We start from the raw sequence: 72,089 nt of genomic DNA on the forward strand, positions 1-72,089 counted from the left end.
TTTAAAGCAGACGGGGCAGTGGTATGAAAACCTATTGTTCTGGTAAAAGCACACTTTGGAGAAATGCGGCCCCAAGGAGCATCTTTACAGAGTGTGGCAAGTTTCTACATGTACCTAGCACTGAAATAATTTCATCAGCATTACTGCCACTCACAACAACATTTTTCTGGTTGAATTTCCGAAATGACATCATCCACCCTCAATTGACAGCAATCACCTTTCATTTCCAGTGAGACCCATTATATAATTGTGCGGTGACAAAACAATCCCCAAAACATTTGGATTATTAATCATGAAAAATCTCCTGAAAACACCTTCACTTTCTCAGCCCAGCACACAAATCTCGCCTCATTCAGTAATGGATGTTACCACTATTACCACTAAATGGGGAGAAGGTACAAACATCAGAGGTGCAAAGGGACTTAGAAGTTGTCGTGAAAGACACCCAGAAAGTTAATTTACAGGTTCAGCCTGTGGTAAAGAAGGCAAATGCAATGTTAGCATTTATTTCAAAGGGAATAGAATATAAAAGCAAGGAGATAATGCTGAGGCTTTATGAGACACTAGTCAGGCCGCACTTGGAGTATTGTCAATAGCTTTGGGCTCCATATCTCAGAAAGGATGTGTTGACATTGGAGAGATTCCAGAGCAGGTTCACGAGGATGATTCCAAGAAAGAAGGGGGAAACATATGAGGAACGCTTGACAGCCTTGGACCTGTACTCACTGGAATTTAGAAGAATGCGGGAAGATCTCATTGAAACCTACCGAATATTGAAAGGGCTAGATAAGGAGGATGTGGAGAGGATACTTCCTATGGGGGTATCCAGAACTAGACGGTACAGCCTCAAAACTGAGGGGCGACTCTTTAGAACAGAGATAAGGAGGAATTTTATTAGCCAGAGTATAGTGAACCTGTGGAATTCTCTGCCACAGACTGCAGTGGAGGCCAAGTCTATGGGTATATTTAAAGCAGAGGTTGATAGTTTCTTGATTGGTCAGGGCATCAAAGGATATGGTGAGAAGGCAGGTGTATGAGATTGAGTGGGATCCAGGATCAGCCATGATGGAATGACAGAGAAGACTCAATGGGCTGAATGGCCAAATTCTGCACTTTTGTCTTTATAGTCTTATTACTGAAAGATACATTTTTTGTACCCATTTTCCCTATTCTCAAGGCATTTTGTAGCATCACTTTAATAATTGTAACATTGTCAAATACAAAGGGAAATAATTTGAAAATTATAGAGCATTTTCAGAGGTCAGAGGTAAAACAGAACAAGAAGTAAGTCGGTGTACAATATTATGAAGGCGCTGAAATGAGCAACAAGGCAGCAAAATGGAAAGCAATGTGGGAGGGAAGGGTTAGACTGATTTTAGAGTAGGTTAAAAGGTCAGCATAGCATTCTGGGCCAAAGGGCCACTGCTGTGCTGCAGTGTTCTATGATCTAGGTTTCCCTTAGTAGAGGTATCAAAATCAGAAGGCAGATATCCAGAATAGTTGGTAAGAAGGCTATGAGAAAAATCCTTTCACCCAGAGGGTGGTAGAGGTGTAGTGTTCACTGTCTGAATGATTGGGGAAGTAAATAAACCTGATTTTATTGAAACTGATCATATTTAAAGAATTCAAATGTTAAGCAATAGCTATAATCTTGCTTAATTCAGTTCATATTTGTTTCCAGAATCACAAAATTCCACTTACATAGAACGAGAATGAGAATGCAATTTTTTCAATGCTTTCACTACGTTGCCAATGCTGAGGCCAACAGGAAAGACTCTATTTGTTTACTGTGAAAAATGACCCATACAGTAGCTGAAACAATCTCAGTGAATTAGTGTGTTTCCATATTAGAGCCACAGTCAGTTTTACAACATTTAAAAATTCAGCTGCAAAAGACCTTGAATAAAACATATGCTCTTAGCACAATGAAAGTAAAATGTATCTTTAAAACAATAATCCCAAAATTTCCACTTGTTGATGTGTTTTGATTAAGAGCCTTCACAGCTTTATTGATGACTCAAATGTTAAATCCTCCACAGACAAATCCCACAGAGAAGCTGCATTTAATTAATGACCTGGAAACACTTTTCCTTTTCAGCTGATTAAATAAAATTGACTGGATTTTTACATTTTCGTAATAAAATTAGCCGCAGGGCTGAGATGACACAGTTGAGGCGGCATTGTTCACTCACTAGCAGATTTTTATTTTGTCACTCGTGGAAACGAAAGGGCTGCTTAATCAAGCAGAACAAATGCAGTTTACCACTGCCATTGCCAACAAACTAATACTTTGTTCAACTAATCTAATTAGAGGGGAAAATACAGTAGCTCAAAAGGTTTTCTTCATAGATTTTTCTTCAATATAAATTTTGAGAATTTATGTTTTAATTTGAGGTAACATTGTTGTGGTAATTGCAGTGAATGCATATTGATAGATAAATATCAATTGTTGGTAAAATAATAAAAATGTTCACCCCACTATTGTTTAATTAAAGCAGTAAATAATGAACTAGTTGAGACAAAATACTTGGGATAATCATTTATCTGAGAAGTGATGCCCACTACCACAATGATAGAGAGCTGCCAAGCAGCACATGTGCTAAAGCGACTATCTATTCATTGCCATAAATGCTGCCTGACCTGCTGTGTTCCTCAAGTATTTTGAGTGTATTGATGTGCCAATTGGCTTCCTGCTTTTGAACAGCATATCCTCTAGCCCCTAAAATTCTAATTAACATCAATTTATTTCGTACTTATTTGGATTTATGCTCATATATTCTTTTTCATAATAGTACTTTCTTTTATGTGCCTGTTCATTTTCTGGAGCATCGGAGGCCAAGGGGAGTCCTAACTGAGGTATATGAAATGATGAGAGGTATTGATAGTGTGCTCTTTTTTCCAGGATAGAAACATTAACTACTAGGGGACATAGCTTCCAGATTAAGATGGCGCTGCTGAATCTCATCGACTTCTGACTGTTGGCTAATAAAACAAGGATAGCAACTAAATACTTTGTTAACCTGCTTTTTTCTGGCAAACGATCATCGTAAGTAATAGTCAGTAACTTCCCTTTGTACTTAGAGGCAATTCGATGTGACTGAGGTGAGGCGAGGCAGTGGGCCCATTGCTGAGAGCGTGGAAGGGCATGAAAGGTCGGGCACACACCAATTTGAAGCCGCAGGGTCCAAGCCCCAGTGCATATCAACGTGACTGAAAATAATGTTCGGACGGAGATCTACAGGCCGAATCGAGGCAGCGAATCCGGCGTATCCAAGCACAGACCTGTTGTTCAGATGGAGGTATAAACTCTGGGCCAGATTGAAAAGGTTAGGGTGTCAAGGCCAATATATTTTCAATAGAAGTAAGCAATTAATCAACTACTGAGAGAATGTAAACCAATTAAAAATTGAGCATAGTGTTAGTGGAAGGACAGGTTGGCCGAAGTCGGAATTTTTTTGAAGATCTAACAAGGATATTTGGTGCAGGCAGTACTGTACCGTAGTACATTTTAGCCAGGCTTTTGCACAGATTCAAATAGCAGAGTGGATTATGAGGTAAAAGTCTGCGGAATTCAAGGGGGAGCAATAATTTGGATCAAAGATAGATTCAGAATCAGAATCAAATTTATTTTTCACTGCTGCATGTCCCGGAATTTGAAGCTTAGCAGCAGCATTACAGTGCAATATTTGAAAAATTACTAACGATTACAATAAGAATTTTTTTTCAATCAATAATGCAAGTAGTGAGCTAAATTATAAAGTACTGTTCATTGGTCATGGATGGTACAGAAATCTGATGTCAGAAGGGAAAGAACTGTTTCTAAAATACTGGCAATACACGTCAAAGTTGCTGGTGAACGCAGCAGGCCAGGCAGCATCTCTAGGAAGAGGTACAGTCGACATTTCAGGCCTACGTCAGGACTAACTGAAGAAAGAGCTAGTAAGAGATTTAAAAGTGGGAGGGGGAGGGGGAGATCCGAAATGATAGGAAAAGACCGGAGGGGGAGGGATGGAGCCAAGAGCTGGACAGGTGATTGGCAAAAGGGATACGAGGGGATCATGGGACAGGAGGCCCAGGGAGAAGGAAAAGGGGGAGGGGGGGAAAAGCCAGGATGATGGGCAAGGGGTATAGTCAGAGGGACAGAGGAAGAAAAGGAGAGTGAGAGAAAGAATGTGTGTATATAAATAACGGATGGGGTACGAGGGGGAGGTGGGGCATTAGCGGAAGTTGGAGAAGTCAATGTTCATGTCATTAGGTTGGAGGCTACCCAGATGGAATATAAGGTGTTGTTCCTCCAACCTGAGTGTGGCTTCATCTTTACAGTAGAGGAGGCCGTGGATAGACATGTCAGAATGGGAACGGGATGTGGAATTAAAATGTGTGGCCACTGGGAGATCCTGCTTTCTCTGGCGGACAGAGTGTAGGTGTTCAGCAAAACGATCTCCCAGTCTGCGTCGGGTCTCGCCAATATATAGAAAGCCACATTGGGAGCACGGGACGCAGTATATCACCCCAGCCGACTCACAGGTGAAGTGTTGCCTCACCTGGAAGGACTGTCTGGGGCCCTGAATGATGGTAAGGGAGGACGTGTAAGGGCATGTGTAGCACTTGTTCCACTAACAAGGATAAGTGCCAGGAGGGAGATCAGTGCGGAGGGATGGGGGGGACGAATGAACAAGGGAGTCGCGTAGGGAGCGATCCTTGCGGAAAGCAGAAGGGGGGAAGGGCATCTCCCTCATCCTGGAATGAAAAGCCTCATCCTGAGAGCAGATGCAGCGGAAACGGAGGAATTGCGAGAAGGGAATGGCATTTTTGCAAGAGACAGGGTGAGAAGAGGAATAGTCCAGATAACTGTGAGAGTCAATAGGCTTATAGTAGACATCAGTAGATAAGTTGACTCCAGAGATAGAAACAGAAAGATCTAGAAAGGGGAGGGAGGTTTCGGAAATGGATCAGGTAAACTTGAGGGCAGGGTGAAAGTTGGAGGCAAAATTAATAAAGTCAACGAGCTCAGCATGCGTGCAGGAAGCAGCGCCAATGCGGTCATCGATGTAGCGAAGGAAAAGTGGGGGACAGATACCAGAATAGGTACGGAACATAGATTGTTCCACAAAGCCAACAAAAAGGCAGGCATAGCTCGGACGCATGCCAGTGTCCATAGCTAAAATCTTTAGTTTGGAGGAAGTGGGAGGAGCCAAAGGAGAAATTATTAAGAGTAAGGACTAATTCCGCTAGACGGAGCAGAGTGGTGGTAGAGGGGAACTGATTAGGTCTGGAATCCAAAAAGAAGCGGAGAGCTTTGAGACCTTCTTGATGGGGGATGGAAGTATATAGGGACTGGACATCCATGGTGAAAATAAAGCGGTGGGGTCCAGGGAATGTAAAATCATCAAAAAGTTTAAGAGCGTGAGAAGTGTCACGAACATAGGTAGGAAAGGATTGAACAAGGAGGGATAAAACTGTGTCGAGGTATGCAGAAACGAGTTTGGTGGGGCAGTAGCAAGCTGAGACAATAGGTCTGCCAGGACAGGCAGGTGTGTGGATCTTGGGTAGGCAGTAGAAACCAGAAGTGCGAGGTGTGGGAACTATAAGGTTGGTAGCAGTGGATGGGAGATCCCCTGAGCGGATAAAGTCGGTGATGGTGTGGGAGACAATGGCCTGGTGCTCCTTAGTGGGGTCACGATCGAGGGTTAAATAAGAGGAGGTATCCACGAGTTGTCGCTGTGCCTCGGCAAGGTAGAGGTCAGTACGCCAGACTATAACAGCACCCCCCTTATCGGCGGGTTTTATAGTAAGGTTAGGATTTGTGCGGAGGGATTGGAGAGCAGAGCGTTCGGAAGGAGTGAGGTTGGAATTGGAACAATGTGTGGTGAAGTCAAGACGATTGATGTCCCGTCAGCAGTTAGCAATAAAGAGATCCAGGGCAGGCAGAAGACCAGAGTGGGCTGTCCATGAAGAGGAGGAGGGTTGAAGACGGGAGAAGGGGTCATCGGTGGGGGTGGAAGAGTCCTTGCCGAAGAAGTAGGCTCGGAGACGGAGACGGCGGAAGAACAGTTCCGTGTCATGGCGAACGCGGAACTCGCTGAGGTGTGGGCGAAGGGGGACAAAAGTGAGGCCCTTACTGAGGACAGAACATCCTGCCTCAGACAGTTGAAGGTCGGAGGGGATGGTAAAAACCTGGCACGGATGAGAGCTGGGATCAGAGGGGGGAGGGGGGAGGCTGGGGGTGTCAGTGGAGACAGGAGGGTTGGGGTGAGAGGAAGATGGAGCCTCTGAGGGCCCAGGAGCTGACGATGGGATCTGAGGGAGACGGGGTTGCAGAGTAGCGGTGGGGGAAGGGGAAAATACTGATTGTGTTTCTTCCAGCTCCTGTATCTTCATCCTAATGACAGTGATGTGAAGAGAGTATGTTCTGGATAGTGAGGGTCCTTAGTGATGGACGATGCCTTCTTGAGGCACTTCTTAGTGAAGATGTCCCTGAAGATGGAGAAGCTAGTGCCCATGATGCTACAGGAACTAGTTCTGTTGAATGATGATCTCACTGACCATGTTCCCGTTCTTTCTTATTTTGTTTTTTTTTCTCTTCACAGATATTTCCTGCCCCACCAAGTATTCGAACATTCACTGTTGTTATTTCAAATATACAACATCGGCAGTTTTTTGCCTTTAGATTTCTTTCCTTTGGAGCAAAGTTGATGAAAGATTTGGCTGAGTTTTATAAATTTATGGGGGGCCGACACGAAATAAAGCAAGAAAGACCTGTTTCCCCTTGAAAGTAGTTCAAAACCCCTGGCCATAGGTTGAGTTGACAAATGGATTAGAGGACAGCTGAGGTTAGCAGTTTGCATCTCACTGTCTGAAAGGATGACAGATGGAAAAGACTTCACCAAATTTAAAAAGTATTCAGATGTGTAATTGACAGCTGGGACTAAGGACATTGAGGTGAAAGTTAGGATCAGATGCAACAGCTCTTTATCAATATATTATTTTGATTCTATGTTTCCATTTGTGTGTTTTATGAATGTTTGTTAATCGTGTTCTCTCATTTTCTCACGTGTTTGAACTATTTGCCTTGTCATCTCAATTTGATTCATAGCTAGATCCAATGACCTGGTAAATGTGTCCCCAAGGCATCAGTAAGAAGCTTGCTCTGCTAGAGGCTAGGTGGCATGGGAAGAGTAGAAAACACTTGATATTTATGTCCATACATGAAGAGAAAGATTGAAACAATTCAAATTGTAGCCTATTACCTGATTTCAATTCTTCAGGTATACCATAAGCTGCAATAAATCAGTCTCAGCCCCACGACTGTATTGATGTGTATGATTCCAATGCTGACGTATCAGTACCTTTAGTCAAGTCAAGTTTATCAAGTGCTCAAGTATAGTGAGGTTCAGGTACAATGATAAAACTTGCTTGCAGCAGCTTCACGGGCTTGTAGATTCAGAGAAGGTCAAAGAGCACAGATATAACATATCAATTATATATGAGAGTGGAGAAATAAGGTAACAGTGTGGGTGTTCTCTACATGGATTTTACTAAGACATTTGACAAGGTCCTTCATTGGAGACTCAAGCTGCATGGGATCCATGGTGAATTGGACAATTGGATTTAGAATTGGTTTGACAATAGAAGACTGAGAGTAGCATTTGATGGGCCTATTCTGGATGGAAAACTGTGATCAATAGTGTTTAACTGGTATTTGTATTGTGACCTCTGTGATGTAAGTAAATGACTTGGATAAAAACATAGATAGTTGGGTTAGTAAGTTGGCAGGTGATATGAAGATTGCTCCTATTGTGGATAGTGGAGAATATTTCAAATAATAGAGTGGGATATACATAGATCAGTTGCAGATATAGGCAGAGAAATAGCAGAAGGAGGTTTACAGAGCCAAATTTGAAATTTTGCTTTTTGGGAGGTCTGATGAAAAGGGACAGTACGCTGTTTACAACAAGACACTTAACAGCGTTGATGTGTAACCGGATCTTGGGTTCCAAGCCATTAGCTCCTTAACAGTGGCTATAGACAATGATAGGGCAGTAAGGTAGGCACGTGGCATGTTTTTCTTTATTAGCTGAGGAACTAAGTTCAAGGGTTGCGAAGTTATGTTGCATTTGTATAAAACTCTAGTTAGGTTCCAGCTGGAATTTTGCATTCATTTCTGGTCTCCCTATTATAGGAAGGATGTCAGGGTGTTGGGGTGGATGCAGAAAAGGTTTATTAAGATGCTGCCTTGTTTAGAGGGCATGTACTATAGGTGAGGTTGGACAAACTAATATTGTTTTCTCTGGAGTAGCAGAGGCTATGGAGAAATCTGGCAAAAGTTTCTCAGAACAGAAGAGGCACAGATGGAAGAGACAGACAGTATCTTTTTCCCAGTTTTGAAATGTCTAATTCAGAGAGCATGCACTTAAGGTGAGAAGGGTAAAATCAAAGGAGATCTACAGGATAAACATGTTACAAACAGAATGGTGGGTGCCTGGAATGTGCTGCCACAGGTAGTGAGAAAGGCAATTCTGGTAGAGGTGTTCAAGATACTCTTAGAGAGATACATGAATGTGCAGGAAATTGAAGGCAGAAGGGGTTAGCTTCAGCATTTAGTTGCTGAATAATCAGTGGGTACAAAATCATGGGCCAAGGTCTCTGTTCCTGTGCTATATTCTATATGTTCTCAGAAAAGAGCTGCAGAATAAAACAACAGTTCCCGTAAATAAATAAATTCTCTGTCAGGGCTAAGTCCCTGGTGCAAACTTAAAGCACACAGTATTGGGGGTAAGGTATTGACGTGGATAGAGAATTGGTTGGCAGACAGGAAGCAAAGATTGGGAATAAACGGGACCTTTTCAGAATGGCAGGCAGTGACTAGTGGGGTACCGCAAGGCTCAGTGCTGGGACCCCAGTTGTTTACAATATATATTAATGACTTAGATGAGGGAATTAAATGCAGCATCTCCAAGTTTGCGGATGACACGAAGCTGGGCGGCAGTGTTAGCTGTGAGGAGGATGCTAAGAGGATGCAGGGTGACTTGGATAGGTTAGGTGAGTGGGCAAATTCATGGTAGATGCAATTTAATGTGGATAAATGTGAGGTTATCCACTTTGTTGGCAAAAACAGGAAAACAGATTATTATCTGAATGGTGGCCGATTAGGAAAAGGGGAGGTGCAACGAAACCTGGGTGTCATTATACACCAGTCATTGAAAGCGGGCATGCAGGATCAGCAGGCAGTGGAAAAGGCGAATGGTATGCTGCCATTCATAGCAAGAGGATTCGAGTACAGGAGCAGGGAGGTACTACTGCAGTTGTACAAGGCCTTGGTGAGACCACACCTTGAGTATTGTGTGCAGTTTTGGTCCCCTAATCTGAGGAAAGACATCCTTGCCATAGAGAGAGTACAAAGAAGGTTCACCAGATTGATTCCTGGGATGGCAGGACTTTCATATGAAGAAAGACTGGATGAACTGGGCTTGTACTTGTTGGAATTTAGAAGATTGAGGGGGGATCTTATTGAAACATATAAAATCCTAAAGGGATTGAACAGGCTAGATGCAGGAAGATTGTTCCCGATGTTGGGGAAGTCCAGAAAGAGGGTCACAGTTTGAGTATAAAGGGGAAGCCTTTTAGGACCGAGATTAGGAAACACTTTTTCAAACAGAGAGTGGTGAATCTGTGGAATTCTCTGCCACAGGAAACAGTTGAGGCCAGTTCATTGGCTATATTTAAGAGGGAGTTAGATATTGCCCTTGTGGCTAAAGGGATCAGGGAGTATGGGGGGAAGGCTGGTACAGGGTTCTGAGCTGGATGACTCCTGCATCTATTTTCTACGTTTCTATGTTAATAATAAGTTTACATTAAATTTGAATTTATTGGACCATGCACCACCTTCGTGCAACGCCTCCAACATCTTCTTCCCCAAGTGGCTATAGCAGGCGACAACACAGTACGCAAGAAATCCAGCTCCACCACTATCCAGCAACTCACTAGTGGCACTAGTGGGGTAGACCTGCGGTATTTAGTGCTTCAACCAAGCACTCCACTATTTTACTTCAGAAGTATCATTGCAAACTGTAAAATCGCTTTTTTTCCTTTCATATTCAGGAAGAGAAACCTTGCAGAAAATATAAAAGTATTAACAATATTTTCTAAAACTTGTATATATTGTGCATTTTATCTATCTGCACAACAATGAAAACATTCTTGAAATGAAAATTGCAGGTAATATCAGGTTAGGTATCATCAGCAGAGAGAGGTGCAGAGTTCGTATTTTAGGTAAATCACCCTCCATTGGAACTGGGAATAGTTACAAGTGAAACAAGTTAAAAGATGGCAAGAACGTCTTGAGAAGAGAATGATATGGAGATCTGTGATACGATGAAAGGAAGGAGAGGTATAACAACAAAGGAAGAGATCATCTAAAGTAACTAAAGTCCAGAGGCTGTGTAAATTCAGAATAATTATTTGAATTTAACAGATGAGTGTGAAATAAATACTGAAAAATTTAGTATAAAAATTACCTGTAATTATTGAACTTAATATTGTATTTGGAAGTCTTCAATATACTTGGTCAGATGATGATTTATTCCTTGACCTTACATTGAGCTCCATTGCAGGATGCCAGAGTCAAAGAGCTCAGGTTTGAAGTGAGATTGATAAATAGAGTAATAAGCATCTGGAAAGTGTTATGGTTTCAATAACCTTTATTGTTCAAGCAACACACAAAAAAAACTGGAGGAACTCAGCAGGCCAGGTAGCATTTATGGGAAAGTCGACGTTTTGGGCCAAGACCCTTCATCAGGACTGGAGAAAAAAAACAGGGAGAAAAAAGTAAAAAACCTTTATTATTCATATTAATTTGACGTCGCTGCACTCCTGTTCCGTCATAATTCATTTCAACTCAAGAAGCTACTTGGAGATTATTTGTTTTTAGATATCTATTGAAGTATAATAATTTTTTTAAATTGTAATGAACACCATTTCCTGTATCCTTCAATTGATGGTAAATACAGGTATATCTTTAATTATTATTGACAGTAGTAAGAAACTGATGTCAGTGATTTGAGTCCAACAGTGCCAAATTTTCATACAGTATTAATATTCACGCTGGGTGCTTTATTGAGCCTATTATTTCAACTGTGTAGACCAATTTGCTTTCCCTGGTGTTGGATTTAATACATTTTCACAGATAACTCTCCTAATGAATCCCTTAATAATCATGATTAAACAATAAGTTTCAAATAAAGCACAGGACAGATATAATGTACAAGGGGGGGGGGTGGCACCAAGGATGGTCCTCTACCTTAATGGCTGGGTTGGTTTCGACATCATTGCAATTGAGCATTAAAACCTATTTGCATCATACTGGGAAAAATGGTTTAACTACATAACACCTCATAGGCCTGATTTTATTCTCACAAGTCAATGAATATGTTGTAAAAAAAAATGATCACTCCCTACTTTGTACTTTGTACATAGCTTTTTCTTTCGATTGTTCTTTCTTTCCTCTCCTTCCTTTAAGTGTATACCTCAGATAAATATTATGTGGAGATTTGTGACAAATATGACTATATGATATATATGTACAGTATCTAAAATACATCTTATGGAAAGTTTTGTTTGATGACGAACTTCAATAAAAAATAAATTACAAAAAAAACCTATTTGCACGGTGTTTATTGGTTCATGCACAAACACAATGTTAGTCAATGCCAATGTAATAATATTGCTCAGTTCTACCTATCATTCATTTCAAAGTAAATACAAAATAAGTATAAAAAATAAAATCAGCTAATAATATATCTAATTTCATTCACTTTCCTTCTTGAAAACTGGATGTATGGCAAAACTGTAATATTATAAACTAGATTAACACTAAGGAAGAAATAATAAACACAGATTGTAACTTCTAAGTCTTTAAGCACTATAAACACTTTAAACCACATTTATAATGTTGTTTACATTGCTGGTATTTACGTACATTTTATTTCATATCTATACTTCTAACTTTATTTTTATGTAATAATTTATTCATTATAATTGTTGAATGTTGCTATTCTTTATGCATGTCACGTCAACGCACCACAGCAAATTCCTATTACATGTAAATATACAGGATATGGTGAATAAAGTTGATCCTTGATCCTTTTATTCTGTTGGTAGCAAGTTTGAAGTTTAATCGTGGAATGAGCATTAGACTGGGCAAAAATATAGGAAAGATCTTTATCTTTATTACCTGGGCATTGGTGCTTATCTACAGTACAGAGAAGGAAAGTGGTAATCAAGATTGCACCCCTACAATAAAACTTACCCAATTTTCCACTCTGTGGTTCATCCTGACAATACTCTAAGCTCAAATAATAAAGACAAACATGCACCTCACAATCTAAATATAATCCTAGAATTAATGTTAAACCAGAGCTGAGGGTCAGAAAGCAGAGATCCAGAATCTGAGCTGGTTTATAGCTGAACCACATGTGCAAAACTTACGTAAAAGTTACATCCATTTAGGGTTCATTGCCAGTGACTTTCATGGTATCCTGTCTCTCAGTTTTTTTGCACTACCTTACTTTCCCTTTTCTATTTTCTATTTATGACTTATAATTTAAATTTTTTAATATTTACCATCAATTTGTACGCCAGGAAGCGTGAGGCGCAGAATCAAATATCGCTGTGATGATTGATCAATTGTTTGGCGACAATAAAGTATAAAGTATAAAGTATTAGTTTCAGAATCATAATGAGAATCTGAATTAAGTTTATTATTACTGATGCTTTGTGTGAAACGTTTTGTGGAAGCAATACAGTGTAATATATAAAAACTACTATAAATTACAATAAGAATATATAAAAATCATTATAAATTACCATAAAAATAAATTAATAGTGCAGAAAGAGAGCAGTGTTCATGGCCCATTCAGAAATCTGATGCCAGATTGGAAGAAGCGATTCCTAAAATGCTGAGTGTTTGTCCTCAGGTTCCTGTACTTTTTCCTTGATGGCAATAATGAGAATACAGCATATCAAGCATGGTGGGGGGCCCCTTATAGTCGATGCTGCTTTCATGAGGCATCACTTTTTGAAGATGACCTTGATGGTGAGGAGGTTAGTGACCATGATGAGCTGGTTGAATTTTTAACCCTCTGCAGCTTCTTCTGATCAAGTGCATTGTCTCCTCTATACCAGATGGTGATGCAACCAGTCAAAATGCTCTTCAAGGTACATCTGTAGAAATTTGCTAGAATCTTTGTTGACATACCAAATCTCTTCAAACTCCTAACGAAATGTAGCTGCTGGTGTGCTTTCTTCATAATTGCATCAATATGTTGGGCCCAGGAGAGATCTTTGGAGATGTTGACACTTCTGAACTGCCTACCCTTTCCACCGCTGCCTCCTCCTTGAGAACTGCAGTGTGTTCTCAGATTTCCTCCTCCTGCACTCAACCACACAGTCATGACTGTAGGAAGCAGAACAGCAGGCTGTCTACACATCTATAGACATCTCTGAAGTGCGCCAGTTTTGATTGCCAGCAAGGTGGAGGTCTTATTTCCAATCTGCACTGACTGTGATATCCCGATGAGAAAGTCAAGGATCCATTTGCAGGGGGTACAGAGGCCCAGCTTTTGAAGCTTATTGATTAGTAGTGAGGGATAATGATGTTGAACACTGAACTGTAATCAATAGACAGTAGTCTGATGTAAGTACTGCTGGGGTAACACAGTTTGATATTCCCATCCTTATTATTAAATTTGTTCAGAGGCTCAAAACGAGCAAGACCAAGGTATTGGTCGTGGACTTCAGGAGGAGAAAACCTGGAGAACACACTGCAGTTCTCATCAAGGCGTCAGCAAGATTTGTCCTACTTTCTTCCAATCTGGTTTCTTCATCATCTCCAAATATAAAGAAGTTACCTGCAGCAGCTGTGCTCTACCTATTAATTGCCTAAGCTCTGGAATTCACACCTGCAACCTCTCTGCCTCTCTGCCACCTTTAATATGATCCTAACAACCCTTAAAAACAATGGCTTTTGACCAAACCTTTAGTCATTTTCCACTGTATAGCCCAGGAAAAACTCAGAGGTGTGGAGGAAGGAGCAGAAGTCTTGCCAGAAATGGGAGGCAAAGTGTAGGCCCCTGTCCAACACTGTTCTGGGGGAAGCGTGGAGGAGAACAACATGTTGGAGAACCAGGTCTGCTGTCTCTAGACGATGGAAGTTTGGGGAAGTGAGCTGCCATGGGGAACCAGGCCACTACTGTCATGATCAGCATGGTCCCATTTGAAGGTGGCAAACCTGTGATGAAATCCATGGTAACATGAGACTATAGGTGTCTACAGACTGGTAGGGACTGCAGGAACAAAGAGATCTGCTGGTTAGAGAAATTGGAATGGGCATATGGAGGGTAGACAGTGATGAACTGACAGACATCTGTGATCATGGTAGGCCACCAAAACCAGCAGTGCAGAAAATCCAGGGTCCATCTGGATGGTCAGAGAGGGACCCACTGGAGTGCTTCAGAGTGCAGGGCTGCCAGCACATACATGCAGCTGCCAGGTATATCGGCTGTGGCAGGCTCGTGCTGTAGGTCCTGATGCAATCTGGTTCTCAGGATCCCGTACGATCAGGGCACGGAGCTATGAGGATGGAATGATGGGCTGAGGGTCAATCTCTATTTCAACTGGGAGTCCTGTTTTGACAGAGTGTCTGCCTTTGTGTTCTTGGAAGCAGATCAGTTAGAGATGAAGTTGGATTGCTCGAGAAAGAGCCCAGTAAGCCTCAGGTGGGTTGAGCTGGTGGGTCTGTTATATGGACATGATGTTTTGGCGGTCAGTCCAGATCAGGAAGAGCTCGGTTTTTCCCATCAGCCAATGATTTTGTTCCTCCAAGGCCCATTTAATGGCCAGTAGCTTCCTGTCTGCTACTCTATAATCGCATTGTATTGAGTTGAAATTGCATGAGAAGAAGACACAGGGTGTGTCTAACCATCAGCCCTCATCGGGAGTGGATGGTCCAGGGCACCGTGTCAGATGCATTCATCTCTACCACTAAAGGCTTGGGGGAGTGGGTTCGGATGGCAGAGAATGGGAGCACTGGTGAAGCATCTCTTGAGCTCCTTGAAAGCGTGGTTTGTGGCAGCAGTAACACACACGGAATGCTGGAGGAACTCAGCAGGCCAGGCAGCATCTATGGAAAAGAGTACAGTCGACATTTCTGGCTGAAGCATTGACTGTACTCTTTTCCATAGATGCTGCCTGGCCTGCTGAGTTCCTCCAGCATTTTGTGTGTGTTGCTCGCATTTCCAGCATCCGCAGATTTTCTCTTGTTTGTGGCAGCAGACCAGTTTGTCCATGAGTTGGGTAATAGGAGTGGCAATTCGGTTGTAATTCCTGATGAAACAGTGGTATTAGTTGGAAAAGCCCAAGAAGTGCTGTAGCTATTTCAGAGCGTGGTCAGCAGTATTCATTTCCCTGGGTCCATGGTTATGCCTTGAGGTGAAAGGATGTAATCCAGGAAGGAAATTACTGATGTGTGAAACTGGTATGTTTCTAAATTGCAGGGCAGCTGGTTTTCAAAAGACTAAAGGACTGAACAAACTATACGGATGTGATCTGGGGTCCTTGAAAAGGTGGGGTTGTAATTGAGACATGCTTTTGTAGCCTGTCTCTGACGATCTGGTGAGTGGATAACGAGGAACTGGATGGAGTCGCAGTGCTTTCCGATGCTCATATGCACAGGCTGTGTGCATACTCTGACCATCCCGCACACCAAGGGATGTCTGTCTATGCCTATGGTGTAGAAGGAGAGAGAGAGATAGGCTTGGTAGGGAGCTCTAGCTGCACATACAGAGTCTGGTCTCGAAAGTTGCCTGCTGTGCGGGAATCCACCTGAGTATCTTGTGTGCATAGAGGCGCTGGGGTGTGGAGGAGGACAGAAAGAGTGAGTCCGGCGATGGTACTGGAGCGAGAGGCCAGGGAGAGCTTACTAAATGGAAGGCCCTCATCTCTACCTGGTGCTGCTGTTTTCCCAGATGCAATTTGTTTCTTCACCAATGCTTACTCTCTTGAGGTGGTTGGGGGTGGGTGGTTTAAAGGAGATCTCCTTAACAGTATGGGTTCTGCAGGCATTGATGATGACAGTCCATGTTGGAAAATGTATGATAATGCATTTTGGTAAAAGGAAAAACAGAGCAGACTATTATCTAAATGGGGAGAGGTTTCAAACATCAGAGATGCAGAGGGACTTAGGAGTCCTCGTGCAAGGCTCTCAGAAGGTTAATTTACAGGTTGAGTCTGTGGTGAAGGTGGCAAATGCAATGTTAGCATTTAATTCAAGGGGAATAGAATATAAAAGCAGGGAGATTATGCTGAGCCTTTACAAGACACTAGTCAGACCATACCTGGAGTATTGTCAACAGTTTTGGGCTCCAGATCTCAGAAAGAATATGTGGTCATTAGAGACAGCCTGGAGGAGGTTTACAAGGATGATTCTGGGAATGAAGAGGTTAACATATGAGGAGTATTTGGCAGATCTGGGCCTATACTCACTGGAATTTAGAAGAATGCCGGCAGATCTCATTGAAACCTATCGAATGTTGAAATGACTAGATAGGGTGGATGTGGAGAGGATGTTTCCTATGGTAGGGGTATCCAGAACTAGACAGCACAGCCTCAAAAATTGAGGGGCAATCTTTTAGAACAGAGGTAAGGAAGAATTTTTTTTAACCAGAGAATAGTAAATCTGTGGAATGCTCTGCCACAGACTGTGGTGGAGGTCAAGTCTGTGTGTATATTTAAGGCAGAAGTTGATCTTTTCCTGATCGTTCAGGGCATCAAGGGATATGGTGAGAAGGCAGGTGTATGGGGTTGAGCGGGATCCAGGATCAGCCATGATGGAATGGTGAGGTAGACTGAATGGGCTGAATGGCCTAATTCTGCACCTGAATTTTATGGTCCTGTTACTTGAAATGGTTCCGAGACACTTTTCAGTTCGGAGGGCCAGAGTGGTGAGGCTTTCAAGGTTGGTGGGCATTTCCCAGATAGACATTTCAACTTTCAAGCGCTCTCAGAGGCCATGATGGCAATGGGCCAGCAGCACTTTCACATTCCAGCCACAATCTGCTACATGGGTCCTGAATTCCATGGTGTATATCCAGCACTGAGAGTGAGCCTTGACGCAGGCTGTTGTGATACGAATGTAGTCACCAGTCACTGAAGCTAGTGGATATAGACATGTTTTATTCCACAAGCAGCAGGCCTCATATTGAGACGCTCTTGTAAGAGGCCTCCTGACCCAATATCACATGACATGTTTATATGCTAAAGATTAAAGGTAACAGCAGAACAATTCCATAGTTACAATGTATCCACAATGCTTCCTTTGAATTACATATGGTTTACACACACACTCTTCGCACCCACACTCCAGACACACAAAATTAATGTTAATCTCCATTGACTTTAGGTTGCACTCATGCATATGCAAACATCAGAGGTCTAACTATTCTGAGTTGCATTTTAAATCCAATCTGCAATCAACATTCAAATTTGAAGATCGGTTACTGGTGAAATTAATATTTGCTCTATACCCTACCTCCAGGATATGCCCTAACACAATCGAACCATCTGATCTACTGCCCCTCTTCCTCTTTCCGAGTGGTCAAAAACCAATGCATCTCAGCGGTAAATTCCTCTATTTATTACAAATGATGGTTTCATTGTCCCAGTTGTCTCGGAACCATTTCAAGTAACAGGACCATAAAATTCAGGTGCAGAATTAGGCCATTCAGCCCATTCAGTCTACCTCACCATTCCATCATGGCTGATCCTGGATCCCGCTCAACCCCATACACCTGCCTTCTCACCATATCCCTTGATGCCCTGAACGATCAGGAAAAGATCAACTTCTGCCTTAAATATACACACAGCTTGCCTAGTCGGGAAAGAGATAAAGAAGGCAATTTTGGCTCAGTCCATATAATGCAGAGATGGATGGAAGCATAAGACATAACGAGACATGAAGTTGCAGCATCAGGTTGGGAATCTAGCAAAGTGTCCAGGTACCAAAATCTGAGGCAATGAAAGAAGAGGTTGATTGATGTGGGGTTGCTGTATCAAGCCAGAGAGTTGGTTGAGAGTGGCAAGCAGATGGTCAATGGTTCCTACTGCTTCAGGATCATGTGCTCCTGTTGATGGATTTCTTCCTTTAGGCGAGCGTACTCTGCTGGGATGATTGTTGGTTCACTCGTCATGTCAAGGACCATAAAGGAAGTTTGACTCAAAAGCAGAGCAGCAGAGATGATATAGCTGTAAATGATATTTTACAAATAAAATGCAAAATAACAAGCCATGAAGGGCTTTAAAACATGACACAAAACTTAACACAGCAAGACGAAAGTGTAACTAAAGGCTAGGAGCAACTAACTGATACTGGCTGGCTCAATGAGTGAACAAGGATTATGGATAAGACGCAAACACGAGGAAATCTGCAGATGCTGGAAATTCAAGCAACACACATCAAAGTTGCTGGTGAACGCAGCAGGCCAGGCAGCATCTCTAGGAAGAGGTATGAAGGGTCTCGGCCCGAAACGTTGACTGTACCTCTTCCTAGAGATGCTGCCTGGCCTGCTGCATTCACCAGCAACTTTGATGTACGTTGTTATGAGTAAGAACTGGGTTTAAATAGGCTGCAGGTGCTGTGTTGAAAATGAGTGGCAGCTGACTCCTTTTAGCTGGGTGGAGACTGGGTGGTGCCTACCTGTGCAGGCCTAACATATTTCAACCTAAATAAATGCACTTCATGAATTAGCATTTCTAGTTATCTGTGATATTTAAATAAAGACTGGAAGAAGTACATCAAAATTATTATGCTTAGCCAAAAATGCCCTTTAATAGTTGGAGTCATGTAATAGTAGTAGAAACTCAACCTATGGCATGTGAATATATATTATACAAAAATAAATTATTTCTATAAAGTTTCCCCAAAGTAATTACCATTATATCTGCCATGTCATTGATCAAAAACTATGTGGATCACTTCACATTGGAAGGAAGTCCACCTTCATCAACATCAAAACAAGTTGAGCAGAAAAACTACTTGTCCAAACGATGTTTATGGTGCAGCTGTGATGCATCTACTGAGTGATTGCTCACAGAACAACCCAAATTCTAGCTCATTTACTGAAGAATAGCTGTACAATTTTATTCAGTACAAGTTACTTCTTATTTCTTGTCTAACCTCTGCTTTTGCTCTAAATAATAATCAATAAGGTCTTCCTCTACATTATATTCCGTAAATGCAAAAAAATGTATAAAAGACTTTGTCAAGTACTTAAGTTAGGCACATCTTATTGCAGTGTAAAATTGTTCTATACGCCGTCATGCTGTGCTATTTTAACATGTAAATTATGTACTATTTGTGATTTCTGCCTCACTGCTATGCTGAAGTTATCATTATTTTGTCTTCATTGTGAGAGAAAACTAGCATTATGCCTGGAGAAGTGTCTCATTTGAATAATTATTTCTTTTTTTCACAAACTTATATGTTGCACTGTCACCTTCTCCCAATTTGTTGCTTCTCTTACAGAGATTATGGCACCAGGTGTGACCACTGAGAGAAGGTGCTGGGCCTTGAATAAGGTTTGTATGACAGTATGTTTATTCTGTTGGTTGGAGGGATATCATAGCAACATTTTGTTTTCTCACCCCATTCAGCTGAAAGACTACAGCAACAAACAGGTGGGGTTTAGAGCAAATGTCTAATCCATTACCACCTGCTGGAAAAGGCTGAAACTATCGTCAATGAGGTTACCTAGCCACAGCATAAATCTAGCAATTGAGGGTGAATTACCTACCTATCAATTATTTTTCATGAAAGGATTGCCATTTTAATAGTATGAATCACTGTTGAATTCTTCAACCCAAGCAAACCCACCACTGATCAACTGGAGAGGTGTTGGTTTTATTTTGTGTAAATAAACCGATTACCATAGCAGTAGAAATAAAGAAAAGTCCCAGTATTAGTCAGGCCCTGGAGGTGGATAATGAAACATTGTGGAACAGAATAACCAGCAGGCAGGACAATGACAAATGGAATCTGATTCTGATAAATGTGAGGTGATGCATTATTGTCTAATAAGGATAGGACATATTCTATGAATAGTTAGGCACTAGGAATTATTGAAGAACAAATGGACCTTGGTGCATGTCCAAAGATCCTTGGAGATGGCAGCACAGGTAAGAGAGGGTGGTGAAGAAGGCACATGAGATGCTTACCTTCGTTAGAATAAGAGCATGCAGGTCTTGGTAGAACTTTATAACACTTTAGTTTGAATATGCCTCTGGTCACCACACTATAGGTAGAACTAGAGAGGGATTCACTGAGGTATTGCCTGGGATGGAATGCTTCAGTTAGAAAGACACCTGAAATGGTCAGCTTTATTTTTTTCTTGCAGAGAAGAATAATCAGAGAGATTGATAGAGGCCTATGCAAAATTACATGAGGCATAGACATCAAGAAACTTATTCCAATGGCAGTGGTGTCTAAGACGAGAGTGTACAGGTTTAAGGTGAGGAATATAAGGTGTAGTTGGGGATTTGGGTAGGAATCTTTGCAAGCTGGAAACACTACCTGAGAATAAAGGCAAAAGCTGCTACTCCTACAATACTTAAGAGGCATCTATATGGTCAGGTTTTGTAGCCTTCAGACCAAGTGCTGGTGAACAGGATTAGCTAAAATAGGTATTTAATGGTAAGCATTGATACAGTAGTTTGAAATGCAATTTTTTGTCCTGAATGTACTGGTAATTCAAATATTTTTCTTTTGCCAGTTCTTTCATTTAGATTCCTTAAGCATCTAAAGAGCAAAAGGGTAACATGGAAGAGAATAGGTTTCTTTGGGATCAGTGTTCAAATTCAAATTTATGTTTGGAATAGGTACACATAAATAGAGTATGAATGGTAGAATAATTAGCTATTTGTAGCAGCAGTACAATACATTACAAGATGAGAACACAAGTTAACAGAAACTTAACAGAAATTACATACAATTTGCATGTGTGCAAAATAAATATAAATAAATAAATATTACAACCCGAGTTGTAGAGAATAACAGTGTTAAAGTTCTTCACTTTGGTTCAAGAATCTGACAGAAGTGGTTAAGAAGCAGTTATTGAATGTTGAAGTATGTGTCATCAGGTTCCAAAACCTCCTGTCTGATAGCAGTATCTAGAGGAGAGCGTGGCCAGGTGGTGGAGGCTTCTAATGATGGACACCACTTTCCAGAGACATCACCTCTCCTAGATGTCCTTGATGCTGGGAAGAGCTGTGCCACACTGGACCAGATGAGTGTGTCACTCTCTTGCATCCTCTGCACTGGAGTTTCTATGCCAAGCCAATGTGCTTCCACTGTACATCTGCTGAAGTTTCTCAGAGTCTTTGTTGACACAGTAAGTCTTGGAGGGACTGCTGCACCTTCTTCATGGTTATAGCTATGTGGTGGTACAGTGGTCCCAGGCTTGGTGGGGAGGGGGGAGGCGGTGTGCTGATGGGGGGGGGGGGGGGGTGGGGAGGGTCATTGCTTTCTTGCTGCTTATGAGTGGAGAGGGGAGTTGGGGGAGGCTTTGTGATTCTAACATTCAACTGTCATTCATTCTTTGGGGTACTCCTCTGTTTTTGTGGATGTTTGCAAAGAAAAATAACTTTTCTTTGTATATTGTATACATTTCTGAGATTAAATGTATCTATTGAAACTTAAAGATTAAAGGGGACCTAAAGGATAAGTTTCTCATTGAGAGGTTGATTGGTATATGGAACCAGCTGCCAGAGGTGACAGGGTTAGGTATAATTACAATGTTTAAAAGACACTTGGAGCTTTGGAGTATGTGAACTCCTGTTCCATCAATGCCAGGCATTGCTTAATACAATTTAAAATCCTGCATAGGCTACATTATTCAAAAGTAAGGATTCATAAAATATTCCCAGAGGTGCCCCCAATGTATGCAAGTCCTCGGAGGCAAATCTGTTACATAGTTATGCTTTATGTCCTAGGATACATGAGTATTGGAAGAAAATATTTGAGGTCCTATCAAAGGTACTAAAGGTTCAGATAATACCAGATCCCATTTTAATAATTTTTGGAACTTCTGCAAGGTCAAATAAATTCCAGGCTATCCAGCAACTACTCCTGACTTATGGCATACTTAATGGAAAGAAACTCATACTGATGTTCTGGAAAAAGGAGGAAACTCCATCACTCAGACAATGGCTGGCTGCATTAACGGATACTCTGCATCTAGAAAGGATAAGATACGTTATCAAGGACAGACTCAAGGAACTTGAAAAAATCTGGCAACCATTACTGTTGTATTTAGAAGAGACTGACAGCTGAACTAAGTGTGAGAGGGCGGGGGGGGGGGGGGTGGTAGGACCTAAACAGCACATATGGGAGGGGTGAGGGGAGGGTAGGGCTGGGAAGGGGAAAGGAGAAAGGAGATGGGGTGGTAGGGTTTCCTTAGCTTTTTGCTTCTTTACTATACATACATTCATTTGACTTTCATTATGTCGTTACAAGACAGATAAGAAAAAAGCAGCATTGTGCTTTAGGACATTGTCGGTTGTGGTTAAGCTGATGTTGCTTCGCAATAAAAACATTTGAAATAAAAGACATTTGGACAGTTTTCTGGATACAAAAATTCTAGAGCGGGGGTTCACAACCGAGATCTTCAGGTACCATAGCTTAATGATATTGGTTCGTGGCATGAAAAAGATTGGGAACCCTTTGTCTAGAGACATTTGGGCCAAACACAGGCAAATAGAATTAGCTCAGATAGACACCTTGGCTATAAGAATGTGTTCAGCTAAAGGGCTTGTTTCTGTGCTGTTTCTGGGAGTAATTTGGAAGACACTGGATCATTTCATCTTAGAAGAAGCATTTCAAAGGGAAAAAAGTCAACTGTGGCTGACAAGGAAAGTCAAAGCAGTATAAAAACAAGTAATTGCAAATATTGATGAGAAGCAAGAGGTTTGGGAAGCCAGCAGAAGGCAACTAAAAAGGCAATAGGAGGAGAAAAGATAAACTATCAAGGTTAGGTAGCCAGTCATATAAAGAAGTATCCCAAAAAATATTTTTGTTGATATAAAGAGTAAAAGAGAGGCAAGAATAGATGTCATGCCACTGGAAAATGACACTGGAGAAGTAGTAATATGGAACAAAGAAATTGTGAATGAACTGAAAATATATTTTAGTCGGTATTCACTGTGGAGGACAGAAGAGACAGCAGGCAAAAGTGCGTGTAGTCACAATTACAAAGAAAAAATACTTGGGAAGCTGTCATTTCTGAAAGTTGATAAGACCAAATTGACTACACTCATGGTTCCACTGATCTTTCAATGGTTCCAGAAGACTGGAAAATTGCAAATGTTGCAATTTTAAGAACGTACCTATAAGTATAGGCTGGTTAGCATGACTTCAGTGGCTGGCAAGATTTTTGAGTCTGCTATTAAGGGTAAGCACATAATAAGATAGGCTGAAGTCAGCCTGTTTTAGGGGAGATCTTGCCTGACAAATCTGTTGGAATTCTTTAAGGAAGGAACAAGCAGGATAGCAGCCTATGTCATTACAGGAACGGTGCTAGAATAGATAGATGGTTGAATGATTGGATGAAGGCAAAGAGTGGGAATTAAGAAGGTCTTTGCTGGTTGACTGACAGTGATTAGCCATGCTCAGCAGGGATCGATGCTGGGTTCGCAACTTTACACATTGTATGTTAAGGATCTAGCTGACAGAAATTATAGCTTTGCAGATGACAGAAAGATAGGTGGAAGGATATGTAGTATTATGGAAGCAAAAAGTCTGCAGAAGGACTTGGACAGATTGTAGAATAGGCAAAGAAGTTGCAGATAGAATATGGTATAGGGAACTGTATGGTCATGTATGTTGGTTGAAAGAGTAAAGGCATAGACAATTTTCTAAATGGGGAGAGAATGTAAAAATTGGAGTTACCAATGGATGTAGGATTCATAGTGCAGGATTCTCTAGAGGTTAACGTGCAGGTTGAGTCAGTAGTAGGGAAGGCAAATGAAATGTTAGCGATGGACATCACTTTGGAATAGGGATTCTTGATTAGTAAAGTGTAAAAGGGAGACATTATATATTAAAGGGGCATAATTAATAAAAATAAGCCATTAAATATACTCATAAGGTTGAAAGAGTTTTGTCCTGTATGTATGAAGAGTTTTGTCCTGTATGTATGGAGGAGTTAGAACAGAAGTGAAAGGGAGTCAACTCGGAGTCTCATTCCAGGGCATCCTAGTTACACAGCAATGCACCTTTGAAGCTGTAATCACTAGAAAGATAGTTGATGCTAAGCACATATAATGACCCGGCAACAGATAAACTGAGTAGTTCATTAATTAGTTATTGTGAATTCTCTATTAATAAAACTCTTCACAAAAAATCATTTTAGGATTAGGGCAATCTGTGCACAAACTGTAGCTCGATCAGACAAGAGGAAAATAACCACACTGCTGCTGTGAGACGACAGGCTGACTAGGGAATGCCAGTCCATTGGCAAGGCTGATGAGTTGTTTAGATCAACTGTTGGAGCACTCTAGTCACTTAATGGCATCCTGAAAACAGCTGGTTGCTTGGAGTCAAATATTTGTTTAGTATATGGAAATCTGGTGTTACGCCATACTATCTCTCTGGAAACAGCTTATTTAAACAGTTTTAGCAGAGCCCCTACCAGATGGCTGTACTTCTGGAGTGTTTCAATTGCACTTTCTTGGGGAAAAAATAACACATCAAAGTGATTTATGGTGTCTTTTTACTTCCTTTAAGTTTGCTGATGGTAATGTTGTAAACCTTGCACATTTTAGTGTCCAGGATTGCTGGGCTATCGGTTCTACAGTTAACCTAGGACAAAAATCTGTGAGATATAATCATGTATGAGTTGCTAATAAGGGCTATGCTTGGTGTAGCACCAGTTTGCAATCTAAGGCGGAAGTTAGCTTAACAGAGAGTATGTAATTTTAATACACCACATTTAACACACATTAGCCAATGCAAACATTGTCAAAAGGGAGCTTCAAAGATAAATATTAAGTCCCAAAACACATTGCAAACAGTGTTGATAAAATAGTTGATGTTAGCAGCAGGTATATTACATCATCCATAATCTAACAAATTCTATTTGGGTATTGGTAGGTTGTCATTGTTTGCATTCCCTTCACTCCTACCTCAGTCTGTTAAAGTAAAGATTAGCTGTTTTCTGTGAGATGCACTTAGTTAGATCTAGAATGGGGGATCTGAATGAACGTTAGATGCAGAACAGTTAAATACATTGTTAAATGAACAGCAAAGTGAAGGATAGTCAGGAGAAGAGGTGACATAACCCTAAAGAATTAAAAACCCTTGAAGGATGTTGGCAGTTCTTAAGTACTAAGTAAAATCCGTGCTGTGAAAATCATTGTTAATGAAAAATGCATAAAATCAAAAGCATTCCAAAGGCCGGTACATTAATGGACCACTGTAAATTCCCTAGAATGTAGAGGAGCAGTCAGTTCCAAATTAAACTAATTCCATCTGCCTGCACATGATCTGTATCACTCCTTTCCCTGCCTGTCCAAATGCCTCTTAAACCTCACTATTGTATTTACTTCCACTTCTTCCCCCCCACCTCTCAGACTCACCTCCTAGCAGTCTGCTCTAGTCAGCTATCACTTTCTGTGTAATAAAAAAAACGCCACATACATACCCATTAAACTTGTCTCCTCTCATCTTAAGTCTATGCCCTGTAGTATTTGACATCTTCACTCTGAGAAAGAGACTCCAACTATCTACCCTATTTATACCTCTCATAATTTTATGAACTTCGATCAGATTGTCCCCATCAGCCTCTGACACTCCAGAGAAAACAGACATAGTCCATCTAAGCTTGCCTTATAGCTAATACTTCCAGTCCAGGTGATATCCTGATGCAGCTCTTCTCCAAAGCTTCCAGAACCATCTGTAATGTGGTGACTAGAAATGCACATGGCAGTTCAAATGAGGCCCAACCTTACAGGCAGTAAAATGAATTGGACGACTGGAGATAATAATATCTCAAATTTCAAACTTCTAATTTATTATCAAAGTATGTATGCCATATACAACCTTGAGATTCATCTTCTTGCAGGCAGCCACAAAGCAAAGAAACAACAAAATCCACAAAAAAATGCACACAACAGAAACAAGTAAACAAACATCAGATAGAGCATGAGCTGCTGAGTCCCCAAAAGTGACTCCACAGCTGCAGAGTCAGTTCAGCATTGAGGCTAGTGAAGCCAGTCCAGAGGCCTGAAGGTTGCTTGGTAACATCTGCTTCAGACCCTGATGGCATGAGACCCAATGCTCCTGCACCTCCCACCCAATGGTAGAAGAGAGGAGAGGCTTAATTATAAAATGTGTGCCACATAGTCTGATACTGTTATTTATCCCTCTTATTCTGATTCTATGAGTTTCTTATTTTAATCTTAATTTAAGAAATAGATTACTGTTTGAGCAGCATGCCAGAACTTCATCTGTGATTCCCAATTCCTAATGTAAATATGGTCATATCAATAATATCAGATCAAAATATACTCCTTTTGTCTATAATACAAATAGTTGTTCTTTCCTTGCTTTGTGATGTTCCAGCAATTCGTGATTGGTTGCTTTTTCCTTTTCTCTTTCCATCTGAGAATTTGAATGTATGCTGTGATCCTTTCCATTTAATTAAATTGCATTGCAGAAGCCAATGGTTGTCATTGGGATTAAACTTCAGTTAAAATATTTCAAAGAATATCATCGAAAGATAATTGGGTTAAACAGTTGATAACCTGCTACACATATATTTCAATGTACATTGCTAGTATAAAGACATTAGCTGTCATAATCCTTCCAAGAAAAGACTGGGAGTTCCATTGACTGCTCTGATTAAGACATTGACACTATAAGACAGTCTGTTGGGAAGAAATCTTAATCCAAGCAACATTAAATATTTCATTGAAATGAGTAATGACACTGGTACAATATGAAGGATGTGTTCATAACAGGGAACAGCATTTTAATGGGATAGCATCTATTGCTTAAATTAACATTAAAATGTAATGTTCAATTTATATCCAATATAACTTGGAATGATTTTGAAGGGCTGGATAATCACCTTGAGTCAGATATTGGTTACCTGAAGCAATGCAGATTTTTGAAAGGAGTCATACTTCTGACGCCAATTTTCATTTCAGTTTTCCAACAACAGCAAAAATATTAAGACGGCAATGTTATAAAACATTTTGGAAATGCTTTGATATAGGATTAGTATTCCTAAATATCATGAGATGTTTCAATCATATTTTAATAAATAAGAAATTCTATTTGCTGATACATGAATCAAACGAACAAGAGTCCTTTAAGTAGCATGCATAGAAAATCAGAACCTGTATCCCACAGTGAAGCTAAAAAAAAAAAAGCAATGAAGTCCTGTTGTGAATGGAGTTCTATGTAATGTGTGTAAAATGTAGAAGCAATTATGTCTTCCCCACGGAAATTGTTGTTTTTTTCTGGGTGCTCCAATTTCCTCCCAGAGTCCCAAGATGTAACAGGTACGTTAGTTGTTCATTATAATTTGCCCCGTGATTAGGTTATGGTTAACTGGGTTTCTCAGTGGTTGCTGGGGCAGTGTGGCTCAAAGGGCCAGAAGAGCCTTCTCCACTCTATTGCTAAATAAAGAAAGAAAGAAAGACAGAAAGAAAACTATTTATCAGCCTTGCCAGTAAAAGTCAATTGGCAATTTGGAGGTCAGTCCATCTAATATAAATCAGTATAAACCAGTGGCAATAGTGCATAATCTAATCATTATCAGTTACTGCACAAAAAGTGCCAAATTTTCCACAAATTTAATTGATTTAACCTTCAAAGTTCAAATTTCAAAGTAAATTTTATTATCAAACTACATATATGTCACCATATACAAACCCGAGATTCATTTTCCAGTGGGCAAACTCAGCAAATCTGTAGAATAGTAACTATAACAGCTTCCTTAGTGACTTGCCCAGGGAGCTTGCTACAGCCTAGCTTTGAAATATTTTTTTATCTTTTCCTTCCAGAAATATTCTTTACTGTTATTCCAAGATCAGGAATATCTAGTAATTTATCCAAAATCATATACAGCACTTGACTAACTAAATTGGTCTTTATCATTATTTTCTTTTTCTCTCCAGTCCTGCCAAAGGTCTCAGCCCAAAATGTCAACCGTACTTTTTCCATTGATGCTGCTTGGCCTCCTCAGTTCCTCCAGCATTTTGTGCTTGTTGCTTGGATTTCCAACATCTGCAAATTTTCTCTTGTTTGTTCCTCATTATTATTTCTTTGTTCTTGCATGTCTTTTTTGTGCAGATTTATCTATCCACTTACGAAAGATACATTTGAAATTTTTGATGTATTCAAAAACTTTGACATTTTCCAAAGTTGTTTTCTATTGCTTATAGTTTCTTCTGGTATATATTACTGAACATTTGTTACATTGGGCTGGAGATGCCATATGCTTTCTGAATACCCAATGCAACTTAGCAGAAAATATAAAAATATTTATTTATTATTTAGTGATACAGATTGGAATAGGACCCTACTGTTATTGTTCCTTTCCGCACCTTCTGGCACGTTGGGTGGCAAACTTACAACAACTCTGATTAATGCTGACCTAATCATGGGACAATTTACTTTGGACTGTGGGAAGAAACTGATACACCTGGGAAAACCCGCACACTCCATGGGGAGGACGTACAGAGACTCCTTGTAGAACAGTGCCAGATTTGAATTCTGAATTGCAGAATGCCCAAAGCTGTAACAGCTTAGCACTAAACAAGTACTTAATTATCAAATATACAAAACATTCCATCCAGGTATGGGTAGCTACTGTATATTACAATAAGAAGCAAATTTGAGGATGGCTTCATTGGTGATTTCTTTTATTACAGAATTATGTCCATTGCTTCATTCAGTAATGGTAAGTTTGGCCAAATAGATTAGGAGAATAGGTCATACAGCTACAGGCACCCCCATATCTCCTGCTTTTTCTCTTTTCAAGTCATAATATCTTCAATTTTTTGGCATTTTAATGCAATATAAGCATCCAAAGAACTCAGTAGGAATGTTATCAACCAAAAAAAACAGATGAATACAGTCTCAGGCAAAAAGCAAGGCTTTAAAAGGTATTTTTCTGACAGCCTTTGGAGTATTGGGCTTCACATCTAAGGAAGGATGTGTTGGCATTAAGAAAGAGTCCAAAGGACATTTACAAGAATTAATCCCGAGAATGAAAGTGCTACTGTATAAGATTCTGTACCTGCTAGAGTTTGGAAGGATGAGGGGACAGGATCTCATTGAAACACACCAAATATTTAAAAGCCTAGATAGAATAGAGGTGGAAAGGATATTTCAAAAAGTGTGAGAGTCTAGGACTAAAGGACACAGGCTCAGAATAGAAGTATGTCCCTTTAGCTAGAGGGTGATGAATCTGAGGAATTCATTGCTATAGATCGACATGAAACCAAGTAATTTGGTATATTTAACATGAATGTTGATCGGTTCTTGATTACCAAAGGTGTAAAAGGGGAGAAGGCAGGAGAACTAGGGGTTGAGATGGAAAATAAATTAGGGTGAATAGCAGTGAAAACTCAGTGGGTTGAATGGCATAAATTACTCCTACCCCTCATGGCTTAGGAAAGAAGAGAGGGAAATTCACAGATTGATTTTGGGAGGGAATTCTGGAGTTTGACTCATTGGCAGCAGATGTCATTATTACCAATGGTGGACCAATCAATTTCTGGATATCAAGCAGCTAGAAGTTGAGCACAGATATTTTGAAGAATTATACTGTTAGCAGAGATTGCACTAAAAATACAGGTGATACCATAGAGTGATGATTTGATCTGAGGTCTTCTAGTGCAGGACCATGGAGAGAGTCTTTAACAAGATAAATAAGAAGGAAGCAGGTTTGTTTTGGGGCTGGCGTGTAATGGTACAGACAGAAAGGAAGTAATCAGAGAAGGTTTCCATCTGTGATTTGGTAGATAAAAGTAGCAAGCCGTGATAGGAAGCAAAGTGAAGCCAATAGTAAAACTTGGATTGTGTCATGGAGGGAGCGATTAAGGTAGAATGGCAGAACAACGAACTGAGAAAACAAAGAGCAAGGTAAATTAAGATGAAGATCAAAATCACCAAGGATGAGGTCACTCAGCATAAAGGATGAAAGAGAAAATGAGTGAAGGTATGTCAGTTGCATTTTTTTTTATTAAACAGTTTCAACAAAGCATTTGTAATGCTTCTGAGAGTTTCAGCTTTAAAATTTCCATGAACAGACAAAATAAAAGGGAGAAAGGATAACTCATAGCATAAATGAGTCCAGTTTAAATAATCTTGTTTCATATGAAGTGATTTCTGTTCAAGAAGGAAAATTGACAAGCTGGTTTTTGAAAGAATACAGATTGCTGAATGGAAATGCAATATATTGTTAAGGTGAATACATAGGTCATACTCCCAAGAGGATAAGTAATAAAAAGCACTGTGGTCTGACTTATGCATCAGGTTTCAGAGTAATTCCAAATGAAAAGAAAAAAAAAAAACAGTGATCAGCTTTTACAAAAGAAAATCTATTTAATGTCTTCTCTCTGCTCCCCCCACCACAAATGATGCATGCTATTGGATGCACTTGTCAAAGGAAGACAAATGCATCATTAATATTTTCCATAGCAACATGAGCACTGTCACATGATTGACAAGCATGTTTCTGTTAACCACTGTATAACAACGGCAATAAACCTGGCTGCATATTTTTAATTTCTGAATATTTTCAAACTGATAAGATCCAAAATACTTCTAGTTTTTAAATTGTATAATACTTCTGAATAGATTATTTTTTCATGATTGTAAATGCAATATTATAAATTGCTGTGAATGGTTTTAAAATTTTAATGGCATTTTGATATTGTTCCAAATTAAATGGAGTTTCTATATCAAAAAGAGATTGCATTGTACTATATAACTACATTACCTGTTACTTGAAGTACAAAGACATTGGCTACTCTCTGGTTAAAATCCATTGTAAAATCTACTTAAAAGTCAGTGAAAGTACAATCTGTCATCATTCACAACGCAGCGCATAATTTACATAAAGCTGCAAGTTTCTCCTTTACACACAAATCTTCTTAGCAGACTGTTAAACCTGACAGGCCAACCATTTTCAATTCAGAATATTGTTTCATGCTGCTTAAACAGAGCTCAGCAGGCAGTCTTACCTCCAGAAATCATTTCATCAGTTAAAAGTTGTGCACATCAGCCAATGGGTCACAGCTTCAAATGGCAGCTCCCCAGTTTCCCTTCTTAAACAGAAACCATTTAATGTTAAACACAAGTATTTTAAATTTTATTTACACTTCTTGTTATACCTTTTCTGTTTATTCTTTTTACACATCCAATATATCGATTCTATAGATGAAAAAATGTGACAATCAACCTTTCTCAAGTATATTACAAATGCTTTACGATGAGACCATTTCCAGTCTCTTGATAATTTCTATTGCTGAAAATTGTAAGAGCTTCTAGAATGAGTATGCTTGCAATTTCATTTAACTTTTCAAGAGAATAATATATATTGTAGCATTCAGAAAGATGAGTCCATTTTAATTTGAGCATGTGACAAACACATCAAAACCAAAGTGACTGAATGCACTACAAATGTCTGCTGTAAACCTTAGCCCAGAGTTACAAAAAAAATAGGATTGGCCAAGATTAGATTTGATTAAATTGCTGGGGATTTTACAAATTCCATATATTCCATATATGCTTTTATATAATCTTTATTTTTTAGAAGCATCCTTTCTATTTTAGTCTGGCAATACTAGTGATATTGAAGTTAATGGCTGAATTTCCTAATTCTATGTTTGGGAAAGCAAAGCATCCTTAATGAATGAACCAAAATATCAGGTCAGTTACACAAGTTTATAGCATATCCAATTAATTTATGTATCTCTGACAGTAAGTAAAAGTAAGTTCACTCACAGAGAACTGTAATTCTACAAATGCTGAAATTATCTATAATATTTGATTTGGATAAGAGGAAAATTATATTTTTTCAATCTCTCATTTCCTCCCACCACAAATCTACTATTTTATCTCTAATTTTTGCACATCATATTTTCTTCAAAAGGCTATCTGGTACATATTCCCACAACCCTTGTATATATTTTGTCTGACTTTTGATCTTATATTTAACCCAATTTTTTTATCATAATAAAGATACTGCAAAATCAACTACGTGATTCCCATTTTATAATCTTGAAGGTCTCTTTCTAATCTTTAAAAATGCTCATGATTTTAATTCAAGGTACAACATCATTTTCAGGGTTCTTTGTTGCAATTTGTACATCATTTTTATCAGGAGCTGAACATATTATTCAGAAGGATTGCAAATGATATTTAGACTTTGCAAAACTCAAGTGCTGGAATGATTCATTTTTTAAAGTTCTTGTTTGGTTCATATTCAAATCAGTCACTTCATTTCCCCATGTTCTCATGTAACAGAAATAATTTCAATGGGCAGGCATACCAACTTATGCAACGGTCATTCAGATGTAGAGTGATTGACAACATTATGCCCAGTTCAAATAGCCCATTTATCCCTGATTATGTATAATAGTTCTATGATTTATTACCAGCTTTGTTGACTAGAATTAGGGCTCATTCTGTTTCCAGAAGATTTGATAAAAGAGAGGAAAAAAAAAGTAGTGAAATCAAACAAACTAAAGCATGAATTTAAATATTACTTTAATTTAAACTCAACAAAGGACTGGAAAAACTCAGACACCTATCGGTCTCTGAATCTATTCTACAAATGTTCACTGTGTGGAAGAAAATGTCTTAACTTGTATTGTTCAAGAAGATGGCTCAATACCACCTTTTCAAGGGCAACTAGGAATGGACAATAAAATGCCTGCTCAGCCTGAAAAGCATATCACTAAATGCAAACGAAATCTAGCCTGGCCTGTGGTCAGAGAGAACTGAGCCATTAATTGGCATCACTAAGATATGCTACCTCCCTGTGGTAACTGTGGGTCTGGACATCAGTTTGCCAGTCCATTGACTGCTTTCACTTTGAACAAACCCATGTTGACCGTAATTTGGAATAGCACTATGTCATTTGTCCAGTGACTAAATACAACTGTTTCAATCAGTTTTTAGGATTTTGTCAACTTGCTTTTTATCAAGGTTTCACTCTTACTCCTATTCTTTAGATAACGATTATCATTTAATATGTAGTCTTTCTCAGTGGTCTGGACAATGCATTTATCAACCTTGGAGTTTGTCTGATATCTACTAACATTTGTTCTTGGTTTCCAGAAGAAAAATAAAAGTACTGTAGAAATCTAGGGGGAAATATGCAGAATCAAGGGTTTGTCTGGTTTATAATTCATGTTTCCCAGTCTACATCCAAAAGAGAGAGGCAAATTGTTATTGAAATTGCAGATGACCTAACATTTTCTCCAGAGATTTTGCTAAAGGAAAGGTAGTATTAAAAATATCAAATCTGTCAAAAAGGAATCTACCACAAAATTATACCACTTTTTCACCAGTAAAGGAATTACTAGATATTACATAAAGTATAAGATATTATATTTAATAGCACTGATATCAGGTTACTGGATTAGCAGCTAGAATGTTGGACCGCTGATCCAGAGAGAATCCCATTACAGTAGCTCAGCAATATAAATGCATGAAATTAATTTTGAACTTAAATATAGCTAATTTCAATAAATACAATATTACTACTTAGTTGTAAAAACCTATGTGGTACACTAACGTCTTTATCTGCCATCCTTCTGTGTATATATAACTCTAGGACCAACAAAATATGACACTTACTCTTTATTTCAGGTACCGTTAATGGCATGGAAGTTACTGATATTGCCTGTGACACCCATACACTGAACATATGAGATAGAAGTAACTTTAGGCCATCAGCTCCTCCTGCCTGCTTTGCCATTCAATAAGATCATGGCTAAACATTTAAATTTGAAGTCCTAGATTTTGCAGCATGTCCAAAATTTGATGATTCAGCATATCCCCATAGGTGGTGCTGTTTTCACTTACCCTCTGGAATTATACGATCTGACCCAGGTTTAAATTAAAGTGATGGAATCATAAAAAGGTTGAACCCACAAGCAGGTCCTTCAATCTTCCAGCTCATTCAGAACAGCAAGTGCCTTTTTAAGACCATGAGACATAGGAACAGAATTAGGCCATTTGGCTCATCAGGTCTTCTCTGTCATTCTATCATGACTGATTTATTATCCCTCCCAGCTCCAGTCTCCTGCCTTCTCTCCATAACCATTGATACATTTACTAATCAAGAACCCATCACCCTCTACTTTAAATATACCCAATGACTTAGCCTCCACAGGAATCTGTGACAATGAATTCCATAGATTCACCACCTGCTGGGTAAAGAAACACAAATCTTACCCTAACACAATACATTATCCCCAAATTCTCATCAACTCCACCTCTACACACTTCTAAGTCAACCCCGCTCCCAGCCCCTCCCCTTCCCCACCCCCATTGACTCTGCCACTAACCTACACAGTGTACGAGCAACTTATGGTGGTCAATAAGCTTACAGACCCCAGGTCTCTGAAATGTAGAGAAACCACATGTCATAGTGGGGTGCTGGGAGCGGACCCAAATGCAAGACACAGACACTGAAGTACTAGGAACAGAACTGACTAGAGAGCTGGGAAAAGAACACAGAGTTGGGCTAGGACATTGGTTAGGCAAGCGGTACCAGGATTAGGAACTGGGAACTAGGAGCCTGGTCTTGGACTCCGAGCCAGAGAGTGGGTCTTAACTCAGGCTCAGATCCCAGAACTAGACAAGGACATGATGTGGCTACAGGACTGGATATGGCTTGGGTATTTCATGGTGAGGACATGACAAGGACATGACAAGGTTTGGGTTCTTCAAGGCAAGGACATGATGAGGCTTGGGTTCTGACTCTGAGCCAGAGACCGGACAAGGACCCAGAGCCTGGGGCTTGACTTGGGCTCAGACTTCAGAACTAGGCAAAGATATGACATAGTCTTGGGAGACAGGACTAGGTAAGGCTACAGGACAGAACAAGAGACTCCTGGGCAAGATGAGGGAACTCAATTACAGGACAAGGGAACTCCAGCACAGGAACAGGATGAGAACACAAAACCTAGACTTGGACAGGACAAGGTTCTTGGACATGGTTTGGACAGGACAAGAGACTCCCAGACAGAACAGGGGAAACCCAGCTCCAGGCTGGGTGAGGCACATGGACAAGATGAGAACACAAAGCTTTAACTTGGTCAAGGGAGACAGGAACACAGAGCCTTAGTCAAGGGAGAACAGGAACATGGAACACAGAGCCAGGGCCCCTCCTTGGGAACAGGACATAGGGCTAGGACTTATACACAGAATGCTGAGCACAATGAGACAGTTCCCAATACTAGGTAGTGACAAACAGCCAGACCTACCTAGCAAAGGCATGGACACAGAGACAGTTCCCAACACAAGGTAGCAGCAAACAGCCAGACTTACCTAGCAAAGGCATGGACACAGAGACAGTTCCAAACAAGAAAAAACAGTTCCTTATCTAGACACAGCAGGGCTCCATTCTAGCTCCAGAAGTAGAACTTGACAGCAATACAGGCAAGGACACAGGTAAAGTTGCAGGCAAGGCATCAGGCAGAGGTTGCCAGCAGAAGGTGTAGGGAAGGGAACAGTCCAACAACTAAAGCTAACCCAAGGAGCTATTTATGTAGCCAGCTCAAAATGTGAATCAGCTGCCTCAATTAGAGCACCCAACAGAAAAAGGGAAAACCAGAAAACCTGGAATAAGGAACGATGAACCGGACCGTGAACCAGAATCCAGACTTCACGGACCCGATCATGACATCACATCATGCAGTCGAAACCCGTGCCATCACAGGAAGAATGCACAATCTCCAGCAGACAATATCAGAGGTCAGGATCAAACTTTGATCACTGGAACAGTGAGGCAAGTACAACTGTAACCACACAAACTGACGCTGATGCAACACATAGATGAACAATTGTTATCACTTACCAGTGTAACTCCCTGGTGAAGGTTTCACTGCTAATGTTGTAGGGTGTCTCATGTAATGGTCCTTCTGTAGAAGCAGTGCTTCGATTACTGTTAGAGATAAGGGTTGCTTAGGAATGTGAGCCATTCAATCAGGAGAGTGGAATGGGGAGAAAGTTCTCAAGAAGCTGGGGGATCAGCTTTGTGACTGACACGGTAGGGGTTTTGCCTTTGTTCGGTGGGAGATGAAGAGAGAAGACGCTGGAGAGAACTGGTCATAGGATTTGATCCGGTGGGAAAACATGATTCAATGGAGTCAAGGTGCAGAGGTCTACCCAGGATTGGTGAACATACCTTTGGAAGATTTGAACTCCAACATGTGCATATTTTACTGTTTAATTATAATGGGCCTTTTTTGTTTTCTTTTCTTTTGTTTCTTTACTAACTCTTTGGTTAAGATAAAGTTCACAAATACACTTTATGATTTTATGCAGTGTGCAATCTGTTATTTTATGCCAATAGGCTAATACAGGGCAGTAAACTACACAATATTCACACAAACCAGGGTTTGGGTGGGCGAGACATCCCAACCCCTATGATATGGCAGGACCAAAGCCATATACCCCTAGCTGTATGAAACCTGAGAAAGGTGGGTTTTCGCTGTGGAATCCAGTGGCTGTTAGTGAGGGGCTAACAAGCTGCATTTCTGGAGATGCACAATAAACGGGGGTTTCATCAGCTTATTTGTCCTCTGCACTTTGCTGTATATACTTCTGCAACTGCTTCATTACCTGAGGACTTGGAAGTACACTTGATGCTTCTGACATTATGATATAGCAAAGTTCTGAGACAAGTGTGATAACACAACTGAAGATACTTGGGACCAGAGCATTGCTCTGTGTAAGAACTGCAGTGATAATTTGGAACAGAAAGGATTACCAGCAACTTTTGTATGACTTCAGACAATAAAGATTTACCTGTGGTTCTTATTTTATTTTCACAAACAGCCCTTGAAGACACACCCAGTCGAAGGCAATTACTGTAATCAAAGTGGTTGTGATCTTTGTGGTACATACTATTTGTGACAATTATCAACATGTAGGACATTTAATAATGCTGTATAGGTGCTCTATTATGGAAAGGCAGCTTAATCTGAAGCTAAAACTGTCATATAATGGATTGACCAATTCTCTTCTGTTGAAAGTCTGCTTAGAATACTGTAATTCTTAATTTTTTAGTAAAAATAAAGATATAATTAAAATTCTCCAAATGATCTAGAGAATTGTGTTAATCAGCAAAACGTAATAAAACTGCTAGAATTTATATATAAGTATGATAATTTTACCATCAAAGCACAGCTTTGAAGGTTTGCAACACACACAAAATGCTGGAGAAATGCAGCAGGCAGCATCTATGGAAAAAAAGTACAGTTGACTTTTCAGGCCTAGACCTTTTGGCAGGACTGGGGAAGAAAAGATTCTTTTCTCAAGTCCTGCTGAAGGGTCTCAGCCGGAAATGTCGACTGTACTCTTTTCCATAGATGCTGCCTGGCCTGCTGAGTTCCTCCAGCATTTTATGAGTGTTGCTTGGATTTCCAGCATCTGCAGATTTTCCCTTGCTTGACATTGAAGGTTTGTATACATTTTCCACTCTCTTCCTGTCCTATACATTGGGAATCAAAGATTAATGCAATAGTTAAACAAATATTCTAAATTGAGTGATTTAATCATGTTAAGATGTGCAAGTGATGTAGTGGTGTAGTGGTTGATGCAAAGCAATTACAGCCCGGGGTGTTCTGGAGCTCGGAGTTCAGTTCCAATGCTACCCTGTAAGGAGTCTCTGTACATCCTCCCCACAGAATGCAAGTCCTCCAGTTTCCTTGCACAATCCAAAGACTTACTGGGTAGTTTAATTGGTCATTGTAAATTGTCCCTTGATTAGGTTAGGGTTAATCGAGATTGTGCGTTGATGGTTTGGCATGGCTCACACGGCCAGAAGGGCCTCTTCCATGTTGCATTGTTAAATAATGAGATAAAAAAAATAATACTGAAGTCATGAATCAAAAACAGTGGAATATGTGATCCACTTACTCCTCACAATTTGTAAATTCCTCTCAACAATGGGGATAAGAACAATCAATGAAATTGTCAACAAGATTTTCTAAGGGGCAATATGTGAAGGAATTGTGCTAGAGTAAGAACAGCCTCACAATGAGATGGATCGTGATTCTTGGGTGCACCATGGCAGTGAGTACATCAGCACCTGATGATGTTGCTTTCATGCCTTTATTGCTGGCAGTGCTTGAAAATTGAGAGTCAAGTGTGATGCCTGCAGTAGTACTAATTGTTTAGAAGGTACAAATGAAAATTGGTTGGTACCTGATCAAAAGGCAAATAATGTACTGAGCTACATCTGATACTTGTGAAGCAGGTCATTGGATATGACATTTGAACATTAATTCATCAAACTAGACCATGCAGGGGAGTCATTGAATTTCTTACAAGGTTGAATCCAAGTAGAAGGAGTTTGATTCCAAGCCATTACCATCACTGTATTTCTACCCACTGCCTTTTGAGCATGTAACTGGGGTGGGACATCCATCTCTTTTCCTCTCAACCTCCATTGTCATTTGTGCAACATCCAGAATTGTGGGAATGCTCTGTTACCTGTTGTCTCATGTATCCCCTATCATGTCTTCTAGTCTTAACAGTGCAGACTAACATGAATGAACACAAGTTCCTACTAATATGTTAAGGCAAGCAACAGCATGATTAATACTGACTGAATACTTAAATTATCTTAACACGGGCATCATGATTAATTTCCATGATTATCACATCCATTTTAAGTTACTTTCCATATTCACCGGGTAGGGTAAAGTAAGTGGGAGAAACATACATAATGCACAGCCACTGACATTGAGTTGAAGTTTCACTTTAAGAGGCTGGTCTGACATGTTGTTATTGTTGTGTAAGGATTTTTAGCGTGCTTTTGTTTATGGGTTTTGGATTTCAACAAAGGTGCTATGGGTTTCATTCTACATAAAACACCTCTCTTTGTTTCATTTGAGAAAACCCACAGTCCTTAAGACTATTGATGGTTTTGCTATCTTCTTCCGCCATGTTACAACTTTGAGTTAATTCAACTTTTGAGACCATGCAAGAGTAAAGTAATAGGATTACATCCAATCGTTCAAGGATATTGCAATGAATTGAGAATACTTCATCTGCGGCAGGAACCTTCGCCATCTGATATTCAAGAAAGCAATTCATGATAGGTGTTCTCAGTTTGCTTCAACCGTTCAGTGCCAGCTTGTTAAAATCCAGCTGGTTCAAAGTTCAAAGTACTACCTTTTATAGGATTTTCCACTCAAAGGCATTGATGCTCCCGTACCAAGCCAAAATGCAACCAGGGAGCTCACCTTCCACTACACATCTATAGTGGTTTGCCAAGGTTTTTGATGACATGCCAAATCTCCACAGACTCTTGAGGAAGTCGAGGTGCTGTCATGCTTTCTTCATAGTTGTATTTATATGATGGGTCCAGGCAGGTCCTCTGAGAGAGTGACACTCAGGAACTGAAAGTCTGACCCTCTCCACCTCTGATCCTCTGATGAGTACTGGCACATGGACATCTGGTTTCCCTCTCCTGAAATCAACAATCAGTTCCTTGGTCTTATTGACATTGACTGAGTGGTTCTTGTTAATATACCACTCACTTTGATACAGTGATGTCATCAGGAAACTTGTGCTGGAGCTGTACTTCGCCAGACAGTCACAGGTATAAAGCGAGTAAGCAGGGGTCTAAGCACACATCCCTGTGGTGGTCCTGTGCTGATGGAGATTGTAGAAGAAATGTTTTTGTCAATCCAAACTAACAGGGTCTACAAGTGAGGAAATCTCAGATCCAATTGTACAAGGGGGTATTGAGGCCCAGGTCTTGGAGTTTACTGATTAGTTTTGAGGGCATGATGGTATTAAATGCTGAGCTGTAAATGATAAAGAGAATCCTGATGTATGCACCTTTGCTGTCCATATGTTCCAGGATTGTGTGAAGAGCCAACAAGATAACATCTGCTGTAGACCTGTTGCTTCAGTATGTGAATTGGAGCAGATCGAAGTCGCCATTCAGACAGGAGCTGATATGTTTCAACACCAGCCTCTCAAAACACTTCATCACTGTGGTTATAAGTGCCATTGGGCCAATGTCATTGAGACAGGTTACCACGCTCTTCTTCGGCTCTGAATGACTGAAGCCTACTTGGAGCAGGTGGGTACCACACACTGCCGGAATGAAAGGTTGAAGATATCAACGTATACACCATTTGGTCAGCATGGATTTTCAGAGATCAACCAGGTACTACAAAGTCTACGGATTGGATATTTTCCTTGGGTTCACTCTCTTGAAAGCAGCCAGCATGTCATCTTCAGATACTGAAACAAAAGCATCATTGGGAGACATAGGGATGTGCAATAGTTCTTTCCTGTGGTGAAAGCAAGCATAGAAGGCATTGAGCTCATCTGGACGCAAAGCTCTGATGTCCACTATGTTGTAAGATTTAACTTTGTAGGAGGTTATGGCAATCAAACCCTGCCACAGCTAACAAGCATTCATCATTGTTTCCAGTCTAGTCCAGAATCTCCACTTCACCCATGAGATTGCTTTCGAGAGAGCATACCTGCACCTCTTGTAGTATTCTTGATCTCCAGACTTGAATGTTTATCCAAGGCTTCTGGTTGAGATAAACTCTAAATGATTTTCTGTGGACTCACTCATCTGTAGCTGTTTTAATAACAGTTCTACAGTTAATATCTAGTTGCTGATGCCATGGTGGTACTGCAATTCTCCCTGATATTAGTTAGCAAACCTCTATTAAAGTAAGAGCATTTTTTTTTCTATTTGATTTAACCTCTATGCTTCTGGTTACAAATTGTATATAAAAGCTGAAGAAATATTTTATAACATACAAGGAAAACATCAAGAACAAACAAAAACTGTGAAAATATTAAATGCTTGCTTTCATTTTTATATTCATCATGCTGCAAAATCAAGAAAAGAATTGTGCTAGTGAAAATAGAATCACTTAGTAAGGAAGCAATGTTGAGAATCCTTCAAACTGGAAACACTTAGTACAATATTTCATTCTTGCTGGAACACTTTGACTTCAAGTGTTAAAGATAATGGTGTGTTTTCTATTATTATCCTCTTATATTAAAGACAAACGTTTGCTCCCTTTTCCAGAGTTGCAATGTACCACATGGCAAACAAACCAACAATAAAGTTTGATTGCAAATATTACTCTCTGTAATTTTTTTTCCCACATGAGTGAATATGCCTCATAATTCTTTTACTATAACATCATGGTATATTGTAAATGGGTTTCATGCACAATGATTGTTAGTTCAGTTTTATCTTGAGCATATAATTACACTTCGTTCTTTTCCTGAGAAACTTAAGGTCACAACCAATTAAGAGAAAGATAACCAACATTCTTTTCATGAGTGAGATCTGATATAAAACTGAGCAGGGAATGTTACAAAAAAGTGTAAAAAAATAAAAAAATGGCAAATTTTTAAAAACTCTTAAAGCAAATGTGGGGAACATGCAACAGTTCAGGCAACATCTATGAAGAGAGAAGTAGGACTATTTTATCAAGTTAATAATCATTTGATAAACACAGGTTTCGGTGAATTTCACTCAGCACCACATAGCATTAGAGTCTGAAAGCATTAATAGGTATTCTGGGAATGTTAGGAGTCGTTGGGTGGTCCCAAATCTCTTCAAATATTGCATCTCAATCTTAATGAGTTAAGCCTGTCTTTTGAAGAAAAAAACAAATTACGTATAGACAGCGTGAAAGTCAATTCATAATTTAGCTAACAAGATCAAACATGAGTTTTATGCAATATCCCTTCAATCTATCTCTCCATCTGATCTCATTGTCTATTGCAATGGAGAAGAAAATTATGTTTTTTTTCTAAAAGTGCCATGTTTTTAATAAATATAAGAGGTTCTTCAGATACTGGAAATCTTGACGAACACATATGAAGTGCTGCAGGAACACCAGGTTAGGCAGCATCTATGGAAAGGAAGCAACAGTCAATGTTTTGGGCTGAGATCCTTCATCAGGACTGGAGAAGGAGGAGAAAGAAGCTATCTGTCCCTACACCTCTTCCCTCACCATCATTCATTGCCCTAAACTGTCTTTGCAGGTGAGCTGATGCTTCACATACAGTATGAATCTGTTGGAGTTCATCTACTTTAATTGCTGATCCTAGTTTGGCTTCTCTGCATCAGTGAGACACAACATAAATTGGAGGATTGCTTCATCGAAAAACATCTTCATTCTGTCCAGCACAAAACATGGGATTTCCCAGTGGCCACTCATTTCAATTCAACTTTCCATTCTCATTCTGATATGTCGGCCCACAGCCTCTTCTATTGCCATGATGTGGCCACACGCAGGTTACAGGACAACACCTCATATCAGTCTGCGTAACTTCCAACCTGATGGAATGAACATTGATTTGTCTAATTTCTGGTAATTTCTCCCTGCTCCCCAATTTCCCTTTCTACATTCTGTATTCTTGAGACTATAAAACCATTAGACGTAGGGGCAGAATTAGGTAATTTGGCCCATCAAGTCTGCTCTGCCATTTCATAATGGCTGATCCATTTTTCCTCTCAGCCCCAATTTCCTGCCTTCTCTCCATATTCCCTTATTCCCTGACCAATCAAGAATCTATCAACCTTTGCATTAAAAACACATTAAGACTTGGCCTCCACAGTTGCCCGTGACAAAGAATTCCACAGATTCACTACTCTTTGGCTAAAGAAATTCCTCCTCATCTCCATTCTGAAAGGACGCCCCTCTATTTTGAGGCTGTGTCCTCAGGTCTTAGACTCTCCCACCATAGAAAACATCCTCCCCGACATCCACTCTATCAGGGCCTTTAACTATTTGATAGGTTCAATGAGGTTACCCCTCATTCTTCTGAATTCTAGTGAATACTGGCTCAGAGCCATCAAACACTCTTCATATGACAATCCATTCAATCTTGGAATCATTTTTGTGAACCTCCTTGGAACCCTCTCCAGTTTCAGCACGCCCAAAGAAACCTGCCTACAATACTTCAAGTGAGGCCTCACCAGTGCCTTATAAAGTCTCAATGTTACATCCTTGCTTTTATATTCTAACCTTCTTGAAATGATTGCGAACATTACATTTTCCTTCCTCACCACAGAATCAACCTGCAAATTAACCTTTAGGGAATCCTGCACAAGGACTCCGAAATCCCTCTACACCTCTGTTTCCTCCCCTCTCACCCCTTCTCTTCTCCTCACCTGCACTTGGCCTTCCTCTGATGCCCTCATCCTTACTTTAATCCCATTAGACATTAATGGGATTAAATGTCTATATGACACCGTCCTCTCCTATCAGGTTTCTTCTAATTCAGCACCATTATCTCTTCCACCTAACACCTCCCAGCCATCACCTTCCCCTCTCCACCATTTTATTCTGGTTTCTTTCCCCTAACTCTTCAGTTCTGATGAATGGTCTCAGCCCAAAATGTCAACTGTTTTTCCTCTCCATGTTTGCACTCTGACCTGCTGAGTTCCTCAGGCACTGAGTTCTTTAATGTATTTTAATGTTCTTCCGGTGGGAATTTGTTAAAATTTTCAAATAGCCACCAATAGGTTCCAAACTCCCAACTATAATGTGTGAACACATAAACTGTGTTCTTACCTGTATACAAAATTAAGAATTTGTGCCAGGTTCACAAAAAATACATATTTCTCCACGTTATTTGAATTTCTTATTATTAGGCCATATTTTTTAATTATAATCTAAACTGCATCACTAGAAATATGTTCTAGGCAGAGAAACACATGATAAATCTTTTACTCTGAAAATTCAGTTTCATCAGCTTCATTGCAACCACCTTTCAGAAGCTGGGGAAAACATGCTACTGCTAATTTACAATCCATTTAGCACTACCGATCAGGACAAGTTTCTTGGCATGCATGTGTAATGGTGCATATCATTATAATTCACATAAGACCAGATTGTGCCACAGATACATAGAGCTCAGAAATGGGCCATTTGTACCTATGGAAACTCTTCAAAAGATCTGTATAATCAATCACGCTCCATTACCTTTAACCATGCAATTTTCTTTTCCGTTTTAAATGTACCTTTCCCTTTTCTAGAAGTTACTTTTGAATCCGTTTCCATAGACCTTCTACGTGATGGATTCCGCACTGTAACAACTTGTTGAGTGAAAAAACGTTCTCTCATCTTCCACTCCCAATTAAAAACATAACATATTCCCACAAGAAAATGAATCTCGGGGTTGTATATGGCGATATATATGTATTTTGGTAATAAAATTTCTTTGAACTTTGAACTTATAAAATATTAAAACACTTAGCAGGTCAGGCAGAATGTATAAAAAAAGAAACAAATTTAACATTTCAGATGCTCCCAGTGCAGCCTGACCTAATAACCCTTCTTCTGATAACTCTTCAGACCTATTCTAACATAGGGCCAAAGACCTGTATCATTAATTTTGTTTATTTTCCATTGACGGTGCCCTACCTGCTGAGTGATTCCAACGTTTTCAGTTTTCACTTCATATTTTCAGCATCTGGAACTTGTGTTTTCATTTTCATCTTCACCAATTATTTCAATTAATAATTAATAACCTCCCCAGTACCACCAGCACCGGAAATATTTGCCCTCTAACTAACGTCCTGATCCTCCAATGATTTAAACTCCTGTAAACAACAATTATTTTGCTGCCAGTCATCAGGTGCATGGATTGACCATATACTATAAGTTATAGGAACATAATTAGACTATTTAGCCCATCAAGTCTGTCTCACCATTCAATCATGGCTAATTTATTATCCCTCTCCTTTCTCCTGCCTTATCCCCTTAGCTTTTAATACCCCATCAAGACTGTATTAACCTTCATTTTAAATATAATCAATGGCCTAGCCTCCACAGCTGTCTGTGACAATGAATTCCACAGATTCACCACCCTCCAGCTAAAGAAATTCTTCTTCATCTCTGTTCTAAAGTGAAGTTTGTGTATTCTGAGCCTGGGTCCTCTGGTCCTAGACTTATAGGATAGGAAAGTTTTAAAGGGATACAAGCCAAATGCAGGTAGATGAGATTGCCTCAGATTGGCATCTTGGTCAATATTGTGGAGTTGGGTTGAAGAGCCTATTTCTGTGCCGTATTACCCTATGAGTCTACCTCTGCTCTCGGGCTTCACTTCTGTCCCTTGGCCTATTGATGCTTCTCACCAATATCAGATGGACAGTTGACTGGCTACAAGTAGATGAGGCCCAGAAATTAAAGTCGCCTCTTCCTCAATTGGTGAGGTTGAATTAACTTGGCACTTACCACATTGCCCACCTGCCAGAATACAGAATTCTGTTTCCAATTAAACTTAGGGATTTTCTCTTGGCAAATGACTTATGTTCATGTTGTAGGGAGTCCATCACATATCTCAAGATGCCAAAGTTCAACTCTTCCAAATAATGAAAAAAGTGTGAAAAATGACATTTTTTAGATTTTAGATTTCTAACAGCATAATTAGGAGGTTTGAAATATAGCAGTTAGATATCACGTTTTTGATTATTGAATGGCAAGACTGAAGTCTGCAGTTCAAACGTCCCTACCGCAGAGATTATTAAGGAAGAAGGATTGATCAGGTCCTACAAACAATACATGCAAGTAGGCAAACAAAGCTATATTGTGCACATTTCCTTCAAAGGCACTGTTCATTTTTGCAATGATTCCAAGCAGCATTTGTTAAATTGTTGAAACTTACGTTATGGACAAACTGCTTACACAGCATTGTAAATGATTCATCACGGGATTAGCAGTGAAAGGAAGTTAAATAAAAATAACAGCATCTACTTCCAGCCAAGAACCAAAGAGCCTTGTGACAGACACAGATTGGTGTAACACAAAGACAGAAAGGTAAATTGTATGTGCATGAGGTGTTTTTGCTTGATCCAAGTATACATTTAAGAATAAAGCATGAAAAACAGAATAATTCATTCACGCTTCTTGCACTATTTCCACGGCAAAATTTAATTACAAAATTGGGAGTGCATTGAAAGTGGGCATGTTAATCCAGCATTTGATTTTCTAATTTAGTGTATCATTTATTACTTTAATTCACCTTCTTGAACTTTGCAGATACTTTACATTTTTATATTTGTTTTAGTGCCCTGCCATTTACTGCTGTGGATCAGGAACAATCATTTCATCTGTTTGCAAATCACAAGGAGAATGATTGAAAGGAAATGTGTTAATGCTCCTGGTAGTCATTAAGTATCAATAATAGAATTACCAAAACCAATATCAAAACAGAAAATGCTGCAAACACATAGTGGACCAGACAGCGTCTCTGCGAAGAATGAAATATACTTATTATACTTTAATATACTTTATTGTCACCAAACAATTGATACCAGAACGTACAATCATCACAGCTATATTTGATTCTGCGCTTCCCGCTCCCTGGATTACAAATCGATAGTAAATATTAAAAATTTAAATTATGTCATAAATAGAAAATAGAAAAATGGAAAGTAAAGTAGTGCAAAACAAAACGAGATGCAGGTCCGGATATTTGGAGGGTACGGCCCAGATCCGGGTCAGGATCCGTTCAGGATCCGTTCAGCAGTCTTATCACAGTTGGAAGAAAGCTGTTCCCAAATCTGGCCGTAGGAGTCTTCAAGCTCCTGAGCCTTCTCCCGGAGGGAAGAGGGACGAAAAGTGTGTTGGCTGGGTGGGTCGTGTACTTGATTATCCTGGTAGCACTGCTCCGACAGTGTGCGGTGTAAAGTGAGTCCAAGAATACAATACTGCTTCTCTTTCCACAGTTTCTTCTTGACTTGCTGAATGTTCCCAGGATTTTCTGTTTTTATTTCAAATTTCTATCACCTGCAGGTTTTTTTTTAAATTTCATTTGACATTTGTTATATCTGTGGCATAACAGTAGGATAACACTTGTCAAAACGAGCTCTACTCTACAGGAACCAACTTCCTGTTGACTCACCTATTCTGGTAGTGAATGCTGGATATGCAAAACAATTAACTCTAAGATCTCCATTAAATCTCCTACCTACGAATTTAAATCTATTTCCTCTTGGATTAATATACTCCTGTCATGGGTAAAAAGGTTTTCATTATCTACTCCATCTCTACTTCTCATAATCTTCTGTATCTTTAGCAGGTTACCCCTTGGTAACCCTTTCTCCGGGGAAAACAAGCCAGGCATATCGAGTCTCTCCTTATAATTAATGTTCTCCAATTTAGGCAATAACCCGATGAATCTCTGCTGAACTCTCCAACAGAATCACATCATCCCTACAGTGTGACAACCAGAACAGCTCATCATACTCCAAGTGTGGTCTTACCAGTGTTTTCCAAAGTTGAATCTAAAGTCAAAACTCTTATCTTCTATGCCATGACCTATGAAGGCAAGCATGCCATATGTCTTCACCACCCTTTTCACTTGTGTTGCCACTTTCAGAGAGATGTGCACTTTATCAATGTTTCTTTTAGTGCCTTATCATTTTTTGTATATGTTCTTCCCCTATTTAATTCCTCAAATGCTTCAACTTGCACTTGCTTGGATTAAATTCTACCTGACAGTCCACCTTACCAATTGGTCAATATAATATTGTAGACTTGGACAACCTTTATCACTATCACAACACCAACAATTTTCATGTCATCTGCAATCTTCTGTCCGTTAGTTCACTCTGCAGGTAGGAGTCCCAGCATGATGTAGGTCCTATATTTAGGGTTATTACAATAATTTCCTAATGGAAATAGATGAATTAATATACAGTAGGTAATGAAGAGTGTAATACGGAAAGCAAATATTGGCAATTTCATAATACTGCTTCATATTGCATTTCCATGAAGATGGTGACTTCTGGGAAAAATCAGTTTTTGACTTTCTGTGCCATCTGTCTAAGTCCTTCTTCAGCCTTCCAGTTCCCACAACACTACCTGCCCCTCCACCAATGATATGAAGATTGGTCGAGGGGCAGGTAGGTTTGAGGAAACAGGAAACAGGACTTAGACGGAATAGGAGACTAATAAATATGCAGACTAAATGGGGAGAAAATCAAAAAAATGAGATGCAAAGGGACTTGGGAGTCTTCTGCAGAACAACCAAAAGGTTAACTTGCATCATATGAGGAACGTTTGATGGCTCTGGGCATGTGCTCACTGCAATTTAGAAGGATGAGGGGAGATCTCATTGAAACCCTTTGAATTTTCAAGAGTACATGTGGAAAGGATGTTTCCAATGGTGGGTGATTCCAGGGCAAAGAGGCACAGCCTCACGATAGATCTCTCATTTAAAACAGAGATAGAGAGAAATTTCTTCATCCAGAGGGTGGTGAATTTATGGAATTTGTTAACACAGTCAGCTGTGGAGGTCAGGTCACTGGGTATATTTATGATGGAGATTGATAGGTTCATGATTGGCCACAGCATCAAAGGGGAGAAGCCAATTAATGGGACTGAGGAGGGGAAAAGTTTATCAGACATGATTGAATGCTGGAGCAGACTCGATGGGCCACATGGCCTAATTCTGCTCCTATGTTTTATGGTCTTATCATTGCACAGAGTGTCATGAAATACAAATAAACCTTCATTCATTTCCCTGGGTGGAAAGTTAGAGAGAACCTAGGCTTGCACTTATTGAATTCCATAAACCTCACCAGATCTTGTGTCCTATCGCTTGCTACTCTAATGAAAAAGTCACAAAATATAATTTTTTTCCAAACCCCTCAACCAAGTACTGTATCTGTATTAGTTTCTCCAAGTAATCAAATAAGAGTGAATCATCTAAACCTAATTTCACATCATTTTACATCAGAGTTCAGTCCTTATTTTCCTATTTCAGGGAGGTACATTTTGCAAGAGCACATTTACCCAATCGCCTTTATGGAGTACTGATTCCAACATCAGCAATACATAAAAATAAAGTTATTCACAAGGCCTATGTTTTGTTTTGCGCTGTGTGGTTGAACAGAAATGTAAAATCAATTGCAGAACATGACTGGATCTTAACGTGCACGTAGCACAATCGTCATTGTGTCATTCAGGCAAATAATGCAGGCATGTAGCAGGAATGCCAATTGCCTTGCAGCACCAGTTTGCCTTGTTATCATATTGGTAAATAGATATGCAGCAAGGAAGCAGGGTTGTTCACAGCCGAACAGGGTCCAATGGAGGCACACAGGCAAAACTATTAATGTATAATTTTAGGTGATATTTTTAACGACATCCTTGTTAGGGAGGCTACAATAGAGTAACATTATGGCTTGCTTTGGATGTAGTATTGGATCTAATTTATAATGTCTATGCACATATTATGTGGGGGGAAAGGGATACACTTCACCCCTCTGCTATTAGCTCTATCAGCTCACCCTTGCCACCGTGATCCTCCAACGCAGCATTGGAGATGTTCTATGCTCCTCCTTCCACCCAGAGTCATAGATTCATAGACCATTGCTGCACAGAAACAGGACATTCAGCCCATCTAAGCTGTCCCATACCTGCACCGAGACCATCGCCCTTCATACTCTTCTCATTTATGTACCCATCTAAAGTTCTCTTAAGTGTTGCAATTGGACCTGCATCCATCACTTCCACTGGCAACTTGTTCTACTTGCGCCACCACCTGCGTGAAAAAGCTCCCCCTTAGGTTCCCCTTAAATATTTCACCATTCATCCTAAACTTATGACTTCTAGTTGTTGTCTCATCTAAGATCAGGGGGAAAAGCCTGCAAGTACAGTATTTACCCTATTTACCCATAATGTTACATACCTATATAAGAACTCCCTCATTCTTCTATGATCCACAGAATAAAGTCCTAATCTATTCAAACCTTCCCTATAACTTAGGCTCTCAAATCCCAGCTACATCCTTGTAATTTTTTTCTGCATTCTTTCAAGCTTATTAATACCTTTCCTGTAGGTAGGTAACCAGAACTGCACACAATACTCCAAATTTTGCTTTACCAATGCCTTATTGAACTTCAACATAACAATTCAACACCTGTACTCAGTGTTTTGATTTGTGAAGGCTAATGATCCAGAAGCTCTATTTATGACCTTAACTACCAATTTCAAGCAATTATGGATCAGCATTCCCTATCCCTTTGTTCTACCACAGTGCCCTACCATTCACTGTATAAACTCTTAAAAAGTCTACCCTAAACCATCCTACCATTTGCAGGGATGGTTCTAGTCTAAGACCTGCAGCTACATCTTAATCACATTAATTTGCATGCCAGATTCCATCTAATATTATGCATTTAAATATACTTGAAAAACAATAATTTGCATAATTTATGTGAGCAATGCCTCATGTTCATTCAGATCTTTCCCAGATGGCACCAGAAAAGAATGGCACAAGTCCTTTTTGCTCATCATTCTAGCAGCATTTGCAAGGGAGGATTTCTAGGCCTATTAGTTCAAAAGAAGAATAAGCCAACCAAACTGCAAATCAAATTGTGAAGCAGCACAAGTAAACATTGCAGTTCTACAGCTTCTGACCCCAGCGTTTGTGTATCGATTGATTAATCATTCTGCCAATGAACTAACAAATATTGACCTTACACAGTTGAGCAGCATTTATCTAAAAGTCAGTAATCTGCATTGATTACTTAATGGAACATCAGACCTCTACAAATCTGACAGTTTTATGTCACTCATCAAAGTCAAAGTGGAATAGATATGCTGATCTCATTCACTCTACACTATTTGCGATTGAAAAAGGGTGAAACAATATGTTAAATATCAATACCTTGCATTATTTAATGCTAGTTTATCATATTATCAGTCTGCCAAATATCAGGCTTTATTTTATATTGTTAACTTTATGAAATAAACTGGAACATAAACAATCCTTATGACAGTCCAATAAATAAATCATTTGAAGTTAATTCAGTACAATAAATTACCTGCAAGCTATTCATCACACCATTCTCCTTTTATTTTTCAAGAGAGAGCTGGAAATAACACTCACTGAAAAAATTGTCATTCCTTAGTTTTCAAGCACCACCCTAAAGCACAGAGAAATACATCAGAACACTACCTGTTTGTGTTCAGCTTGTAAAATGCACTGTTAGATTAATTGCTTTCTTTTTTGACTGAAAGGCTTCTTTCTGATCTGAGGCAGCACATGCATGGCATGTGATGCAAATGTATTTATTCTGAAATTAAACTAGCTTATTTCTATAATGTGGTTGCAATGCTCAGCTTCTAAGGTAAAGGTGTAAGAGTCATTTTCAGGACTGGTCATTTTCACCACCTAAAGTGGCTCAGAGTATGTGGGATTGAGAAATAAAGCAAATATCTCCACCAAAAGGATTAATAAAAATGTTTTTAAAAGTTCTGCTCCAAATGCTTTGCTGTTTTGTGATTTGTTTCTGGAAGATAAATGAGTGCTTTTACACTGCTCAACCCAAATGAAATGTGTCAAATCCTGACAGGCAGCTTATGCTACCTTACCCTGCTTAACACACTTAAGGATATATCTCTTGCATGAGATATGGAGACCCAACCTTTGCTTTACATTGGGCACAATCTGCAACATGAAATGGAAATTCTGCTTTTCTTTCCACAGGTACTGCCTGACCTGCCGAGTATTCCAGCATTTACTGATTTGTTTTCTGGGCAATAAGCCTTTGTTAAATCTCTGGGCTTCCAACTCATCCTGTGTTCACTGGAAAAGTTTTTGTGAGCTGTATTCTGTTTTTGTGTCTGTTGAAGTTTTTTTTTCGTTATTGCCCAGAAATATAAGTCATGCATTCTATATTTGCTTCTTCATGAGTAAGGTTCTTAATAGGGAACAGGAAAATGGAAAATAGAATAAATAAATATTTGTGTCTAGAATGCCTTTCAAGACCTGTTAAGCATTTTTTTAAGGCAATGTCTGTTGTGATGTGGGGACACACAACAGCTAATTTGTAGACAGAAGGTAGGTAGTTCTTTGTAGATCTTCTGGTAAGATGGCGGTGCACTCAGACACAGCGGCTTCTATGGGGCCAACCAAAGGTGGTGGTAACACACATCAAAGTTGCTGGTGAACGCAGCAGGCCAGGCAGCATCTCTAGGAAGAGGTACAGTCGACGTTTCAGGCTGAGACCCTTCGTCAAGACTACGGTGGTGGTGTCTTTTTTTTAAAACGTAATTTTTGCAATCACGAGACACTACTGGACAGGTTAAGATCTTAAAGTACTGCACATCTACCCTATCAGTGAGTTGCTCATTAGCGAAAAACTGAGAGAGCTAGACAGTACGGATCATGCTGTTGCCTGCATCAGAGAAATGGTGGACTGGGTGCGTGATGGAGGTGTGCAATGTAACAGCAAGTGATCAACTTAGGCACTTCTCTTGTGATTGTAAGACCCTGTTGGACATTGTTAATGTGGAATGCTGGAAGTCCGATTAACTGGTTTAGTGGGGGGGGGGGGGGTCATCGTGAGGACTAGGCCTCGAGCCATTTTTGTTGCTTGTTTCCAGCCACTCAGGAGAGGGGTTTCAGAGTCACTGTCTACCACTGGAGTGCGGAGGCAGTGTGGCAGAGCAAACATGCTGAGTCAGTGCTGTTCTCCAGTGCTCATTTGGCAGAAGATAAGATGTATTGTGACTGCAGATTGCTGCAACATTCGTGAACTCAGGGATTTGGACTATAATTTTTTGTGTGACTGTATGTTACTGTTGTCTTATAAAGGCTATGTGTGCCTTGTGCTGTGTATGACTGTTGGTATCATGTTGTGCACCTTGGCCCTGGAGTAACACAGTTTCATTTGGTTGTATTCATGGGTATTCATGTATTATTGAATGGCTATTAAACCTGAACTTGAGAATCAAATTATCTCATTAAGATAAAATGAGTGAAAACCTGTTTATACTTTTTCTGTAAGGAAGATGGAGCTGGATGGATGAATGGATGGATTGTAAGACAGGCAGATGAACATGTCAGTCTTATTTCATTTTTGAAAGAGCTCCATTTCTTGATTGTTACCTTGTATTCTGCCAATTAAAAATGTTCAAAGTCTGAAAGCATAGCTTACCTTACTGCTCTACAGGTTAAATAGACATTTTCTTAATTGAGGACCACATATGTACACTTCCACTAAAAACGCCCTCAGCCAGATCAATAATATTATCTCAGTGTGCTCCCACCTCACCATCTATAGCTAAAAATTCTCACTCATTACTTTGTTACTTATATAATTGGCTCAGCTAATATATATCAGATCAACCTTCTACTGGATGTAAACTTGATTTTATTCAAAACCTTGATGACTCTATTCTAATTCATATCACATACTGTTCATCCTTTACCTTTTGGCTTCTTGAATTCCATTGATTCCCATTAAGATAATAATTTGATTTCAACATTTTTTTCAGATCCTTCAATATCTCGCCCAGCTCTATTCCAGCAATTACTTCTGGTCGTAAAGGTTTCCAAGATTTTGTGACTCAGAACATTAATATCCAAAATTATGTGTTTCCAACTTGATGGTAGGTTCTACCAATCACAGAGCACAGCCAGATTCTTTATGAATTACAACATTAATTTACTGGAATTCTCCAGCACTGAAATCAGGGAACAAACCCCCCCCCTCCCTTCGACCAGAACTGGTTCCAACATCATGTGGTTGGAGATTTCATGGCTATAAGACAAAAGAATAAAGATATAGTATAATTATTAAATATTTGTAATTGCAAAAATATTCTTTATTATTTCTGTTATCTTAAGTGAATTGAATATTTTCTTCAGATTCAGTAATTTTACAGAAGTTTTAAATTGTTATTTCATTTTAATTGTTCTAACGTCAGTGCCTACTTGTGGCAAATACTGCTAATAAAAAAATTTAACAGCCTTAACAGAAGGCAAAAATTGGGGCGGAGATTTGCTGTTTCTCAAAGATTTCCTCAGCAATATTCCAGTCTGCCTAACTTATTCTTGAATTTACTCCATGACTAAGCAATCATTGGACTCTGGGATAGAGGATTTCAGACATTCACAGTCATTGGCTTTTCTGCACCTCCAATCCGTTATATTAACCGTCCCCTCTGGCAAAAGAACAGTCTCTCAGAATGTTACACATTTCAATGAGATATTTTTTCATTCAGCCAAGAAGTCAGATCCATTTGGGTTTGTGCAATTTAATGTGGCTCTTTGAAAGGGTCATTGTAATTCACTGACATTGATGTATGAGTTAAATGATGTCTTAAACCACAACTGCTAAAGTTCATTTGATCTACTACCCAGCATAGTTTATCTGGAAGCTAAAAGTTGAAGAGTCCAGAGCTATTCCAAATGGTTAAAAAGTAGGAACAAATTAAGCTCAAACAGATCTCTTGCCAGTACTCACCTGCCATGCCAGCTCTATGGTTGTGGTTACCTTTTGCAGCCACGTGAATCCCAGTAACCACAAGGTCTTGCACTGTCTGATAATCAAAGACTTTAAAGAACAATAGGAATTATGTACAACATAGACATAGAACAGTACAGTCGTTTCAGCCCAGAATGATGTGCTGAGCTATATAAACCAATTCCACAACCAATCTCAACCTTTCTTCCTACACAGACTATAACCTTTCATTTTCTTACATCCATGCTGCTATCTAAGAGTCTCTTAAATGTCCTTAATATATCAACCCTGGCAGGGTGCTCCAGACATAATTTATTTTTGCGTCTGTGATTTGGAGTCACAGAGTTTTACTGCTTGGAAACAAGACTTATCTATGCAGACTAAGGTGCCTTCCTGAACTGGTTCCAAATCCACCTATTCATGATCCTGTCCAAACGTTATTTTTAAATGTGATTCTACCCACAACTACCACTCCCTGAGGCAACTCATTCCATACAACCACCACTTTCTGTGCAAAAAACTTAGCCCACAGAATCCTTTTAGATCCTTCCCCATTCACCTTAAAGGTACGGCCTCTAATTTTAGATTCCCCTCTTCTGGGAAAGAGACTGTAATCATCCAGTTTATCTAGTCACACCTCAACCTCCTTGAAAAACATTAACAGTCAATCTAGTCTCTCTTTATAGCTCAAGCCCTCCAGACTGAGCAATGTCCTTTTGTTTCTTTCTGCACTCTCTCTAGTTTAATCAATCTTCCTATAATATGGTGACCAAAAACTGTGCAACATATTCCAGGTGCAGATACTTGTACAGCCGTAACACTACATGCTAATACTTGCAGTGTGCCTTGTCCAGTGAAAGCAAGGAAGTCATATGGCTTCTTCACAACCTTGCCTGCATTGCCTTTTGTAGGGAACAAAGTACTTGTACACCTACGTCTCTCTATTCTGCAAAGTCTGCTGTGATTCATTGTGTATGTCCCAGCATAGTTTAATTCCTCAAGGTTACTTGGCACATGTCTGAGCTCCATTTGACATTCTTGGCTTATTTTCCCAATTTATCTGGATCCTAGTGGAACCCAAGATAATCTTCTCCATCGTCCACCATGCCATCATTGTTCATGTCATCTGCAGACATACTAATCATGCCACTTACATTCTCTTCCAAATCATTAACATATATGACCAACAAGTGACCCAGCACTGATCTCTAGAGCACACCATTAGTCACAGACATTCAATCTGAAAACAATCCTCTGCTGATACCGCTGTCTCCTTTCACCAAGAAAATGTTTGTATCCATTTAGCTAGTTCACCCTGTATCACCTGTGATCCTGGACTACGATATGGCACCTTACAAAACCCTTGAAAAAGTCCAGCTAGACAATATCTAGCACTCTGCATCATCAATTCTCTTGGTCACCTAGCTTGTCCAAGCAATCTCTCTCAAATAATGGCTTGAGATTAGTCTTCTTGCATCTTCTGCTACATCACCTGCATCTAACAATCTCTACCAGGTCTCCAGCCATTTCCTTCTAACTTCCTGCAATGTCTTTGGATAAACCTTGTCAGGTTCCAGGGGCTCATTCACCATTTCACGCCTTATGATGACCAACACCTTTCTTTCATGATATCAGTATGTTTCAGGACATTACTGTTCTCTCCTCACTTTCCATGTCCTTCTCCATGGTAAATAAATATGACTTAAATTAACAACAAAAATTAATATTTTTAAAAGCCAAAGGTAATAAATATATTAAATAAGTACTGTATATTATGCTATTTATGAAAAAACATAAACCTCCAGTGAAATAAAAAAATAAGCAAAATACTTATTTTTAATATATGTAAGTAATCCAATTGGATTGGCGCGTGGCCAAGTGGTTAAGGTGTTTGTCTAATAATTTGAAGGTCGCTAGTTCGAGCCTTGGCTAAGGCAACGTGTGAAACCTTGAGCAAGGCACTTAACCACACACTGCTCTGCAATGACACCGGTGCCAAGCTGTATGGTCCTAATGCCCTTCCCTTGGACAACATCGATGGCATGGAGAGGAGAGACTTGCAGCATGGGCAACTGCTGGTCTTCCATACAACCTTGCCCAGGCCTGCACCCTGGAAACTTTCCAAGGCACAAATCCATGGTCTCATGAGACTAATGGATGCCTGTAAAATAATCCAATTAAAATGAATGGGACCACCTGTGGTAGCCACAGTGTATCTAGTCTCAGGCTTAGGATATTGCAAAAGCTCACCTGTTCCCAACTTTGAGTCTGGAGAAGGATCAATTGCACCCTTTCCCTACAGCTTGTCTGCTAGCCGGCGACATAATCTGACTCATTGGTAAAATTGATAAATTAGTTTATTATTGTCACATGTACCAAGGTACAGTGAAAAACTTGTCTTGCATACAGTTCATACAGATCTTTCATTACAACAGTGCATTGAGGTAATACAAGGTAAAACAATAACAGAATGCAGAATAATGTGCTACAGACCGGGGTGAGTGGGGTCTTTGATGCTCCTGCTTTACCGAGGCAACACGAAGTGGACATAGAGTCTATGGAGGGCAAATTGGTTTCTGTGATGTGCTGAGCTGAGTCCACAACTCTCTGCAGGTTCTGATGTTCCCAGGCACCAAGCTGGGATGCAGCTCTACAGTATTCTTTCTATAATGCATCAATAAAAAATGGTGAGGGTCATACCTATCCTTCCTGTAGTTTGCCGCCACGGTGTTTCAAACCTTCACACTTAGCAAGAATTCCATTTATATAATCCATCATCCCCAACTACTCAAATGTACTCAACATATATCCAATAGATCCAGCTAACTTCACAGCATATTGAATTAATCTTCCTCTGTTTGCTTCCCAAAGTTACTACTAATTTAATTACAGATTAAGGATCATCTGCTATGTTAAGCTGTGTAAAACATAACCAGCAGCTACATGTGACAGAACAGAGACAATCAATACACCACCAAAAAGATTCATCAAGAATTTCAACTACAAAGTTTGATTGGTAAATTTTTGCTTTTACCTTGTGGCAAGGAATCAGTGAGGGTGAACTGTCTGGTCATTTTAAAGGCCCAGCAGTATCTATAGGAAGAGGTACAGTCAACGTTTCGGGCCGAGACCCTTTGTCAGGACTAACTGAAAGAGGAGATAGAAAGAGATTTGAAAGTGGGAGGGGGAGGGGGAGATCTGAAATGATAGGAGAGGATGGGAGGGGGAGGGATGGAGCTAAGAGCTGGAAAGGGATACAAGGCTGGAGAAGGGAGAGGATCATGTCGTCTCCTATCATTTTGGATCTCCCCCTCCCCCTCCCACTTTCAAATCTCTTTCTATCTCTTCTTTCAGTTAGTCCTGACGAAGGGTCTCGGCCCGAAACGTCGACTATACCTCTTCCTATAGATGCTGCCTGGCCTGCTGCATTCACCAGCATTTTTCATGTGTGTTGCTTGAATTTCCAGCATCTGCAGATTTCCTCGTGTTTGGTAATTTTAAAGATCCACTTTTCATATCAATTACAATTCCACTATCGACTCTTTACCACCTAGTGGAAACCAAAAGTCTCTAAATTGGGACATCATACTGGCAATAGAGTTGTTGTAATTATTGAATCCTCCTCATTAAACAAAGCCCTGAAGTGCTGTTGTAAATACTGTGGCAATTAATTTGTCTAACATTTTTCTCCAAACCAATGTTCTCATTAACTTAAGCAACTGTATTTCTTCTTGACACATAAACTAACTGCTCCAACTAAAGAAGATAACTTGACATTGTTTCTTTAGAAGCATATTACTAATTCCCTCAGGTGCCTTAATCCTGGCAGTGAGTAATAGTACAAGCTACTAACGTATCTTGTGACAGTTTTCAGCATTCTTAACTATCTGGCTGCACTATATCTCACAATATAACAAAGCTGCCATCTTTAGTGAAAGTCCAATGACACTGATATTACAATGGAACTGAGATTTATATAACAAGAATGCAGTCACAATGTTCCCTGTCAGGGAATGTGACAGATATAGAAGCCTGACAACAATAAAGCTGGACAGCCTCAATGAAAGGCTCAGGGATTACAAAGCATGATAAACCTATTCAATATTGCACAAGCAGTAAAGTACTTTTGTGCTGCCCGTTAATCATAAAGGTTGCAGAAGCAAGTCAGTACTGCACACGTTTGAGGTCAACACGGTCTCAGACTACCTCTAGTTAAAGCTAGCCTGTGTTGGTAAATGTAGCCGGCACCTCTTGAAGAGGAAGTGCATTGAATAGTGCTTGGAAGATTTCTAGATCAATGAAGCAATGAAGAACGTCACCATGCAGGCACCACCATTTTGGAACATTGCACTGCCCAGCTTGTGGATGAAATGGGAAGGGAAAGAGATGCCCGGAGTTCCCATAGGCAGACAGACTTTCTGGAAATGTACTCAGAAGGCCACAGGAACAAATGTTTCCAAATGCACCCACAGTTCCATACACTGTCCAGTTCATCAGCCAATATTTTCTCTGAACAGCATTCAACCTTGGGTTCAAAATGCTCCATTACATCCTTACAAACCTGGTACTATTATAAACTTTAATTGGGTGGTCCAGTTTCATCCTACATTGTGAAAGCACATGGTGTGTAGGTTAGTTAATCACTGTAATTTGTACATATTCCCACAGTATAACCAAGTGACAACCTTCAGTCACAATCATGAGATCTATATTACAATAGAACCGATATTTATATTACAAGAAGGAAAATGAGTGATAAAATCTAGGGTGAAGTTGATGGGAATATGAGATGAATAAAATCGTTTAGGATTTGTTTAAAAAATATATGTATTTATTGGTTAGTGTGGATCTAGTGGGACCAAAGGTCTGTTTCTCTGCTGTCTCCTTTTAAATATGGCTTACATCTCACAAATATCAAGAAATATAGTAGAGGCTTGACCCAAAAGCAGATTAGCAGAGACAATGTAACAGTAACTTGAATAGTAGATTGCAAAATAACAAGCCATGTAGAGGGTCACAAAATAAGAGAGAACAAAAACTATATGCAACAGGTAACCAGGTAAACTTTAGCAAGGTGGAGTGAAGGCTAGGAGCAATGAATTGAGGCCAGCTGGTTCAATGAGTGAACAAGGATTGTGGATGAAAACTGGGGTTAAATAGGCTGCAAGTGAATCCTATTAACTGGATGGATTCTGGAAAGTGCCTGCATGTGCTATCTAGGAGGTGACAATGCAAGCCAACCTGACAACTACTTGATGCCCTGCCCACTTCTCACCCACAGTGCAGTACACCCGCTGACACACACCCCTCTTTTTATTCCCCTCTTTTCCCCCCTCCCTCAAGCTGACATTAGTAATCAACTGCTGCCTGAAATTGTTCTTTTAAAGAGCATTTAGCAGTAAACCAAACTGCTGTGAGTCTAGAGTCACCTAATAACTGTACAGGAGACATCATTCCTCAAGGACGTTCGAGAAATAGATGCTTTTTATAAAAATCCAGTAATTTCACAGCCATGTTTACTCCTAATGCATGGACACAGGACTCTCAGCTCACCATGTCTGTGTTAGACAAGGGGCACCCAATTACACTAATCCTATTTTTTTCCCTGTGAATCACTATCACCTCACTGCCCCATGATTCACCTGCCACTATTAACAGCAGATAATTAACATAATTAGCATATTCAAATAGATGCGAGAAGTAAAAGTTGTAGAGTTACAGGAACAATGTGCAAACTCCACGTGACCAGCACGGTACATCAGGATCAAATCTGGATCTCAGTAGGTACCTAATAAAATGGCCTCTGAGTGTATGTTCATTGTCTTCTGCTGCTGATCCCAACTCCTTCAAGATTTGATGTGTTATGTGCTCAGAGATGCTCTTCTGCACACCACTTGAGTTACAGTTGCTTTCCTGTCAGCTTGAACCAGTCTGGTCATTCTCCTCTGACACTTTCATTAACAACGTGTTTCACCCACAGAATTACCATTCACTGGACTTTTTTATTTTTTCACACTATTCTCTGTAAACTCTAAAGACTGTTGTATGTGAAAATCCCAGGCGATCAGCAGTTTCTGAGATGGATTAAACACACTGACTGGCATCAACAATCAGTCACTTAGATCACATTTCTTCCCCCATTCTGATACTTAGTCTGAACAACAACTGAAACCCTTGACCATGTCTGTATGGGTTTATGCATTGAGTGCTGCCACATGATTGGCTGATTAGACCTAATAAAAATGCCACTGAATGTATGTCGCTGTCCTGCCTTAAACTCCCTCCAGCTATCTCATTTAACTTTTCCTTCCACTTTCAGCTGGTTTTGACAACTACATTCACGTCTTTATTTCATTGTTGTTCTTTGCTTGTCTTTAGTACTCATATCCTCAGCATTCTGGGAGTGAACCTATCCAACAACTGACACAGCTCCTCCTCAAAGATCACCATTACTGATTTACCTGTCAGACATTAGTTCCACTAGACCCTGGCAAAATCTGTTTTTATTCTAAACGTATTTCTCTTCCAATTAATATTCTCTCATTTAGGTTTGGGTGCCATGTTAGTGTGGTGGTTGGTGTGATGCCATTACAGTTCAGGCCATCAGAGTTCAGAGTTCAGAGTTCAAATCCAGTATCCTCTGTAAGCAGTCTGTACGTCTTCCCTCTGCGATGTGTGGGTTTTCCCACGGTGCTCAGTTTCCTCCCACAGTCCGAAGGTGTACCAGGCAGGTTAAGTGGGATTGTAAATTGTCCCGTGATTAGGTAATGGTTATATCTGGTTTATCAGCTTTGATGGGGTGGCACTGCTCGAATGCTAGAAGAGCCTTCTCTACGCTGCACCACCAAATAAAAATAAATAAATAACATCTCATCTTTCTCCATTACTAATCTAAATCTGGTGAAATAGTGATCACTGGTCATCCTATACACAAGAAATTCTGCAGATGCTAGAAATCCAAAGCAGTATGTCAAACGTCCATTGGCTCACTTAGTTATCATTATTCTACAGAACCAGATCCAATAAATACTCCTTCATTCGGCCAAAAACAAAACAATGTCATGAATTTTCCTGAACATTTTTCAGAACTTTTTTCCATCCTTTGTCCCTTTACTGTCACACTTTTTTAATAATAATTGAGGTATTGAAGACCCCAAAACACACTTCCAAATTTATTGTAAATCTCCTGCTGCAACTATTCCTCTTTTTTTTATTCACTACTGGGCGGCTGAGATAATATTCACTTCTTCATTTGACCTTCTTAAATAACTCAGGAGTTGTGCAATTGTTTTCCATATCCATGTCTTTGAATCCTTCACAACTTAATGGAGGGTATGCATTGGAGGCACATACCTGAAGTGGTGTTGTCTACAGGAGGAGACCATAAGCAAGGAAGTAGGATGCAAAGAGTTTTCTTTTGATTCCCATGCATACAAAGAGGCAGTGGCTTCTTTCAGCAATAGCATATTTTTGATTAAATGAATATGCTGCTTTATATTTACCTAGGCCACCTCCAGAATCATCATGTTTCTTAGCACCAGGGCAGATAAAATTGAAAAGCTTCTTGACGAACATCAGCCCCAGTAACAGAAATACCTTACAATGTTGTATACAACATAAAAACTAAAAAAAACTTACGTGTAATTTAATTGGTGTTGATATCCTGACTTACATGAAACTGCAACAAAATATTACCTTGAAATACTAGCAACACACATAAAAGTTGCTGGTGAACGCAGCAGGCCAGGCAGCATCTCTAGGAAGAGGTACAGTCGACGTTTCGGGCCAAGACCCTTTGTCAGTACTACCTTCAGTTAGTCCTGACGAAGGGCCTCGGCCCGAAACGTCGATTGTACCTCTTCCTAGGAATGCTGCCTGGCCTGCTGCGTTCACCAGCAACATTTATGTGTGTTGCTTGAAATTCCAGCATCTGCAAATTTCCTCGTGTTTGCGACCTTGAAATACTCTTCTAATTCTCTTTTATCCAGGTGTTCTTTTTCAGCGCTTATCTGAATAATTCCTACTACTTGTTCATGAAAAATAATGCTGTGACCTCCAGTAATTCAAAGGTTAATCTCTCACAGCCTCAGATAAGAAGAGCTGCCCTTGGTGCCCAGAATCAACCAATTTTACACAAAAAAACATCTGGAGCTTTCTAAAGCTCTTTATTTAGGCTGCAGGCACAAAATATAATGGGGAAAAAAAACAATACAACACAACACAAGACTCCTAGCCTATATTCATTTTCTTATTGCTAAAAGGAACTCAATATATCTTATTTTCCCCAATGGACATCTTACAGATCTCAACAAATTGAATGGGACATGGAACGTAATGCACCAACCAGATCCTGCACATGAAGCCATAAATGGATCAAGAATCCAATCCTCCCCCCAGCTAAAAGTGTCAAAACTGGGAATGGCACCAAAGACTAATGTTTTCATTCATTTTCCTTCCAGCAATGAATAAAACTGCACAAGAGAGATATCTGCCTCCGTTGTATGCGTAGCCTATTGTCAAAATCAGCCAGCTGTGATAAAAAAACATTTGCTTTTAAATGAATCATGGCAACACAATAGCCACGCAACACACGGATTAAGTTCAAATCAATGACATGACCAAGGCCTGCATCAATATGTTCCAAAGTGCAAAAATTGCTCACAGTCAAGAAAGATTCATTCAATAATGTGCGACGTGAGGTGACTACTGGGCATCATGCTGAGCTTGTGTGATGGCCCATGCTCAACCATTGTTCTTGCTACTACAGTAGACTTCAGAATTTAGCAATACTGTCAACATTCATCACACTCTCCAAGGTAAAATGTGCCTGTAATGGTTGCTTAAATCTGCAGATTTCTTGGGCTTGGTTTTCCATTACCCAGTTTTAAATCTATCATTATTTTATATCAACTACCATCAATTCAGACATGACATTAAAAATTTCACGAAAGCATATTTCTTTTAAAGCAGCAATGATTCTAACATATCTATAAATATGCATGAGGCACATGTTCATTAGAATCCCCAGTATATTCTCCCATATTCTGTTAAGTGCATAAATTCTCAGTTTCCCTTTTCTTGATTTCAAGTACAAATAAACTTCCCAAAATAAATAGTAATGAAAAATGATAAATTTCTGCACTTTTGCAGTTTAAGAATTACTAATATAAGAATAATGATAAAATATAATCTTCCACAAAATGCCCAGCAATTACTTACGAACCGTATTCATTGATCCAACACAATTCATGAAAATGCAATTAAAGTATTTGAAACAATAGTTTAGTAACATATTTACAAAGAAGGTTAATGTCTTCTGTGAGTATAAGTTGACAGAATATATTTTTGATATCTTATTGGATTTTATAATCTAATGGAATTATTTACTGTACCATTGCCTTTTGACGAATTAGGCAGCTACTTTTCAGAAGTATTGTAAGGCATCGGGTTAGCTGAAATATAAAATTTTGCTTCCATATTTGCCAACAGACTTAAATAGAATGTTATTTATCTAATTGGGTGATCATATTACATCACTCAGCATCTTTAAAGTGACTTAGAACATCTAAAGACTATGAAAGGCGTAGTGTAAAAACATATTATTTATCATATTTTTTCTTTGCTTTTTTATGTGCATGGCCATATCTACTGATCTCCTATATTTGCACAAGGGTGATGAGCTGCTTTCTTGAATCATTGCAGTATTATACCTTGCTGCTCTGTTAGGGCAGACTTTTAATTATACTGGTGCCTAAGAAGAACATGGTAGTCTGCCTCAATGACTATTGTCCAGTAGCACGTGCATCTACTGTGGTGATTAATCATATCAACTCCTGCTTGAGAAGCAACTTGGATCCCCTCCAGTTACCCTGCCGTCACAACAGATCAACAGCAGATGCCATTTCATCTGGAACATCTGGACAGTGAAGAGGCGAACATCAGGATGCTCCTCATTGACGATAGCTTGTCATTCAATACTATCATCCCCTCAAAACTCATCAATAAGCTTCAAGACCTAGACCTCAGTACCTCCTTGTGCAACTGCATCCTTGATTTCCTCACCTGCAGACCCCTGAAAGTTCGAATTGGCACAACATCTGATCCACATTCTCTATCAGCACAGGTGCACCACAAGGCTGTGTGCTTAGCCCCCTGCTCTACTCGCTTTACACTTATGGCTGTGTGACTAAGCACAGCCTCACTGCCCTACTTACGTTTGCTGATAACACCACTGCTGTTGCCTGAAGCAAAGGTGGTGAAGAATCAACATGCAAGAAGCAGATTGAAAATCTGGCTGAGTGGTGCCATGACAACAACCTTTCAATCAATATCAGCAAGACCAAGGGGCTGACTATTGCCTTGTAGAGGTGTACACCGAAGGTCCATGAGCCATTCTTTATTGGGTGATCAGAGGCGGAGAGGGTTAGCAAATTTAAATTCCTCAGTATTATCATTTCAGAGGATCTATCCTGGGTCCAGCATGCAAGTGCCATCACAAAAAGTACAGTAGTGCCTCTACTTTCTTGGAATAATGAGAACATGAAATAACTAAATAAAGTGTCCTTAATCTCAATGGATGGACAACTGAGTGTAGTTAAAATACCCTTCAGATATCCTACCTCAGTAACTCATAGAAGTCAAGACCGCAACTAGTATGGCAAGAAACCAAAATTGTGTCCATAATTTTAGATCAAAGTTAGACATGTCAAATATTTCTATATCTACAGAATTGGTTTCTGAACCTATTTGCAGAGGGTTGTAATTAATGAAAGTGAATTTGAGTGGTGCCTTGTCAAGACTGAAGTGTCACAAGGCTGCCAGTTAGGACTATTGATGTCATCATTAACAGTCCTACTCTGGAACTAGGAAATGACATGGGACATGAATAGTTTAATCCAAGTTAATGCATTGCTGGCTGCTCTAAGGATGTGTTTCATTGTACTCCTGATGTCATCTTAATCTTGATAAATGCTTGCATAGCTAATCAATCAAACCTGGAGAAGTCAACAGTCAAATGAGCTGACATTCTTTTCATTTCCCTCCAGGTAATGTGATAAATCCATCGCCTAATCATTAGCCTGGCAAGAACTGGTGGTTTTAGCTGGTTAGGTTCCAGTGCTGCCAATGCTCATGTTTCCTATAGAAGCATAACAATATCTTAATAAAATGCCTTAAGTCCCTTGCTCAATCTCTTAGCATAATCATGCCAGATCTGTGAGTAGACACCTCCATTCCTCCAATTCATCGGAATAACAGAAATCTAACAAACTCATGTTTAGAACAATTAGCCTATCATCAAATGTCATTGCCGAAGACCAATCCCATTTTAAATCCAGTATTGGACTGTAAATTCACTCCAGAAAGTGAGGTTCACCAGATACCAGAAAATGGCATTTACGTTATTGGTTCCTTAGGTTGAAAATATTAATCATGTTGTTGCTTAGATTTCCAAATTCTAGTTAATCCTAATGACACTGCTCATTTTAAGTTAACCTTTGGATTCCAGACATCAGCTTTCCTGAGGTGTGGTGTCAGTACAGTACATAGTGCTCCACATGTGGTCCAAACAAGCCTTTATATGTCTGCTATGTCAGTTCCCTGTCCTTGTATGTCAGTTTTCTAGATATAAAGGCCAGACGTTTCATCAGCCTTTATGATTATTTTGAATAGTTTTCACAATACAGATGTTAGGTTTGTCAACGTTGGGGTTTTCGTTTGCTTTAGGAATAGGAGTTGGGAAAAAGGAACATCAACATGTTACTTGGTCCATCGAAGCTACTCTATATTTTCTAATGTAACTGTTATTATTTTTCATCTCTGCAATCATTTTCATTCCCAAATCCTTGAATTCATCTGATTTCAAAAAATCGACCAGTCTCTCTCTTGAGTAAAGTCAATGATTAAGCAATCGTGAAGGGAAAATTTATGAGAATTCTCTGCACTTAGAATAAAGAGAGATCTCATATCCCAGTCATAATGATGTGCTCATATTAATAGACTGTGACTCGAACCTCCACAGCAGAACCAGTATCTTCTCAACTCCTCTGGAGAACTTCAAAAAAATTGTAGGCACCATTTTTTAGGAGTGGTGAATATCTCTCATTCTATCGAAATTAGGGAAGAAAATGGGTTAAGATTATTCAATTTTTCCCCATAAAATAATACATACCTATGCTAGCAATCACTCCTTTGAATCTTGTTGCACTCCTGCTGAGACAAGGACGTACTCACTGAGTAGTCCAGGTGTAGTCTCACCAAATCCTGTAGTGCCTACAGAATGATATCTTTGTCTAAGAAGTGATCCAAGCTTCAGAACATAAAATAGTCAGATCAAGAAGTCTTTTACTTGTGGGCTTATCATCATTGAATTTTAACTGTTGGGGTGGGGGTTTGGGACAGTAGGCCAGTAGATGGAAATATTGCTTGTGCGGGCTAGGTTAGAGCCTTGACTCTAAGAAGAACTGTGTAGTGAGGGTTAGGTTGTGGAGGCACAAAGCTGAGCCAGGAGTTTAAGCTAAGTCAGGGACCTACCATTGTCCTGGTATGCGTTCAATAGCTCTCTTTGCATCCAGCTGAAGCAGGATTTGCAGACATTGGCTTTAAATTCCTACTCCTTTTCAATGAAAACCAACATATCATTTTCCATCTGACCTGTATATGTTTGTTGCAATGGCATGTTAATTATTTTGGTTGATGTGCCAAGGCACACATATCTCTCTAGTGTTGAGCTAGAGAGAGAAGAGGGCAGGGGGGAAAAGTGTGCTACTTTTTTAAAGTTACTTCAGTCTTGTTTAATTTTATGATCTAATTTAACATTATACTTATCTTTACAAACACTTCATTTTAGAAAGGAAGATTGTTTAATTCATATTTAATACTTTTTATACATCTTGGAAATGAAGAAATTATTTAAAGTCCATGATTTGAGAGAAAACACTGCCGGAGGAAGGCTTTATTGGCTGACTAAGTTCAGGGGCCAAATGTACAGCAGACATGTTCAAGGCCCTGCTGCCATTTAGGCCACGTTGCTGAAGTCTGGAATACTTCAGACTAACAAGACCCTCTATCCAGAGGCGGGCAATTCAGGCCTGCACAGATAATCGATGGCATTTGTGGATATCATGCGATTTGAGACACCAGTTGCAACTCAACACAGGTTATAGCTCACCAACCAAAGAGAAATTCAATTTTTTTCTAATTTCTGCTTTAGAAACACAGAAACATAGAAAACCTACAGCACAATACAGGCGCTTCAGCCCACAATGCTGTGCTGAATATGTACTTACTTTAGAAATTATCTAAGGTTACCCATAGCCCTTTATCTTTCTAAGCTCCATGTACCTATCCAGGAGTCTCTTAAAAGACCCTATTGTATCCGCCTTCACCACTATTGCCGGCAGCCCCTTCCACACACTCACCACTCTCTGTGTAAAAAAACTTACCCCTGACATCCCCTCTCTACCTACTTCCAAGCACCTTAAAACTGTGCCCACTCGCCATTTCAATCCTGGGAAAAAGCCTCTGACTATCACATGGTCAATGCCTCTCATCATCTTATACACCTCTATCAGGTCACCTGTCATCCTCCATCACTCCAAGGAGAAAAGGCCAAGTTCACTCAACCTATTTGCATAAGGCAAGCTCCCCAATTCAGGCAATATCCTTGTATATTTCTTCTGCACCCTTTCTATAGTTTCCACATCCTTCCTGTAGTGAGATGACCAGAACTGAGCACAGTATTCCAAGTGCGGTCTGACCAGGGTCCTATACAGATGTAACATCACCTCTCGGCTCTTGAACTCAGTCCCATAGTTGATGAAAGCCAATACACTGTATGTTTTCTTAACCACACAGTCAACCTGCACAGCAGTTTTGAGTGTCCTAAGGACATGAAACCCAAGTTCCCTCTGACCCTGCACACTGCCAAGAGCCTAACAATTAATATTATATTCTGCCATCATATTTGACCTACCAAAATGAACCACCTCACACTTTTCTGGATTGAACTCTATCTACCACTTCGCAGCCCAGTTTTGCATCCTATCAATGTCCCGCTGTAACTTTTAACAGCCCTCCACATCATCCACAACACCCCCAACCTTTGTGTCATCAGAAAATTTACTAACCCATCCCTCCACTCCCTCATCTAGGTCATTTATAAAAATCACGAAGAAAAGGGTCGCAGAACAGATCCCTGAGGCACACCACTGGTCACCGAACTCCATGCAGAATATACTTACAATCACTCTTTGCCTTCTATGGGGAAGCCAGTTCTGGATCCACAAAACAAGGTCCCCCTGGATTCTATGCCTCCTTACATTCTCAATAAGCCTTGCATAGGATACCTTATCAAATGCCTTGCTGAAATCCATGCAGACTACATCTACTGCTCTACCTTTATCAATGTGTTTAGTCACATCCTCAAAAAACTCAATCAAGTTTGTAAGGTATAACCTGCCTTTGACAAAACCGTTCTGACTATTCCTAATCATATTATGCCTCTCCAAATGTTCATATATCCTGCCTGTCAGGATCTTCTCCATCAACTTACCAACCACTGAAGTAAGACTCACGGGTCTATAATTTCCCGTGCTAACTCTACTCACTTTCTTGAATAAGAGAACAACATCTGTAAACCTCCAATCCTCTGGAACTTTTCCTGTCCTCATTGATGATGCAAAGATCATTGCCAGAGGCTCAGCAATCTCCTCCCTTGCCTCCCACAATAGCCTGAGATATATCTCATCCGGTCCCAGTGACTTATCCAACTTGATACTTTCCAAAAGCTCCAGCACATCCCCTTTCTTAATGTCTATATGCTCAAGTTGTTCAGTCCGCTGTAAGTCATCCCTACAATCACAAAGATCCTCTTCCGTAGTGAATACTGAAGCAAAGTATTCATTAAGTACCTCTGCTACCTGCTCTGGTTCCTGTCACACTTGATTGGTCCTAATCTCTCATATCTTCACATACTTGTAGAATGCCTTGGGGTTTTCCTTAATTCTGCTTGCCAAGGCCTTCTTATGGCCCCTTCTGGCTCTCCTAATTTCTTTCTTAAGCTCCTCCCTGCTAGCCTTATGATGTTTTAGATCTCCATCATTACCTAGTTTTTTGAACCTTTTGTAAGCTTTCCTTTTCTTCTTGACTAGATTTTTAACAGCCTCTGTACACCATGGTTCCTGTACCCGAACATCCTTTCCCTGTCTCATTGGAACGTACCTATGCAGAACACCACGCAAAAATCCTCTGAACATTTGCCACATTTCTGCCGTACATTTCCCTGAGAACATCTGCTCCAATTTATATTTCCAAGTTTCTGCCTGACAGTTTCATATTTCCCCTTACTCCAATTAAACACTTTCCTAACTTGTCTGCTCCTATCCTTCTCCAATGCTATGGGAAAGGAGATAGAATTGTGATCACTATCTCCAAAATGCTCTCCCACTGAGAGACCTGACAACTGACCAGGTTCATTTCCCAAAACCAGATCAGGTACAGCCTCTCCTCTTGTAGGCTTATCTACATATTGTGTCAGAAAACCTTCCTGAACACACCTCACAAACTCCAGCCCATCTAAGCCCCTAGTTCAAGGAAGATATAACCATATAACATTTACAGCACGGAAACAGGCCATCTCGGTCCTTCTAGTCCATGCTGAACTCTTACCCTATCCTATTCCCACTGACCTGTACTCAGCCATAAAGATACTAATCAATGTTGTGGAAATTAAACTCTCCCAGCACGACAACCTTGCTATTATTGCACTGTTCCAGAATCTGTCTCCCTATCTGCTCCTTGATGTCCCTGTTACTATTGGGTGGTCTATAAAAAACATCCAGTAGAGTTATTGACCCTTTCCTGTTTCTAACTTCCACCCACAGAGACTCAATAGACAATCCCTCCATGACTTCCTCCTTTTCTGCAGTCGTAACACTATCTCTGATCAGCAGTGCCATGCCCCCACCTCTTTTGCCTCCCCTCTCTGTCCTTTCTGAAACATCTAAAGCCTGGCACTCTAAGTAACCATTCCTGCCCCCCCAAGCTAACCAAGTCTCTGTAATGGCCACAATATCATAGCTCCAAGTACTGATCTGATTTGTTCATGAAACTCCTTGCACTAAAATAGACACATCTCAAACCATCAGTCTGAGTGTGTCCCTTCTCTATCACCTGCCTATCCTCCCTCCCACACTGCCTACAAGTTTTCTCTATTTGTGAGCCAACCGCCCCTTCCTCTGTCTCTTCAGTTCAGTTCCCACCCTCCAGCAATTCTAGCTTAAACTCTCCCCAACAGCCTTAGCAAACCTCCCTGCCAGAATATTGTTTCCCCCTCGGATTCAAGTGCAACCCATCAGTCTTAGACAGGTTATGCCTGCCCCAAGAAAGGTCCCAATGATATTGAAGTCTCAATCCCTGCCCCTGCTCCTATCTCTTAGCTACACATTAATCCTCCACCTTACTCTATACATATACTCACTGTCGCGTGGCACAGGCAGTAATTCTGAGCTTACTACCCTTGTGGTCCTGCTTCTCAGCTTCTTTCCTAACTCCCTGTAGTCTGTTTTCATGACCTCCTCTCTTTTCCTACCTATGTCATTCATACCAACATGTACCATGACCCCTGGCTGCTCACCTTCCCACTTCAGAGTGTCGTAGATCAGAAACATCCCGGATCCTGGCGCCAGGAAGGCAAACTACCATCCATGTTCCTTTCCACAGAATCACCTGTCTGAACCCCTAACTATAGAGTCCCCTATCACTCCTGTCATCCCCTTCCTTTCCCTACCCTTCTGAGCCACAGGGCCAGACTCTGTGCCAGGGGAGAGGCCACTGTTGCTTCCCCCAAGTAGGTCAGCCTCCCAAACAGGAGTACTTATTGTTAAGGGAGACAGCCACAGGGATACTATCTAGTATCTGACTCTTGCACTTCCTTCACCTGACTGCTACCCACTTATCTGTCTCCTGAGGCCCTGTTATGACTACTTGCCTATAGCTCCTATCTATCATCTCCTCACTTTCCCTAACCAGACGATGGTCATTGAGCTGCATCTTCAGTTCCCTAAGGAGCTGCAGTTTGATGCAACTGGTGCAGATGTAGCCATCCGGGAGGCTGGAAGTCTCCCGGGCATCCCACATCCGACACCCAGTACAGAACACTGGCCTTGCAGGCATACTTCCTATTCCTATTTTTCACAAGTAACTTATCTCGCCTCAACCCGTTAACGCTGAAGCCCCATTGAGCCAAAGCCCTCTACTCTGACGCCCTATACTCTAGCGCCCGCTCTATAAAGTTGTCTTCTTTTTAAATTCTTCCACCAGTCTAGCTCACTGACGTTCATGTGCCTGTGCAGTTGTGCCTCGATCAAACTGCTGAAGAAGAAATGCTTTCCTTTTAAATTTTTCCTACCTGTCTAACTCGCTGATGTCCGCACGTCTGTGCAGTTGTGCTTCGATCAATCCGCTGAACAAAAAAATGCTCTCCTTTTGAACTCCTCCTGCTGGTCTAACTCACTGACATCC

The sequence above is a fragment of the Mobula birostris genome, chromosome 3, assembly GCF_030028105.1.
Source record: "Mobula birostris isolate sMobBir1 chromosome 3, sMobBir1.hap1, whole genome shotgun sequence".
Taxonomy (NCBI): Eukaryota; Metazoa; Chordata; class Chondrichthyes; order Myliobatiformes; family Myliobatidae; genus Mobula; species Mobula birostris.